At 43.6% G+C, this 59573-nt stretch overlaps 1 protein-coding gene and 1 non-coding gene across 3 annotated transcripts; both read right to left on the reverse strand.

Moving 5' to 3' along the window:
* Window positions 1-12265: 12265 nt before the first annotated feature.
* KCNE1 (potassium voltage-gated channel subfamily E regulatory subunit 1) lies at window positions 12266-25310 on the reverse strand. 2 transcript variants are annotated; one of them, NM_001132604.1, is given in 3 exon segments: window positions 12266-15420; window positions 24354-24436; window positions 25229-25310. In NM_001132604.1, a coding segment is annotated over 1 exon segment (390 nt). In that variant the 5' UTR covers window positions 15371-15420; window positions 24354-24436; window positions 25229-25310; the 3' UTR covers window positions 12266-14980.
* On the reverse strand, window positions 21811-21938 carry LOC112130566 (small nucleolar RNA SNORA11). Its single transcript, XR_002912813.1, has one exon. It is a non-coding gene; the product is annotated as a small nucleolar RNA SNORA11 (small nucleolar RNA).
* Window positions 25311-59573: the final 34263 nt, after the last annotated feature.

Raw genomic sequence — 59573 nt, forward strand, 5'->3', positions numbered from 1 at the left:
TCAGAAATCATTTTAAAAAGACTGATAAATCCAACTACACAAAGACATTTCTTTATGGCAAAAAATGCTATCAAAAGTCAAGAGATCAATGATAGTGGGGGAAACATTTGTAACACATACAATAAACTGTCCAATTTTTTAATAGTCAAAGACTTTAACATTAAGAAACAGACCAGCTGGCTGGGCATGGTGGCTCGAGGCTGGGGGATCACTTGAGGTCAGGAGTTCAAGACCAGTCTGGCCAACATGGTGAAACCCCGTCTCTACCAAAAATACAAAAATTAGCTGGGCATGGTGGCGCACACCTGTAATCCCAGCTACTTGGAAGGCTGAGATGCGAGAATCACTCGAATCTGGGAGGTGGAAGTTCAGTGAACAGAGATCGCGCCACTGTCCTCCATCCTGGGTGACAGAGCAAGACTCAATCTCAAAAAAAAAAAAAAAAAAAGAAAGAAAGAAAAAAAAATACAGATCAGCAACTTGGCAGAAAGATAAAGGACATGAACAACTAACTAGTCACAGAAAAGGATATACAAATGTCTTTTTTTTTTTTTTTGAGAGGAGTCTCACTTTTATCACCCAGGATGGAGTGCAGTGGTACGATCTTGGCTCACTGCAACCTCCACCTCCCAAGTTCAAGCGATTCTCCTGCCTCAGCCTCCTGAGTAGCTGGGAATACAGGCACCCGCCACCATGCCCAGCTAATTTTTGTTTTTAGTAGAGACGGGGGTTTCACCACATTGGCCAGGCTGCTCTCGAACTCCTGACCTCAGGTGATCCACCCACCTCCGCCTCCCAAAGTGCTGGGATTACAAGTGTGAACCACCGCGCCCTGCCACAAATGTCTTAAACATATAAAAATATGCTCATTCTCACTCATAATCATATACATGCAAATTAAATTTATCAAGAGATTTCATTCAACTCCCAGTAGATGAGTAAAGATCATCTGTAAAACGGGGCTACTCGCAGAGCCTCCTCCACAGCTCAGTTCATGTATCTAAGGCAGTCAGAATGGTGTCTGACACCGTGAAGCTCATAGAGGTCGGTTATTATTATTGGCATGCTTAAGGATAATTGGCATTATTAAGATGTATACCGTATATACCTTCTGTTCAGTCATTCATCTACTAGGAATTTGGGGGACTTAGGTATGAGCCTGTTTACAGGATATGGGCACAGACATAGTCATTGACCCATTGTCTCCATTGTTTGTAACAGCAAAAGATTGGAAACTACATAAATGCCCATTGAGAGAGAACTGATTAAAGAGAGTATGAAGATCCATGCAATGGGCTCCTGTGCAAGCATTAAAAGAAATAGGAAATGGCCGGGCGCGGTGGCTCACACCTGCAATCCCAGCACTTTGGGAGACTGAAGTGGGTGGATCCTGAGGTCAGGAGTTCGAGACCAGCCTGGCCAACATGGTGAAATCCTGTCTCTACTAAAAATACAAAAATTAGCAGGGTGTGGTGACGGTGAGGGGCCTGTAGTCCCACCTACTCAGGAGGCTGAGGCAGGAGAATCACTTGAACCCATGAGGCAGAGGTTGCAGTGAGCCGAGATTGCGCCACTGCACTCCAGCCTGGGCAGCAGAGCGAGACTTGAAAAAGGAAAGAAAGAAAGAAGGAAAGAAGGAAAGAAAGAGAAAGAAAGAAAGAAAGGAAGGCAGGCATGGTGGTGCACACCTGTAGTCCCAGCTACTTGAGAGGCTGAGAAGGGAGGAGGCCTTGAGCCAGGAGTTTGAGGCCACAGTGAGCCATATCACACCACTGCACTGCACTCCAGTCTGGGCAACATAGCATGACCTTGTCTCAGAAAACAAAAGAACAATCTTCCATATATTGCTAAATAGGGGGGAAAGAAGTATGGTGCCCACTGGTGTGTGCCATATGCCATTATTTGTATATAAAAGCTGGATATTCTTGTATGTGCATAAAATATTTCTGAAAGGAGACATAAGAATCCCTTTATTACCTCTAGGCAGTGTTTTTAAAAATGGCTTGTTTATTTTTACTATATGTCTATTATCTATTGAAAAGGTAAATTATTTTTTTAAGTGTCAAGAGTTTACAACAAACATATTAACTCTTTCAGGGAATCAGCTGTTTCTATTAGAGTATGTTTGCAATTCTCGCTTCAAACATTTTATTAAATTGGTTTTAACTTCCATCTGTGTGCCTGATGTGCCTGATTTGCATCTTCTTGCAGGAATGTTCCCCTGTATAAGAGAAACAAGCTCTCCCTCGCTGCTATCTATTGAAAGTCAGCTCTCAACACAAGGTTTGTAAAATAATAATAATAATAATAATAATAATAATAATTTAAAAAAGAAAAGTTTTTTAGAAGAAAAAGTAAAAGAAAAAAAGAAACATGCTGGCTCACAACCAGACAGCGAAGTAAACTGCGTGTGCAAATTGTCCTGACTTTAACTCAAAAAGCCCTGTGAAATTCAGTGATTCGGTCTCCCTCTGTTTCAACACCTCCCGGCATTGCCGGTGTAGACCTGTAGGCTCTGCAAGCATGCTCCGAAGTCACTCTGGGATCTGCGGGATTCTTGCACCGCAGGGCTATGTAGTACCCATGGATGCTCTGCCCCCTTGTGGCGAGAAGCTTCCATAACAATGGGGCCGCCGCCAAGGAGCCCCTACAGACGGATTCCCCGGGTGTCTAGGCCAAGGGTTTTCAATAGAGAGCGCCAATGAGGCAACCGGGAGCTATGTACGGAACGGGAGCTATATGCTAGAAAGCTTAACAACAGTCAGATATATGGATTTGATACATGCACATACGTAAGCAATTGTATGTGAAAGCAGTCAAACAAGTAAGTGCTTAATTCTGGGCTTAGTGATAGTTACTTGTTAGCTTTTTAAAAAAACAAAAAAACAAATTCTGGTATTTTATATTTAGACAAAATTCTCCCAAAGAACCGTGGCATCTGTTGAGCCAGGGCCTGCCTCAGTCTGACCGAGGGAGTTCCCACGGTGCGTGGGAACCCGTGGCTCCTGCGCTTGGGTGCCCCAGAAAGTGCATCCGTAAGGCCATAGGGGGCCAAAGGGACCACATTTAGCCACATAGTCGAAAACATCGGGATGATTCTAGAACAGAGGTCAGCACACTCTTTTCTGCAGAGAGACAGAAAGGTAGTAAATATTTTTGGATGTGTGGTCCATACGTTCTCTATCACAAGGACCCAACTCGGCCTTTGCAGCATGAATGCACCCATGAATAGTATTAACATAGAAACCAAGAGTGTGTCCGTGTTCCAATAAAACTTTATTTACAAAAACAGGTGGTGGGCGTGATGGTTAATACTGAGTGCCAACTTGATTGGATACAAAGTATTGATCCTGGGTGTGTCTGTGAGGGTGTTGCCAAAGGAGATTAACATTTGGGTCAGTGGGCTGGGAAAGGTAGATCCACCCTTCATCTGAGTGGCCACCATCTAATCAGCTGCCAGCTCGGCTAGAATAGAAGCAGGCGGAAAAATGTGAAAAGGAGAGACTGGCCTAGCCTTCTAGCCTCTATCTTTCTCCTGTGCTGGATGCTTCCTGCCCTTGAACGTCGGACTCCAAGTTTTTCAGTTTTGGAATCAGACTGGCTCTCCTTGCTTCTCAGCTTGCAGACGGCCTATTGTGGGACCTTGTGATCGTGTGAGTTAATACTTAATAAACTCCTGTTTATATTGTGTGTGTGTGTGTATATATGTGTGTGTGTATACACACACACATATATACATACATATAATGGAATATATATATACATATATATGTATATATATATATACACACATATATTCATTCCATTAGTTCTGTCCCTCTAGAGACAGAACATCTAGAGAACCCTGATGAATGCAGTGGGCTACACACCTATTAGAATGGCCAAAACCCAGAACACTGACAACACCAAATGCTGGTAAGGATGTGGCATTTTGTATCCCCATCCATTGCTGGTGGTAATGCAAAACAGTGCAGCCAGTTTGGAACACAGTTTGGCAGCTCCTTACAAAACGACGTGTACTCTTACCGTACGATCCAGCAACTGTATTCCTAGGTGTTTACCCAAAGGAGTTGAAAACTTGTAACCACACAAAAACTTACACACAGATGCTCATAGCAAGCTTTATTTATTGTTCCCCAAACTTGGAAGCAAACAAGATGTCCATCAGTAGGTGAATGGATAAACTGTGGTGCATCCACACAATAGAATATTATTCAGTGCTAAAAAGAAATGAGCTATCAAGACATGAAAAGACATGGAGGAAACTGAAATGCATATGACTGAGTGAAAGAAGCCATTGTGAAAAGCTACATACTGTATGACTCTTAACCATGTGACATTCTGAAAAAGGCAAAACTATGGTGAAAACATCAGTGGTTGCCAGCAGTTGAGACAGGTGTGGGGAGGATAAACAGGTAGAGCATAGAGGACTTTTAGGGCAGCGAAAATGCTCTGTATGTTACTACGATGTTGGATACATGTCATTATACAGCAGGCCCTTGGATGACACCATCTCGTTCAACATCATTTTGCTATGAAGTTGATGAGAAAAAAAAGTCAACTCCTAGCCAGGCCACTGTCTCTATGGAGGGTGCGCGTTCTCCCCATGTCTGTGTGGGTTTCCTCTGGGTTCTCCAGTTTCCTCCCACATCCCAAAGCTATGCACGGTAGGTGAACTGGCATGTCTACATGGTCCCAGTGTGAGCGAGTGTGGAAGTGGGTGAGTGTGTCCTATGATGGAAGAGGACCCTGTCCAGGGCTGGTGTCTGCCTTGACCCTGTGCCTCTGGGATGGGCTCTGCCATCCACGGCTCTGAAGTGGAGTAAGCCAGTCAATAATACTCTCACTTGTTTGTTGTTGTTGTTGTTTGTTTGTTTTTGAGACAGAGTCTCACTCTGTTGCCCAGGCTAAAGTGCAGTGGCACAAACTCAGCTCACTGCAACCTCCACCTCCAGGGTTCAAGTGATTCTTGTGCCTCAGCCTCCTGAGTAGCTGGGACTACAGGCATGCGCCACCATGCCCAGCTAATTTTTGTATTTTTAGCAGAGTCGGGATTTTGCCATGTTGGCCAGGCTGGTCTTGAACTCTTGACCTCAGGTGATCCGTGTGCCTCGGCCTCCCAAAGTTCTGGGATTACAGGCGTGAGCCACCGTGCTCAGCTTTCACTTGTTTGTATTAATCTTTCCTAAATGTATGTATGGCTCACATTTATTTCAATGTTTAGTATTAGAAGTGTTTGAGGTCTTTATAAGTTTGGTGATGTTTTGTGACCAGAAACAGGCCATAGGAACTTAACTCTTGTTTATATTAATTAGCTTATGGTAAAATTGGTTTCTTTGTATGTCATTTTGCTTCATGTTGCAGTTTCCAAGAACCTATTGATGATGCGAATTAAGAACCTACTGTACAACACCAAGAATAAACACGAAGGTAAACCATGGACTCTGGGTGATAGTGATGTGTTAATGTAGGTTCATGGAGTATAGCAAATGCACTGCTGTGGTTGGGGGATGTTGTGGTTGTGTGGGGGAAGGGGGTTTATGGGAAAGCTCTGTACTTTCCATTCAATTTTGCTGTAAACCTAAAACTGCTCTAAAAAATTAAGTCTTTATGAAAGAACAAAAACAAACAGATGAAAAATCAGGTGGCAGGCCTGATTTGTCCTGCAGGCCATAGTTGGCCAAACCTTGGTCTAGAATGTTCATTCCTGTCTCTGAAATCCGGTGATGCTGTATCTCATTGAAAACGTGTGATGTTTTCCAGCCTCTGCCCTGGGAGCTGAAGGCAGCTCAGCAGAGGGACGTGCATGGTCATTGGCTAATGTTTGCTCAGTTAGTGTCCAGGTGTCTCATGGCATAAATACCCACAAGTATGACCTCTACGAGCTGTGGGGCAGGATAGGGTGAGAGTTGACACATTGAATGGCCATCTATGAACCAGGGACTAGAGAGGGAGCCCTCACCAGATGCTGAATCTGCCAGCACCTTGATCTTGGACTTCCCGGCCCCCAGGACTGTGAGAAATAAATGTCTGTTGTTTATAAGCCGCCCAGTCTATGGTAGTTTGTTACAGCAGCTGGAATGGACTAAGGCGCCTTTCTTTTCCTCCTTTCCTATTTCGCTTCTCATGCAGCATCAGCCTTGGAGTGCATGACCTCAGCTTCTCCATCAATTCATAAATTCCTGTCTGGGAGGGGTTCAGTCCTGCTAGCTCTGGGGGACTTGCTTAATAGCTAAAACTTTGGAGATTTTTCTCTCTCTTCTCTCTCTCTCTTTTTAAAGCAAAAGTATTAGAAAGACAGCACTTTAAGGCAAAATAGGCAGAAAGCTTGGATCTGGTGTGTGTTCAGCAATCAGTCTTAGGAGGCGTCTCTAACCTCTAAGGAACAGCTCATGTGGTTTAGTTTACACTTCATCCCTAAATACATAATTCTGCTTCTCATTCCCTACTTAAAGCAGTCCATGTAAAGATTTGTAAGGCAACAGGCTGCGAAGCAGTGACCAGGTGGCAAGATCACACTTTTTCCTTTGCTCCTGTGGCTGGTGGCTCGCTGCAGTCTGCAGCTCTGTGTTTTCTCCATGTTCCCATTTAGGATTATTTGGTTTTCACACAGATGTTTAATCAATTCTTCTTGTTACTTTCTCTGCTAAAATAAATGATGGAATTTCTGTTTTCCTCATTGGAGCCTGACTGATCAACTGTAAAATAAGTGATGAGGCACGTTTGTGTCAGGGATAAGAATATGCAGCAAAAACTTCACTTGAGAAACGTCACAGTTGGGTTTCTGAGAGTAGCTTTGATTTGGTGAAAGCAAATGATCCTGACTGTGTGTTAAGAGCTTGGTATACCCGAGGCACTCTTCTAAACCCTTGGCCTATAACCACTGTAGGTATAGTAGGGATGTGGTGTCATTTTTCTTTCCAAATTCCTGTCACCCAAGCATGTGGCCTTATTTGGAGATGCGGTCATTGCAGATGTCATGAGGGTAAGGATGGAGATGAGATGATCTGGATTAGAGTTGGCTCTAAATCTAATGATAAATGTCTTATAAGAGACATGAAAGGGCATACAGACATACAGGAGAAGAGGCCACATGAAGATGGAGGTGGAGGCGACAGTGATGCAGCCACAAGCCAAGGGATGCAAGCGGCCACCTGCAGTTGAGAGAGGCAGGAAGGATCCTCAGAAGGCATGGAGCCTAGGAGGAAGCCTGGCCCTGCTGGTACCTTGATTTTGGACTTCCAGCCTCCAGAACCACGAGAGGTTACATTTCTGTTTTTGAAGCCACTGATTTTTATGGTCATTGGTTATGGCAGCCACAGGAAATAAGATAATCACCCACTTAATTTTCCTAGGAAAGCTGTGTTTTGAAAGTCCTCTTGAAGCCTGGGTTCCTCTCTCTGCATCTCCCAGGTTTCTCTCAAAGCTTGTGGATTCTCCATTCCTCACATTAACTCAGGCCTTTCATTGCCAAGTGACCCTGAGCCCCGCCTTCGCGGGTGCTGGGGGAGCCTTCCTGACCCCCTAGAAGTGGACCTGCCCATCTCCTTGCTGTGAAACTGCATGAGGGGGCCTGTGTGTGAGGATTGTCTGGCGTGAGGGGAGAGACACCACGTGGGGACAGAGGAGCAGATGAGCAGGCCGGGGCATGACAGGGCCGTGACAGGGACCTGGTCTTCCATTCTGTGGAAGCCTGAGACAAGCAGCAACTTCTCTCATTCCTCCTCTCTGTGACAAGACAGGAACAGGGACGCTCACCTTACTACCCTAATTCGCTGAGCCTCGGAAGAAAAGCAGCTTTGATTTTTAATCCCATCCAAGGCGGAGGCCCTCCTGCTCCCGCTGCCTTGTTCTCACCCCCTTTCGTGATGTGCGAGGCCATCGGAAGGTGTGGAATTTATCCACTGATTCCCCTCATTGTCCCTTTCTCCCCACTCCTGGGGAGGCCGCAATGGTGACCTCATCCACCCTCAGAGGCAGGTGCTGGAGGAGGAAAGGATGTGAGAGTTCAAGCCAGCTGCAGAGGCCCAAGAGCCCAGATGGTGTCCTTCCAGCAAACTGGAGAGGCACTCCTCCTACCAGGCAGCCACTGCCCCACTCCAGGGCCCCTGGCTCAGCTAGGGAAGCGGGGCCGGGTTTCATCCCCTGCTCATCCCCTACTCATCCCCTAAGGCCCAGTGCTGGACTCAGTGCAGAACCTGCCCAGCCATCTCTAGCAGCGGCATAAAGCCTAAAATCAAGGCCAATTTTATGTGCTTCCTTGACATGTGGTAAAATGTGGAAGGCCTCGAGTGGCCTAAATGCAAGCTCCTGTCCCACCTCTGCTCCCATAAATAGGGTCTCCCAGCTGGGCAACCCTTCTTATCCCAGGGACCAGGTACCACCCCTGTTTATTGCCAAGTAGCAGGCTTCAGTTCCCTGCCAGTCTATGGAATTATTTAACAACCTCCTGCAGAAACCAGGGGCCACTCCACCCTCTGTATTAGTCTGTTCTCACGCTGCTAATAAAGATACCCAAGACTGGGTAATTTATAAAGAAAAGAAGTTTAATTGACTCACAGTTCCACATGGCTGGGGAGGCCTCAGAAAACTTACAATCATGGTGGAAGGGAAAGCAAACATGTCCTCCTTCATGTGGCGGCAGGAAGGAGAAGTGCTGAGCAAAAGGGGGAAAAGCCCCTTATAAATCCATCAGATCTCATGAGAACTCACTCACTATCATGAGAACAGCATGGAGGTAACCCCCACATGATTCAATCACCTCCCACTGGGTCCCTCCCAGGACACGTGGGGATTATGGGAATTACAATTCAAGATGAGATGTGGATGGGGTCATGGCCAAACCATATCACTCTTGTTACTACCAAACCTGCTGTCCAACACCCCTGCTATTCACTCTGCTCTTGAGCACCACCCCATGTGGCCCTGCATGGCCTGCAGTGGCCCTTCCCCTGGGCTATGAGTATATGTGACTAGAAAATTGCCGTGGGTCTCACCTGTCCAGTGTTGGGTGTTGTGTGTCCCAGCCCTAGAGTGGGACTCCTTCCCTCATGAATGGGGTGAATAGAAAGTGATAAAAAGATCTGAGTCTAGGGATACCTAGGAGGTGGAATCTCTTCTCCATGCATAGCATGAGTGATCACAGGCCTGAAACCAAAAGGGACTTAGGTCTGGGGGAGAGATTATTTTCCAGGTGCTGAAAGGAGGGTAAGGTTATTCTTGGGAAGGGGAGGGGGGAGCTAAACAGGTTCCTGCCCAAAGGAAGGGAGAAGGGGGTCCTAGCAATTTCTCAGGGATTTAGAGCTATGACTCCAGGGCCTTTGTTCAGAGGAGCTGCCTTGCAAGGAACTTCCAGAAGAATGCTTCTCTTTCTCAGCATCCGTCCTCCCATTTCATAGTCGTGCCCATGATGGGTCCCGTCTCCCTGAACTTGATGGCTGAATAGAAGTGTAGCCTCCCAATGGCATCTAAAGGCACTCAGAGCCCCTTACCCAGCCCCAGCAGGCACCTGCCTGGCTGCACCGTCCTCAGAGTTCCCTGTGCAGTGAGCAATATCCTCAAAGTGACCACCAGGGGCCAGCAGCACCCAGACTGCCTTCCACTGCACCTGCAGATCAACAAATTCCAGTATTTTGGGGGAATATCTGTGATAACTTGGCTACAGCTTTACTGACCTCAGGTGAATAGACAGACCAATGTGCTTGATGGGCCAACTAACTGCTTTAAATCTCCTGACTCATTTTTTGTATTAAGATTTGTTTATTTATGCAATTATTCTGTTTACTCAAAGACTTTACCAGAAGCTCATGCAGTGGCTCATGCCTGTAACCCCAGCACTTCGGGAGGCCAAGGTGAGAGGATTGTTGGAGCCCAGATGTTGGAGACCAGCCTGGGCAACATAGTGAGACCCCATCTCTACAAAAAATTTAAAAATTAGCTGGGCGCCACGCATGGTGGCTCAGGCCTGTCATCCCAGAACTTTGGGAGGCCAAGGAGGGTGGATCACCTGAGGACAGGAGTTCGAGACCAGCCTGGTCAGCATGGTGAAACCCCGTTTCTACTAAAAATACAAAAATTAGCTGGGTTTGGCGGTGGGCACCTGTAATCCCAGCTACTCGGGAGGCTGAGACAGCAGAATTGGTTGAATCTGGGAGGCAGAGGTTGCAGCGAGCCGAGATTACGCCACTGCACTCCAGCCTGGGCAACAGAGCGAAACTTAGCCCCCCACCCCGACCCTGGAAAAAATTAGCTGGGCATGGTGGTTTGCGTCTATAGTCCCAGCTGCTCAGGAAGCTGAGGTGGGAGGATAGCTTGAGTCTGGGAGGTCGAGGCTGCAGTGAGCCATGATTGCACCACTGTACTCCAGCCTGGGTGAGAGAGCCAGATCCTATCTCAAAAAAAAAAAAAAAAAAGTACCAGCACCTATCTACCCATTCATAGCTTTATGTCCATTTCTTTTGTCTTCAAGCACTGGTAGCCTTTACTTATCTCTCCTCACCTGATCTAGTGTTTACATCTCATTTGCGCCCATAGAGAAGTCATACACTGATGTGGATTTTAGATAGGGCACGCTCTCAAGAGAGCCACGTGCATTATTCTGTGCTCACACAGCCTGGCCTGGAGATGCAAAGATTATGGAATCCAGAATCTGAATGAGAGGATCAGATTAATGGGATGTTCTCACAGTGTCAGGTAAGGACAGCCTGATACAGACTTTCATCATGAGGCTGGGACCTCTGGGTCCCTTGGCCCCAGGACCACACTCGAGGACATGCCTGTTCCTGCCATGCCTGTTCCTGTTTTCTTTTTTCTCTTCTCTTCTCTTCTCTTCTTCTCTTTTCTTTTCCTCTTTCCCTTCCTTCCTTCCTTCTTTCTTCTTCTTTCTTTCTTTCTTTCTTTTTTTTTTGAAATGGAGTCTTGCTCTATCGCCCAGGCTGGAGTGCAGTGGCACACTCCTGGCTCACTGCAACCTCCACCTCCCGGGTTCAAGCGATTCTCCCACCTCAGGCTCCCAAGTAGCTGGGATTACAGGCACCCGCCACCACAGCCAGCTAATTTTTGTACTTTTAGTAGAAATGGGGTTTCACCGTGTTGGCCAGGCTGGTCTCAAACTCCTGACCTCAGGTGATCCACCTTCCTCAGCCTCCCAAAGTGTTGGGATTACAGGCGTGAGCCACCACGTCCTAGCCCTGAGTCTGTTTATGCTTCTCTCAGGTGTGGCGTGGGCCTGCCTGGGAGCTATTCTTCTTCTGTAAAGCACAGGCAGTTAATCAGTGGTCTCTGGGCAGAATCCAGCTCAGGGTTGTATTTTGTTTGACCCACTCAAGTTTTAAAAAGTAAATTAGTTGCCAATGTGCAAACATTAGAAGAGTTCACAGCTTCTCCAACAATACCCAGAAGTTCATCCGGATGGTGCCCGCATTCCCTGCTCTGTCTAGATGGTGCCCACATTCCCTGCTGTGTCTAGATGGTGCCCACATTCCCTGCTGTGTCTAGATGGTGCCCACATTCCCTGCTGTGTCTAGATGGTGCCCACATTCCCTGCTGTGTCCAGATGGTGCCCACATTCCCTGCTCCATCCAGACTGTGCCCACATTCCCTGCTCTGTCTGGACGGTGCCCACATTCCCTGCTCCGTCCAGACGGTGCTCACATTCCCTGCTCCGTCCAGACGGTGCCCACATTCCCTGCTCCGTCCAGACAGTGCCTACATTCCCTGCTCCGTCCGGACAGTGCCCACATTCCCTGCTCTGTCCGGACGGTGCCCACAGTCTGGATGGTGCCCACATTCCCTGCTCTGCCTAGACAGTGCCCACATTCCCTGCTCCATCCAGACGGTGCCCACATTTCCTGCTCTGTCTAGACGGTGTCCACATTCCCTGCTCTGTCTACACAGTGCCCACATTCCCTGCTCTGTCTAGATGGTGTCCACATTCCCTGCTCCGTCTGGACTGTGCCCACATTCGCGGCTGGCTGCAAATGCCAGGAGTTGACAGCAGCCTCCCCTTTACAAGGCAGGAGGTGCCACAGTTTGCCATTGTCTCCACCTGGGGCTTCACTTGCTTTCTATCTGCAGTCATCAGAGGGACCCACATCTCTCTGTTCTGACACACTGTGTGTTGATGGCAGAGTTTAATTATCCACATGCAATCTTACCTTCCTTACTCCCAAGTCCGTGGGGCTGCCTCATCAAAGCATTGCAAGAACTGATAACCATCTTCTAGAAGTATCATAGTGATATTAAGAACACACATCACAGATCATAGTAAATGGCTTTAATTTTTTAATGAAATCTCAATACTGCAAATGCATTGTTGTCCTAGCTAATGAATGCATAGAGTATTGCATGCAAAATAATAATTGAGATTCTATTTTTAAGAAGCTTAGAACAGTACATGGTGCATAGCAAAGACTCTGTGTATGCGAAGCCAAATTTTAAAATATGGTAACAAGTGTCTGAAAATATGTGGCTCAATTTGTCTCCCGGTTACTTTTCCCTCTCCCCCTTTAAAATGAAGAGGAAGGAGAGGAAGAGATAAGAGGTTTGTAAGTGAAGACAAGGGCCCTTTAAGGCCTGGGAAGACTAAAGCCACAGGGCTCTCCCTCTGCCTTAAAAGGCACAGGAATCTTAGTGGGGAAAATGAAGTGGTGATAAAAAGCCAGTCCGTGTGCCTGGAATATCAAAGTCAGTGCGCGCCAGGGATCACACTGCGGGTCACGTGCACTCTGGGTCTCTCTCTGCAAACCTGCCCTGCCTCAGTCTGGGAATATGCAACTGCCTAAGAAGGGTCTGGCTTACACAGGGGCCGTGAGACGCGGCAGGCATAGCTGGGCTGCTACTGATCATGAACCCTGGAAACGGTAGGCAAGGTGTGGTGTCCATATGCATTATTCGGGTGGGGCAAAGATCACAGCTCTCACTAGATGTTCAGAGGACTTTGTAACCCAAAGAACCACTCATCTCAAGGACTGTGGTAACTCAGGGGCTGAGCCATGCCAGTGTTTATTATGTGAAACAAGGACTAGAACCTCACAAGACCAAGTCTTTTGAGGATGGCCCAAGATGCACACGGGCTGCTTTTATCTTAGGTTTAAAAAAAATATGTTTCATTTAAATATTCCATACTCTTCAGGAATGCCCAGGCAGCTGAGCTTTCAGGATGTCGCACTGCAGAGGACTCTGATGCTACAGATGGCAGCTGGAGACCCTCTCAAGGCAGGTGGCAGAATGGAGGTCCTCTCTATCTGCTGGGGCAGCCCCTCCAGGTGCCCCACTGGAAGGCAGAGCAGCTCCGTCTCTGGGTGGGTGAGAGGTGCTGCATGGACTCACTATAGTATCCCAATACTGTTTGGCAGTAGGCTGCCAGAGTATCCCAAGCTGGGTGGCTTCAACAACAGGTACTCACTGACTCACAGTTCCGGAGGCCAGAAGTTTGAATTCAAGCAGGGCTGTGCTTCCTCTGAAACCTGTGGGAGAGGAGCCTTCCTGGCTTCTTCCCGGCTTCTTGGGATGGGGATGTGCATCCATCCTTGGCCTTCCTTGGTTTGCGGCTGTGTCACTGCACCCACTGCCTCTGTCACGGCATGGTGTCCTCCCTATGCGTCTGTGTCTGAATTTCCCTCTTCTGATAAGGACTCCAGTCATATTGGGTGAGGGCCCACCCCAATGACCTCATCTCAACTAGATCATCTGCAAAGACTCTATTTCCCAATTAGGTCACATTGATACACCTTGCTGATACACCTACCTTATAGGGCTGAACCTAAAGGCACGACATTTCCATACTTGTCACAAGCACACAACGATTCTGCCCTTGTCACTTCTGTGCTCACTCTTGGGCACAGAAGTTGTACCCCCCAAAATTGGGGGGCACAGAAGTTGCGCCCCCCAAAAAGACAGGTACAACTCTCTTTTTGGGGGGTACAATTCAACTCACAAAACCAGCCCATCACCTCAAAAGGACCTGCCACCCCAGTGCTATGTATCCCTCTCTGCCCACAGCCACTCCTTCCCCTGGCTCTCAGGGAGTGGGGGCACCTCTCCCTGCTCCCACAGTGACCCAGCACCTTCCCCTTGGTATGCATTCTGAAGGGGGCATTTTTTTCTCCTCCATCTCAGCCCTGTACGAAGCAAGTTCTTTCTAGATTGAGGTGTGTATGTGTGTCTATGTATATGAGTGTATGTGCCTGTGTGTTTTCAGGGAGATGTGTGCAGGGTGGGTGCAAGGGAGGAGTGGAAGGTGGAAGGGCAGGAGGAGGATAGAGCCACAAGAGTGAGCACAGAAGTGACAAGGGCAGAATTGGTGTGTGCTTGTAACAAGTATGGAAATGTCATGCCTTTAGGTTCAGTCCTATAAGGTAGGTGTACCAGTAAGGGCATTGATTCTGCGACCTTAACAGAGATCAGAATAACAGTGGCTTAAGGAAGAGTGGAGTGGATTTCTCTCTCCTGTAAATCTGGCCTGGTGGGTGGTAAGGAGGATCCACATCGCCCAGGCCCAGATGTGTGTGGCTCTTTGAGTGCCCCGTTCTTTCCCAGACTCATAACTGCTCTCCACCTCCTCCACATCCAGCCACTGGGAAGCAGGACAAGGTAAGTAAAGGGCACATTCTTTTCTTTCCAAGGATTACTTGGACATTACAGTCTTCACTTCCATGCCTACTGGGCAGGGCTTAGTCACACAACCTTGCTAGCTGCAAGGGAGTCTGGGAAATGCAGCTGCTATTCTCAGAGGCCATGTCCTCAGGGATTCTGCTAAATTTAGCAAGGCAGGGACAGATATGGGGGAACCACTGACAGTCTATCACAAAAGAATGATTTTAGGGAAACAGTGAAACAGTGTCATTAATCCACCCCTCACCCCTTACAACAGCCAAAAAGAAATCCAGTGGTATCCATCACAATAAAGAGTACGAGAGGAATGTGATTAGAAAATCAGGTTTCCAGGCAGGATGTGTCCAGTTTTAGCCAGTGGTGGGGTTCATGGGGAAGGCTTCGTCTCGGGAAGGTGTGTGTTGGGTTGTTCTACGGCCAGATGGTTTTCGACAACATAGCACGCCCTGTAGCTCTTCAGGACCCGGGCCTGGACGTAGGCCTTGTCCTTCTCTTGCCAGGCATCGGACTCGATGTAGACATTGAACGGGTCATTCGAGTGCTCCAGCTTCTTGGAGCGGATGTAGCTCAGCATGATGCCCAGGGTGAAGAAGCCAAAGAATCCCAGTACCATGAGGACGTAGAGGGCCTCCAGCTTGCCGTCATCGCTGCGGGGGGACCTGCGGGCCAGGCCCGACACGTTGCCACCCTGCTGAACTGTCTCCTGCCACAGCTTGGTCAGAAAGGGCGTCACCGCTGTGGTGTTAGACAGGATCATCCTGGGCATTACGGTTCCACTGCTGCAGCTCGAACTTCCCAGGCACACCTCTTAAAGGAAAAATGCAGCCCCAAATCAAAAAGTACGTATTGGCCAAAACCCACATGTATGCACACACAAGTATACAATTTTAAAATCTCAGGTGAGAGGGGTGAGCTGACACTCCACAGGCCATGGCGTGTGCCATCTTGGGTCTGTGCAATGCCTTCTCTTGATTGATGAATGGATACATTGATTCCCTTCTATTTCCATCCACCACCCCCAATCTCCACACCTATAGGTGACCATCAGAACGAGCTTCTTTAATATGCATTGCTGCATATTGTGGCGTATGGGGTCGCATGTGTGCATTTTGGTTTACCTAAATGGTATCAGGTCATCCAACTCATTCAGTCTCCTTCTTTTTCCTCATGACTGTGTTTTTGTGGCTCACTTGTGGTGCTGGGTGTGTGCATTCCCTTGCTTCCAATGGTTGTATACAACCCATGGTGAACACCCACTTCTTTTCTCTGCCTTCTCCCCCAGAGATGGACACTGCTGTGGCTGCTGACTCCATAAACAAGGGGGAGACAAATATCCCCATCCTTGACCTCCTATGGACCTAAAAAAAATCAGGCATCTCATACAACTAGTTCCTGGGGGCTTATGCAAGACCAGTCAGACTGGTCGCCCTTGGAGGCAACGTGCAATAGGTGGTCTATTTCACCATGGAGCATCTCTCTATGAACAGTTACATTCATCTGAATGAAAAACCCACGCTGTCAGATGGTGGGCTTCGGAATGTCTAGGGAGATTTCATAGAGAGCTCCCCTCGAAGAGGCCAGTGTCATAGCTTGTGCTATGTTTTTCCCTCCCTGCCTACACATACGCACACACACGTACACAATCTTAAAACCTCAGGTGAGAGGGGTGAGCTCACATGCTCCCTAGTCCATGGTACGTGCCGTCTTGGGTCTACACGATGCCCTCTCTTGATTGAGCAATGGTACATGGATTGCCTTTTATTTCCATTCGCTACTCGCTGGCTATGCAGAAAGTGAACATTTTCCCTATCATTTAATCTTAATATCACTGTCCCTGTATACTCAGAGTGGGCCTGGGAATTGGAAAAATTGTCTTCAAGTGGAAACCCCATCTAGGTGACCTTGCGATCATTGGTAAGCTAAAAAAAAAAAAAAAACAGGTCTTGTTTGTATTTATTTATTTATTTATTTATTTAGGTTTGAGCAAATGCCAGCCTCTACCCCCAGTTCCTGCTGGGCAACAAAAGCCCCGAGGCCAAGTTGTTGATGTCACATTCCAAACTCAAGCCAGAGGGGGCCACTGGGAGCTTATCACACATAAGTGCTCCCACTCAGTTCTTTCTTTTTCTGTTTTATTGAGACAGGGTCTCACTCTGTCACCCAGGCTGGAGTACAGTGGCACAATCTTGGCTCACTGCAGCCTCAAACTCCTGGACTCAGGTGATCCTCCTACCCTACCCTCCAGAGTAGATGGGACTGTAGATATGCACCACCATGACTGGCTAATTTTCGTATTTTTTGCAGAGGTGAGGTTGCCCTCTGTTGCTGAGGCTGGTCTTCAACTCCTGGGCTTACAGGATCCACCCACCTCGGCCCCCCAAATTGCTGGGATTTCAGGCATGAGCCACCCTGCTTGTCCCCTGCTCACTTCTTAGGAGCTTGAAGTAGCTGAGTAGAACATGGCCTGGAGTAGAACATGGCCTCGGGGGAACTGTTGTAACTACAAGTGAATGATGTATTTGGGAAGAAAGTTTATGGCCAGAATCGCTATGGAAAGACAAATTCCAACACTTGCCGGGATGGCACTGTCTTTCCCAGCCAGGATGGGGACTGTGACATTGCACATCATCTTGTGTAGGACAAATAACCTCAGAAACCTGGCTCCTCTCCAGCTTAGACCCAGAGCTATTTCTTCATTGAATTGGTTTAATTGTAAAACATACCCTGAACCCAGCACCAGCTGAAGACATCTGACACCCTTCCAAGGCCCCTCTTCCTCTACCTATCTCTGAACTGTGGCTGTGTCTCAGAGTTCTGTTACCTGCTCTCTTCTCTTCCTACTCTCCTGTCTCCCAGGGTGACTGCACCTGCTCCAGGCTCACCTGCATGGCCATGATCCAGGGCTGTCTTTAAGCTCCAGAGCCATGCGTCCAATGACCTGCTAAGGAGACGGTTCCCTTTGGCCATCCCCAGGCTCCTTAAAGTTAACACTCCACCCTGTCCTGTCAGAGACTGGCCCATGCCTCAGTGAGCTGAGTGGCAACACCACTCACTCCAAAATCTGCATCACTCTCACTGATGACTGCAATCTCATCATGGCAGTTCCCATCTTGAAGGCCTTCCTTGGCTCCACCCCACCTTCAAGGTGAAACTCCTAGTCTTCTGCATGGATACAGGCCCTAAATTTGAGAGTCTCTGCATCCCTCTCCAATTCCACTGTTGCCACTGTGCCCAGACCCTATGATCCATGGTCCCTGCTGGCCCCAGAGCCTCCACACATTGTGCATCTCCAGCTCAGACTGCACCTTCTTCTTGGCCCGTGAAATTTCTCAGCAATGCCTACTCATGCTTAAAATTCAGCCCAGCTCTCACCTCCTTCCTGAAGCCTGCTCTGATGCGTGGGGCTGGGTCAGCACTGTGCACACCATGACCCCTGCTAACCTCATCATGGTCAGGACCTCCAGGCCCCTTATCACACCCCTGCCCTGCCCATCCAGCCCAGTGCTGGGCACACAGCAACACAGGAGCTGCCCATGAGTGTTTATCGAATAGATGCCACCAGAACTTAATACCTTTTGACCAGTGGGGCTTGACTCTTTATAACCTGCTTACTCCAATGAACAGATGCCAATGAGCTGCTCCAAAGCTTTAACTGACTCCCTTTTCCAGAAGGGCAGTCATCTCCCACCCTGAACCACAGTCTCAGAAGGCAGGAGTGAGGAGAAGAAAGAGCTCAGATTTTGGGATTCCATTGCTACCCCAGGTTTGGATTCTAGCTTTGCTACTTCCTGGCCACATGTTCCTGGACAGGTTCCTTAGAATTGTTCAGTCAAGTTTTTTTTTTCTTTCCAAAGTAGTGAGAAACACCACTGACATTTGCGGGCTGTTGAATCACTGAGCAGATGTGTAGAGTGGCTGACAGCACGTGGCACGTGGCAGGTGCACACTCAGTGGTCCTGGGTAGGAGTTTATTGGTTTTTCTACCTCGTTAAGAAATTGCAGCCCAAGGATTTGGGGCTTTGGGGATTTAGGCTTGGCTTTCCTGTGGCTGACCATGGCGGCTCTCTTCTCTACATTGTGGAGAGATCAGACATGAATGAGAATCAAAGATTGTTTGTGGCCTTTCCTGGTTTCTAGGCTTTGAGTCTATGTAGAGATCTGTCAGGGGTTAAGCTGCCTGGGCTCAAGAGATTCAGGTACTTGTTCTTGTACAAAACTAGCATTTAGCCCCATTCTAACCATCAGGGTAGGCAGGAATTGTTTGGTAACAGATCCAAACTTGATGCTCAATCATTTCTTTTTAAATGACCCGAAACCACTTATGAATGCATAAAACCCTGCCCCAGAAAACAGACAGACCTGGACCTGATACCATGATGTAATTTCCAAAAACCCAGAATGATCACAATTGGCAAATAATTCTGCCACCAATTACTGTTAGAGAGTCTTTACAACTTCATGACCATGCGAGGGTAGGATCATGGCAGGTGACATTTGAAGGTCCACATGTTAATTGGTTTAAAACTGATAAATCCATACAGCAAATTAAGAGTAACATCTGCAATTAATTCATAATAGTGAGTTCACTGAGAAGACTTGTTACTTAGAACCAGATGGACTTTCTTATGTCCAAAGAAGCAACCAAAAACATCTGCTTTGAAAACCTCCCAAGCCCAAACCATCCTCAGCCTTGTTCTTTAGAATGCTTTAGAATGACCTTGTTAAAATGCAGATTGCGCCTGTAATCCCAGCACTTTGGGAGGCCAAAGCAGGTGGATCAGTTGATGTCAGGAGTTTGACACCAGCCTGGCCAACATACTGAAACCCAGTCTCTACTAAAAATACAAAAATAAGCCAGGTGTGGTGATGGGCGCCTGTATTCCCAGCTACTTGGGAGGCTGAGGCAGCAGAATCACTTGAACCCAGGAGGCGGAGGTTGCAGTGAGCCAAGATTGTGCCATTGCACTCCTGCCTGGGTGACAGAGTGAGACTCTGTCTCAAAAAAAATGCAGATTGCTGGGCTCTATTTACAGAGTTTCTGATTCGGTAGAACTGGAGTGGGCCTGGGAATCTGCATTCCTAACACATTCCCAGGTGGTGCTAATACTGCTGGTCTGGAGGCCCTGCTTGGTGATCTATTGGAATCACCAGGGGAGCTTTTAGAAAATAATGGTTCCCGGATCTCACCCCTGGAGATTTTAATGTCTTTGGTCTGGGTTCCTGCCTGACTCAGAGACTTTTTAGAAACCTCCCAAATGATCCTAATTTGTAGCTAAGATTGAGAACCACTGGGCTGTGGTGTGGGACCCTAGGAAACTGACCAATCGGCCTTTTGTGCTGCAAGGTACCTGGAAGAATTTTGCAAAAATATAGAAATATGATTTCACTGACTGTTTTTCAAATCTTGTTTGTTTTTTACATTTTCTTTTTTGGTCTTGTTTGCCTCTGATACAGTCTGAAGAGAAATTGCAGAAAGAAACTCTCCAGTCTTCAGTGTAACCTCAGCTGTCCCCATTCTCACGCACGCTGGTGCCTTCAATTACAATTCGCCTGTCAGAGCTTAAGTCCAGCTAATTAACTGCCTTTCAAATAACAACCCTATATTTTTAAGGCATTTTTTTTAAAACTTTGCATGTAATTTATTGCATTGCTTTTGCTAAATGTCCTCCATACCCCCAATGCCTGCTAGGCTGGGTCGCCATGGTATTTTTGTGTAATGAGTCTCAAAATGAGTTTGGAAATGTCTTCGTAATAGTCAGCATGGTGTAAATGACAGAGTCTGGATCTGCATGTCATTTGGGATTTTATATCAGATTCTCTAGGTTCATTTCTATTATACATGAGGCCAAAGCACCCACATGCCCCATGGCTGCACTTTCAGATGGTTGAACTCAAACAGAGTGGGAGAGCAACTGATCCAACAATCTTAATTTTCAGAAAACGGGGCTCCTTAGAGATGAGATGGCTTGCCAAAAGTAATCTCTCCTATCAGAAATACATATCCTCAGCAAACTAACGCAGGAGAAGAAAACCAAACACCACATATTCTCACTTATAAGTGGGAGCTGAACAATGAGAATACATGGACACAGGGAGGGGAACAACACACACTGGGGCTTGTCGGGGGAAGGTGGGTGGGGAAGAGCATTAGGGAAAAGAGCTAATGCATGCCGGGCTTAATACCTAGGTGATGGGTTGACAGGTGTCGCAAACCATCATGGCATACGTTTATGTCTGTAACAAACCTGCACATCCTGCACATGTTCCCTGGAACTTAAAAAATAAAAATTAAAACCAAAACAACCAACCAAAAATACATCTAAAATGTCATCTCTTAGCAATTGACTCACATATTATTAGTATAGAAAAGAGCAATTCCCAGGACCTTGTACAGAGGAAGCAGGCTCAAAGTAGCTGAGGAATAGGCCACTTTTATCAGGTAGCATTGGATCCATGCAAATGGGGGTTGGCTTCTTACCTAAATATGCCATCAGAAATCATCCTTGTTCCTGCCCCCTCAGCTTGCACAGTGAGTAGAGGGATGGGGGAGGCAGAAATGGTAGGAGCCAGAGATGTTCAAAATCCATCTGAAGCTTGGCCTGTGCTGAACATTCCCAAACTGTGGCCTTGTCGGGCCCAGAAAGTGGGGTGGATTCCTGGCCGTTTCTGCTTCTGCCTGGTTGTGAGATGTGAATGCTGCCCCTAATCAAGGGTAGTGCAATTTTTTTTTTTTCTTAAAAGCTTAGACCCAGAGCTGCTAATCTACTGGAAATCACTCAGGATACAGGGCTCTGCACAGCTGCGCTGAGTGAGACACCTGCAAATGGAGACCAACGGGGCCTCCAACTCCCTGGATTTCCGTAAGGCCCCCAGTTGAACCCAGGGGAGAAGAGGGCAGTGGGTGGCGCCTCGCTGCTCCGGGCACACACCACCTCTTCTGACTTCTCCCACGTGCTCCGGCTGTGTCGCCTATCAGCACTGATAACAGCCTGGAAGCTTTCAGAACAGAAGCTTTCCCAGCATGGGAAACTCTCAGTCTTTCTTTCTTTTTTTAAATTTTCCAAAGCCTTTATTTCTAAGACCAACTGTGGCCTACCTGTGCATAAACTGGGCAGGCTGTAGACAGCAGGTTTCCCAAGTAAATACTACAGCCTTCATCCCAATATTGAGCCCTGTCCCATTGATCCTGCAGGGGAGATGTGTAGGGCATTTGTTCATGGGGAGGCCACAAGTTTGGGCCTCTCATCACTGTGACCTCAGACCCCTGTTGAATGTGTCGTAAACAGAGGAGCTGTTCTTCAAGCCCCCTGCCCTGAGCGCACCCCTCTCATTCTTTTATTATTATTAGCAAATTCCCCCAGTTCCTGATCATTCTTTCTTAAGCATTTAGTGACTGGGTAAGGTTCTTGTGGCTGACTCCAAGCTTTCTTCTAAAAGGAATAGATTCTAGGGGTGAGTAGAGGAGACAGGAATGTCGAAGTCAGAGCTCAGGAATCTGGGTTCCAGCCCCAGGTCAATCCTAGATAAACTACAGGGCTCCTTAACTTACTTCCCTAGGTTGACTCTGGGTATTTTTATCACGCCTGACAGGACTCCTTAAGTATTTCTTCGAAAGAGCATCCAGTCTTAACATCATCATTTGGCCTCATTTGGTTTAAGAAGCAGAATTAGGGTAAAAGCAATGACGGGTAAACCTCATTTTGGTGAATATGATCTTATTGAGCCGAGAATTCTGAGTCAATTGTCCTTTGAACCAACTGTCTATTGTTTTCATCTTTATCACAACACTATGTCCAAATATTGGAATATTTCCCTCCTAGCAGAAAAGAAGCCACCCAAGGCCACCAGATGCTTCCAGGCACTTGACTGGCTTTGGCTGGTCTTCTATCCTTCCCCTCTCCCCAGAGTCAGTGGGCACTAAGGTGGCCAGGGTCTCTCAAGGAATCAGAATGAAACCATCCAGAGGGCCAGAATCAGACTGTCCTCTCTGATTAGGAAAGTGTTTTCTGCCACCTCCCAGTGGGAATGTGGGGTGTGGCTTGAGTCTGGTGCTTTTACCAGGAGCTTCCCAGACCTCTCTATTGGTGATGAAGAGAGAGTCTGGGGTGTGAAGGATGGAAATATAAATACTGAATACTCAGAGAGTCAGGCAGCGAGATGGTGAGGAGACTCCATCATACTCAATATGAAAACATGGGTGGGCGTTTGGGGACGGATAATGAATGACAGCTAAAGTCACACATCAGGAGGGAAGGAAGGACTCTCATCTTCAGCAAATGACATAAATCTGGGGAGCCTCAGTTTCCTCACCTGAACAGTGAGAATGATGGCGTCTACCCTGAGTATATACCCCAGGTCTTTGTGCAGCATGGAATCAGCCCCCGGCCTTCCTAGCTCTTGCTATATTTTATTTTATTTTATTTTAGAGACCAAGTCTCGCTCTGTCACTCAGGCTGGAGTGCAGTGGCGCGATCTTGACTTACTACAACCTCCTCCGCCTCCTGGGTTCAAGTGATTCTCCTGCCTCAGCCTCCTAAGTAGTTGGGTTTACAGGTGCATGCCACTATGCCTCGCTAATTTTTGTATTTTTAATAGAGACGGGGTTTCCCCATGTTGCCCAGGCTCAACATGCCTGGGCTGAAGAGATCCGCCCACCTTGGCCTCCCAAAGTGCTAGGATTACAGGCGTGAGCCACCGTATCCGGTCTCTTGTTTTATGTTTGCTGTTCTTGCTGTAGGTGAGGCATTCCCACCATATTCCCTTGTTAAAATCCTACTGGCCCTTCAAATGCCAGCTCATATCCACACTGTGTCTGACCCTGATCCAGAATCCTCTCCCCTTCTTTGACCCCTTGTATATTTCTTTCCTACAGCGCCAGTCATATTCTAACTTCTAATCATTTGTAGACTTGTCTGGGCATTTTCTCCCAGGAGGTCCCAGAGGACAGAGACCATCTTGCTCACCTTTGTCCCCACTCCAGCACCCAGAATATTTCAATAAGGTTTTCCGGAATTAAGTGGGAAGCAAAGTATTAGATTCAATACCACTACAATGGGAAAGTGAGTGAATAATTGATAAAGTATACTATGCTCTGGAAATAGATTATTGAGTAATCAAAGGAAAACCTCTTGCAATGTAGTATGTTTTTATATATTAAATTTTATATTATTTATTTATATTTATATTATTAATGTATTTTTGTTATTCATTTTGTTTATTAAGATTTACTATATATATACTGTATATATACTATATATATATATCTGTAACCCACCTTATTTCTAAAAAAAAATTTGGGCAGTCAGTGATTGTTAACAGTAGAGCACAAACTCTTAACCTTTTTTTTCTTCCCGCTTTCCCAGAGTCCTTATCACCTTCTAATATAATAAAGTTTTCTTAATTATGACGTTGATTGTTCAACGTTTGTCTTTCCCACCAAAATGTAAGCTATTGCAGGCAGGGATCTTTGCATGGGTTGTTCTTCATTGCATCCTAAGCCACTAGAACAGTGTGTGGCATATGGTGGGAGCGCAATAAACATTCAGCGAATGCAGGCAGGCATGCGTGAACACATGAATAATAAGTGTTTCTTTCAACTACCAGAAAGACCGAAACCACACAGGAGCTGTCTCACCCTCAGAGATTTAAGACGACAGCAATGAGTCCCTCTGATGTCTTCTAAGTGAGCTTTATTTTCAAAACAATTCATTTTCCAATAACCTATCAAAAGCAGGTCCTACCTGAATATCCTTGGCTATTTCCTCTGGATACAGATGATGCCTTCCTCCAATGGATCCTCGGCTCACCTGATGATTGTGTGATACTGGCCAGAAAAAAGCAGAGGGATTTTTCCTGGTGATTGGAAATCAGAGTCACGGCTGAATTTAAGCAACTGTGTGAACTCAGCAAAGTCCCCACGACCTGGACCATTCATGACAGCTATGGTTATTGACAAGGTCCTTCCTTAACGGAGCTGAAAACTCCTTCTTAATCTAAATGTGGACTCAAATGAACTGTCAATTCACATAGAGTAATGTGACAAATCCGGGGGGCAAAGTATTATGCAATAGATTGGGCACATGTGCACGTCTCTGCTACTTAGTCAACTTTCTTCTAAAGTTCCCCACTTTTCCCATTACCACAATCAAGATCAGAGATCAGTAACGTTCTCGCGTCCCATGCCCTTTCCTCAGGGAGATGCCAAGGCCCAAGAGCTGGTCCCCCAAAACAGCTGAAGGTCTTTGAAAAAAAGTGGGGACTCAGGTCCCGTGAATGGTTTTGATTTTCTTTTCTTTTGAAAGTTGCATGTAAGTGTTTTCCAAATATTATACAAGAATGTCTATAACTTAATAATGGAGGAATGTTTTCGTTGTTGTATGTTGGTGAGATGCTTTCCTATGCGTTTGTTGTATAAGTAAGTGAGAACGCCAGAAGGAAAGGAGGGGAGAGGCTGATCATCCTATCCCGTCTCCCACTCCGGGGGTCTCGGCGCTTCCAGCCTGGAGGGCGCCCGCTGCGCGTCCGGAAACGCAGGTTCCAGGAGCCCCCCGGGGTTGCCCGACTAGGCCACTTGCGCCCCGGAAGAGGGCCACGGAGGTGGGACCCCCTGACTTACCCGGGTCTGAGATGCCGAGAGAGCCGGGTGTGGAGCTGAGTGCGCGCCTGCCGAGCGCTGAGGCCACCGACAGCCCAGCCCCGGGGCGGCACCTTCTAAGGGCCTGAGCGCTGCGCGCCGGGGAGCTGGGAGGGGGGCGGGCGGGGCCTCCCAGAGCTGCCAGGCGTCCCGCCCCACTCCGCCCACACGCACGGCCCAGCCCAGGGTCCCCGGGGACCACCCCAGACCAGCCCCGGCCCACCCGGGTCCTCCGCACTCTGCACCCCAGACCAACACCGCCGCGCGTGGGGAAGCGTTTTGGATCCTGTCGGAGAGGCTCAAGGCCGGCAGAAGGTCTGAATTAGGATCGAGAAAGCCGACCAACGGACAGATCTACCTACCTTCCTGCAGGAGTTTGAGATTGCCAGGGGGGAAGCCACTGCAGCCAGGAGAAAGGCCGTCTGGGAGACGCCCCACCCTCGGACGTGCGGGCCTTCAAATATCTCTGAACATAATCACTCCAAAGACGGCTCAACCTCCGCCCCCCACGACTCTTTCTAGCCTCGTCCCGCACCCCAGCTGTGGCCACACACCTATTTGGCAAACATTTATGAAGCACCTACTTACTGGGTGTGCAGCCCTGAGCTGGGTGTGCAGCTGTGGACCAGACAGGAGGGGGCCCAGAGTGGCAGACAGTCGCTGGAGGTACCTGAGCCTTGGCGCGCACACCCTAACGTCCTTGGGGCCTTTCAGCCTGTGCCGTCCTCCAGAGAGCAAACCGTGCAATGATGCAGGTGACTTCCCAGCAAATTTCGTAGCTGTTGCTCACCAGCTTGGCAGGCAAGAGGAGAAGGGGCAGTCCCCAAAAGACAATCCCATGAACCTTCTGGGGAATGACGTCCAGGCTCCAGGCTCCTGCTCTGCAGGCGGGTCGCAGAGGCAGGTTCCTGACCTAGGGCTAGAAGACATTCTCTAGGGTCACTGCCTCCATGGTCTTCTTTGGCAGGTCACTTCTTCCTGGGCTTCGACCTCAGTGTTTTCATGGGGATGAGGGTGATTGGAGGCTCTCCGAGGGGTGCACCGATGTGTCCTGTGCACCAGGCAGAACCAGCATTGCCCTGCAGTGTGGGTGCAAAATGAACCCACATGGCCACGTTGGAAAGTCCTGAAATGTTCATAGCCTATGACATGAAATTGCACTGTGTGAAATCTATTCATTCTTTTTTTCTTTTTCTTTTTTTTTGAGACGGAGTCTCGCCCTGTCACCCCGGCTGGAGTGCAATGGCATGATCTCGGCTCACTGCAACCTCCACCTCCCGGGTTCAAGCGATTCTCCTGCCTCAGCCTTCCGAGTTGCTGGGATTACAGGCACCGGCCACCATGCCCCACTAATTTTTTGTTATTTTTAGTAGTGACAGAGTTTCGCCATGTTGGCCAGGCTGGTCTCGAACTCCTGACTTCAAGTGATCTACCCGCCTCAGCCTCCCAAAGTGCTGGGATTACAGGTGTGAGCCACCGCACCCAGACTGAAATCTATTTATTCTATGGAAAGGATCAGAGCTGTAGAAAAATCCTTATGCATGTAAAAGTTCTTTGTATTTTTACTTGCAATAACTAGAATCTAAACATCTAAAAACAGAAAATATAGGTAATTAAATTGTAGTACATATGATATTATTCTACATAGTAGAATATTATGTGGAGTCCTTAAAATGTTTACAAATAATTTATAACAACATGGGGCCGGGCACAGTGGCTTACACCTGTAATCCCAGCACTTTGGGAGGCCAAGGTGGGTGGGTCACCTGAGGTTAGGAGTTCAAGGCCAGCCTGGCCAACATGGTGAAACCTGTCTCTACTAAAAACACAAAAATTAAGCTGGGCATGGTGGTGGGCACCTGTAATCCCAGCTACTCGGGAGGCTGAGGCAAAAGAATCACTTGAACCCAGGAGGCGGAGGTTGCAGTGAGCCATTGCACTCCAGCCTGGGCAACAAGAGTGAAACTCTGACTCAAAACAAACAAACAAACAAAAAACCAACAGGGGAGATCTTTATATTATCATGTTAAGTGAAAAATACAAAACCAGGAAACAAAACAAAAACCCCCACAAAACCCAAGGCCTTAAATTGTAAATATGAGATGCCAGGAATTATTTCAAAAGTCTATACGGAAGCACACCACCATGTTAACATTGTCTATTAGTGGTAGGCCTATTGGAGATTTATTATCTTATTTATGCTACTTCATGTTTTCCTTCCTTTTTTGTTTTGCAACAACTCTGTATTAGTCTGTTCTCACACTGTTATAAAGAACTGCCTGAAATTGGGTAATTTATAAAGGAAAAAGGTTTAATTGATTCACAGTTCAGCATTGCTGAGGAGGCCTCAGGAACTTACAATTATGGCCGAAGGGGAAGCAAACATGTCCTTCTTTACATGGCAGCAGGAGAGAGAAGTGCAGAGCAAAGTGGAAGGAAAAGCCCCATATAAAACCATCAGATCTCGTGAGATCTCACTTATTATCATGAGAACAGCATGGAAGAACTGCCTCCATGATCCAATCACTTCCCACAAAGTCCCTCCTGCAACATGTGGGGATTACAATTTGGATTACAATTGAAGATGAGATTTGGGTGAGGACACAGCCAAACCATATCAAACTCTATGTACTTTAATATTTAAGGAAAATTACATAAACTTTATCTGAAAATTCCCTGGATTCTTCTCCTCAAGTCATGCTGTACATATGCAGTATCCTTCTGCCTACCTCTCCAAATGGATAATGGATTGAAGCAAAATGTCCCACCAAGCATTGATGTGTAACCCTTTTAGTAACAATTCATAGACCAGGTAAATGTGTGGAGCAGCCCAGATCAGCTGGAGGGAGCATTATTCCCGTCAGAGTGTGGAACAATGCCTGCCCACCTGTCAGCTGGTTATGGCAAAGACAGTATAAATGGAAGCACTGTCAGAAACTAAAGGCCTATGTAAGTGATGCTGTTCTTATGTCTCCTCTTCCTTTCCATCCCACATATGATGAATTATTTTATTATGATGATGCTGTGGTTGTTATTTTCTATTTGAAATGATAAGACATGATTACAGATGAGAAAGAGTGTATTTTGTTGTCCTTGATGAACTTGAAATGGTTTCCTCTTTTTTTTCCTTTTTTCTTCTTCTTCCTTCTCCCTTCACTCTTTCATTCTCACCTCTTTCCATTTTATAGGTATGATTGATCTTGAAATAATGATGATAACAGAATCACAGCCCATATAGTCCTTGGGTCACTTCTGTCTCTATTTCTCTTTCTTCCTTCCTCTTTTTTTCTTGGTCCTTTTGCTAGATCGGTGGTGAACATGGCTCCCTGCCCCTCTCAGTGGGTTTATCTTCATTTTCCATGAGCTCCCACCTCAGTACATGTGACATCAAAGCCAAAGCTCCAGCCACTTCTCATCCTTTCTTAGGAAAACCTCAAGTCTTAACTTGAAAGTTGAATGTCCTGCTTTTGTTCCTAACTCTGCTCACAGGATAGTGGAGGAAGAAAGGCTCAGCCTGTCACCAGAAAGGACAGGTCCGCAGTGTAACCCATCTACTGTTACCAGAAAGGACAGATCTGCAGTGTAACCCATCTAGGATGCAGGGTCATGTGGACGGTTCTTTACTCTTCCCTCTGGCTACCCTTCAGTTGGTGTCCAGATGCCCCTGTGTTAGCCTGAGGGCATTCCTTGCCCTTTGGCCCCTCTTTTGTTGCCTTTTTTTTTTCTTAGACAAGGTCTAACTCTGCTGCCCAGGCTGGAGTGCAGTGGTGTGAACATTGCTCATTGCAGCCTCGAACTCCTGGCTCAAGACATTCTCCTAGCTCAGCCTCATGAGTAGCTGGAACTACAGTTGTGCATCACCATGCCTTGGCTAATTTAAAAAGTCTTTTTGTAGGGATGGAAGTCTCAGGCTGGTCTTGAACTTCTGGCCTCCAGTGATCCTCCTGCCTTGGCCTCCCAAAGTGTTGGGATTACAGGCATGAGCCATTGTGCCTTGCCCTTTGTTGCTTTTTCACTCCTTTACCCTGTGGTTTCTTCTATCCTCAGGGACAACTCTCATTGCCCTGGGGCTTCTGGATCTTCAGCAAGACACACCCCTAAAGGCAAACAATCTTTCTTTAGCAGCAGCAGAGCACAAACTGAGTGTTGTTGTATGCTAAAAGCATAATATTTCCCCGCCATGAGAAAGTCTAAGGGGAGCAAGGGCCCTGAAGTCCCCATCCAGCCCCCCCAGTGACAGGTGATGGGGAACAGAATGATGAAAGAGACACCACCCAGCCACCTGGTGTGTCAACCCCCCCACCCAGTGCTGTCCACATGTTGATCCCCATCCCACATGGGTGGCTTAACACTTTCATGTCTTCTGAGAGCCATTTGTTGCTCCCCAGTCTCTTCTGTCCTCCTTCTTTGACCAACATTTCCCTGTCTGATTTGCTTGGTCACAGGTGGCCTGTGTCAGTTTCCTCCCAGGACTCTCTTTGCCTGGGAATAAGTGCTATACGTGAGAAGCGTCCCTCCCAAGCGCTGTGTGTGGCCTCCTGGCATTCTCCTAAGACTTCCTAGAGGATTGCTCTGGTTCCAAAAAGAAACCAGCCACAACCTGTTTGGAGCCCTGCAGGATGTTCCAGCTCACCGACTTCATTCCCCACTACTTGCCCCTCTAGCAGAGCTTCTAGACCAGCAGCTGAGGTGCCTCCATTCGCTGTACATGACTCACCTTTCCCCCTTCTAGACACTTCTTCATGAGTCTAGCCTCTGTTTCCAGCTTTACACAGCACAGGCTGATGCCTGCCACCGAATGGGACCCAGGACTTTTTCAAACCTCAGCTCCCCAGCAAAGGTATGAGAATGGGCACGCTGATCAGCTCTGAGCCTCTAGGCATAGGGTCTATTGGTTTAATTTTGAATTCACTTTTAAGATTTAAAAATTGAGAGCTCTCATCTTCAACAAAATTCAGGGAATCTAGAAACATCATGCCCACTTTTGGCAGAGTAGCCAACTGGCAGAAACTGATGCTGATGCTGTCAGTTTCCTACACAAAATGCAAACCAGAGTTTACCACAGGCCCCGCTACTCCACATTCTCCTCCACAAGGACACTCAGCAGCCTCCTGTGCTGAACGGCCTCCCTGGTTCTGTAGGTGTAGGGTTTGTTACTCTGTTCCAGGACCTACTTTCCGCAAAGCCCCTTACCCAGCTGTTTTTTCCCTTGGCATACCTGAGAACTCCTTTCCTCACTGAACTGCTTTGACCTTGCTAATTAGTTGTGTCGCAAGTGCTTTTTGGCTGTGTCAGATATGTATGTTCTGTTTATCATTTTAGAACAATGGTTATTAATTTTTTTCAGATTCTTCTTGGGAATTTGAGAAAAACTATGGCTCTCCTCCACCATCCTGCCCCCACCCACCCCAATGCACACATGTGCAACATTTGTTCTACAGTTTAAGAGCTCTCTAGACCCCTGATATGCTAGGCAATTTGTGGCTGCCACATTAGGAACCCCTGATTTAGGGGAAGGACTGTTTTCTCCATCAGACAAACTCAACTGCTTAGCATCAATTTTATGGGTCTCTACTGTGTACTGTGCCCAAAAAATGCCACTGAATGCTGCCTGACTGGTGGATAGCAAGACTGTCCATTAATGTGGTCATTTAGGCTGCCTCTGCCCAGGTCTTGGGGTCATTGGCACTAATTCACAGCACCCTCAAGTCACCCAGGGAAGATGAGACACAGTTGGCTGTAGACCCACAGGTTTGGGCATTACAGCTGCCCTTACAGTTGACAAATAACCACAACCCTCACATTGTTATGAAAAGAGCACAAATCCAATTAAGAAAGCTTTTCCAAAAGAAATAACAGTGTTCCTACCCTCTCTGTCACTCTCCACCCCCTTTTTGTCCCAGAATAATGTTGTGCTGATAGGAACATGGATAAATTAATTACAGTCTGGAATGTTATTCATGGGTAGGAAAGAACACTAAATCTACTCGCACAATGTTTGACATTTAAAGATAAACATTGCCTTTATGTTTTTTTTTAAACCTCAATCAGCCTAGTTTACGAAGACATAGGTATAATCCTTTTAAATGCTGTGGATTTTCTAATCGCAAAGGTAACACTCTGCTGGGTGTTTTACCCACAGCCAGAGAACCAGGAGGGGCAGGAATGAGATGAGCATCTCTTCAGTTCCTTGCATATTTGACATTATTTTGGTGTACCTCCAATTCCTGATAACATAGAAGAACTCTTGTGGTTGAAGTCCCTGAAATGGAAGGATATTGGTAACCCTGAATTTAAAACAAGCACAGGCAGCCTTTGTGCGAATGTGTGTGAAGGTCACTTTCTAGAAACAGGACTGTCCATAGCCATTGCCATAGTTTCTGTGTCATTTCAACCAGAACCTCAGGCCTGGAAGTCTGGATGGATGTGGGTTGGCATGGTCCTCTATGGGCATTAAATGAATAAATGGATATAACAGAGGGGGAGTCCGGCATGACTCAAAGAAGGATGAGAGGAAACATATTCAAACAAAATCTTTAGAAAAGCAAATTTCAAAAAAAAAATGCTTAAGCATAAAATATTTTGATGACAACCATGATTTTCAAATTGAATCCTTATTCTAAGTAATGGTCTAATCTGAACTTAGACCCCTTTCCTTAATTTTTTTCTCAATAAGCCTTTGATGTCTAGTCAGTTCAATTCAGTATTTACTAAGTCCCTATATGGATAGGGTATATGGCATTAATCAAATGTATGTCCAAAATTGCCCCCCATGCAGGGCAGAGCTAAAATGCCTAACACCCCTCCTCTCACCAACACATCCCCCACCCACATCTCCAAAGACTTCCCGGCAGAAGTGATCTCTGCCTGCTGGGACAGATGTATAGGCTCCAACAGCAGCAGAGTGGCCCCTCTGACCACCACCTTGGGACCCACATTGCTCTTAGAACTATTCCTCTTTTTTCATCCCTGAAGCCCCCACCAAAGCTCAGCCTGGATCAACTTTTTCTAGGAATCTGAGAAGTTTCCAGGCTGATTTCCTGACCCAGTCAGATCCTCTTCCATCTTTCTTTGGGTGGTCAATTTTCTACTTCATTTTCCACCTCACATGTTGGCCGTTGATGACCACATCAGCTCTTCTATGCTGTAAGCTCCCAAGGAAAAGTTCTATCAAATGATTGGCCTTTCAGCTCTCTACTGTGACCAGAAAGTTGCCTGGTATGTAAAAAGGGGTTCACAGGTATTTCTCATGTGGATAACTGGTGACTCATCTATCCATGATTTTGGGGATCCCCCACTTCCTGGACTAATTGTAAACCACCTTGTACCACCTGAGGGTGCCTGAGCACGACAGAGCTAAGTGAACATTTCATCAGTCTAATTGAATTCAGTGGAATGTTGGGGCCTGGAAATTTGGACTAGGAAGGTAAGCAGAAGGAATAAGTGTGAATGACAGTATCTAAATTAAAATCTGTTGCTGTGAAAGAAGATCAGACCTTTTCTCCTCTGATTTGTCCTTCTAGAAGTCACAAGATGCCCAAAGAATCATAAGCAACGGGTAACTAGGCAAAGGAATTATCTTTGACAAATGCCATGATTGCTCAGTGTCCCATTTCTCTTGGCAGCAAGAGTGGCCCAAAGACTAAACTGAGATGGGGGTCTGCACCCCTGCATGGGGCTCAGGCTCTGCAGCTAGGCTTCCATCCACTAAACTTGAGCTGAGGTACTTTGAGCTCTTTGTTTCTTGTTTTTCTCATTTGTCACTCAGATGAGAAGAAAGCCCACTCTGTTTGACTCAGTGTCAGTGTGATGAAGTAAAATAGCTTCTTTAAATCCCTCTGCAACAAGGCAGTGAATTGAAAATAAGAAAGATAGGGAAGAACATTCTGGGCAAGACAGCTCAATGAGTTCACGCTTTGATCCATCTCTCAGCTCTGAACACAAAGCCATGACAGGTAGGTATAAAAATAGAAAGCTAAAAAGAGATGTCTGGCTCAGCAGAAGCAGAAGAGACACTGCCAGAAGCCTCTGACCTACTAGGCTCTTTGTCTAAAATCAGCAGGGAGTTTGGCCTCTGCTGGGCAAACCCAAGACACAAACCTAAGACGCCCCACCCAAGATGGCAGATAGGAACCAAGTACTTGCTTAAAGTCAGGAACTAGGGTGGGGCCCCGAAAGAAAGACAGTGCCTCACTGCTGCCTAGAGACCAAGGTTTTAGAAAAATAAGGTTGAGGGGCCAAGATGGCCGATTAGCTGCAGCTGCAGTCCGCGGCTTTCATGGAGAGGAATGAAAACAGCCAGTGAATTCAGCACCTTCAACTAAAATATCCAGATTCTTAGCCCCACTGGGACTGACTAGGCAGACAACTAGACCCATGGAGAATGAAGAAAAGCAGGCTGGGAAAATGGTCCACCCGAGAGCGGCACGGAGCCAAAGGAAGCCCCAAGCCCAGCAAAGGGAAGTGGTGAGTGATTGTGCGACACCACCCGGAAAACCATGCTTCTCCCCTGGTATTTGCAACCCGCAGATCGGGAGATCCTTTCATGAGCCCATGCTACCAGGGCCTTGGGTCCGACACACAGAGCCGTGCGGAGTCGTGGCAGAGTGGCCACTCAGGCACACACAAAGTCCCAGGAATTTTACATACTCCAGCCCAAGGAATCCCAGCAAGGCAGGAGATCCATTCATCTATTCCCCCAGAAAGGGGGCTGAACCCGGGGAGCCAACCAGCATTGCTCTGCAGGCCCCGTTTACACAGCACCTCACAAGTTAAGGCCCACTGTAATTTCTGCCAGCCAGTGGTGACAGCCTGGAGTCAGCCTGAGATGGACTGAGCTCTCGTGGGTAGAGGCAGCCACCATCTCTGCGTTTCAGTTGACTCAGCCATTCTAGCCTGCCAGCTCCGGGAAGTCCACAAGGAGGAGTCTCCCACAACGTGTAGCACAGGTGCTATGCCAGATTGTGGCCAGACTGCTTCTTTAAGTGGGACCCTGATCCAATCCTCCTCACTGGGTGGGGCCTCCCTGTGGGAATTTCAGCAGCTCCAGCCAGGGTTATGTGGAAAAAACTCTGCTCTCTCCTGGGACGGAGACCCCCATGAGAAGGGGTGGCCGATGTCGTTGCAGTTCAGTGGACTCAGTCTTTCCAGCCTGCTGGCTCTGGAGAGTTCAGGCGGTCTGAAGGAGGACGGGTCCCCTCAATGCAGCACACCTGCTACACCTGCTCTAACAAAAAGCAGCCAGACTGCTTCTTTAAGTGGGCCCCTGATCCCGTTCCTCCTGACTGGGTGAGACCTCCCACAGGAGCGATCAGGCAGGCAACATGTCAGTACATTCCTGGGATGGAGAAAAACGAGCAGGCTGCCATCTTGCTGTTTTGCAGACTTCACTGGTGATACCTCCAGGTATGGGAAAAACCAAGGCAACTAGGGTCTGGAGCAGACCCTGAGCAAACCACAGCAGCCCTGTGGAAGAGTGACCTGACTGATAAAAGAAAAACAAACAAACAGAAAGCACCAACTACAACATCAACCAGGAAAACCCCATTCAAAGGTGAGCAACCTCGAAAATCAAAGGTTGATAAGCCCACAAAGATCAGAATCAATACAAAAACGCTGAAAACTCAAAAAGCCAGAGTGCCTCTTCTCCTCCAAATGACTGCAACACCTTTCCAGCAAGGGCATGGAACTAGGCTGAGGCTGAGATGGCTGAAATGACAGAAGTAGGCTTCAGAAGGTGGCTAATAATGAACTTCACTGAGCTAAAGGAACATTTTGTAACATTAAAAAGTGGGGAAACGACATGAACAGACACTTCTCAAAAGAAGACATTCATGCAGCCAACAAACAAATGAAAAAAAGCTCAACATCACCGATCATTAGAGAAATGCAAATGAAAACCACAATGAGCTACCATCTCACTCCCATCAGAATGGCTATTATTAAAAAGTCAAGAAACAACAGATGCTGGTGAGGTTGCAGATAAAAATGAATGCTTTTACCCTATTAGTGGGACTATAAATTAGTTCAACCATTATGGAGGACAGTGTGGCGATTTCTCAAAGATCTAGAGGCAGAAATACCATTTGGCCCAGCAATCCCTTTACTGGGTATGTATATCATTCTATTACATATATATATATATATATATATATATAAAATAGGAATACAAAACATGCTATTCATATTATATGTATAATAGGAATACAAATCATTGTATTCTAAAGATACATGCATATGTTCATTGCAGCATGATTCATAATAGTAAAGACATGGAATCAACCTAAATGCTAGACTGGATAAAGAAAATGTGGTACATATACACCACAGAACACTATGCAGCCATAGCAAGGAAAGAGATTATGTCCTTTGCAGGGACATGGATGGAGCTGGAAGCCATCCTCAGCAAACTAATGCAGGAACAGAAAACCAAACACTGTATGATCTCATTTATAAGTGGGAGCTGAATGACGAGAACACATGGCCACATCATGGGGAATAACACACACTGGGGCCTGTCAAGGAAGGGGGAGAGAGAGCATCAGGAAGAATAGCTAATGGATGCTGGGCTTAATACCTACGTGATGGGTTGATCTGTGCATTTTGTAACCAAATGTACCTGTAATTTATGATCCAATTCAAGTCGAATTTTTTATAAAAGATAAAGGAAAGATTAGGATTATGTTTTTACATAGAAATACACAATTGTTTCAGTACAAACTAAAGAGATTTTCAGAATTTCATAGATGAAAACAATTCACATTTGCTAAAATGTATCCTATTAATACTAATGGTTGTACTTCAGCCATAAGAAAAGAGGACAGAAGGGAATGTGTGAAAGTCAGTATTAAATGGTAGTCAATTAAAAATAAAATAAAAATTTTGAAACGTAAAATAATAATCACTGAAACTGATAAAGAATATTAATAATTTTAATAGCCATTAAATTAACAAAATAATAATAATTAGTTTTGGAATTTTTTAAAGAATAAGATGAGTTAAATGGGTGAAAGTCCACAAAAAGAAAGTTTTCTGGGTCCTTGATGTGATTGGGAAGAAAACAGAAATATTTAACAACAGAAATTTTGTAGGAAATTCATAGTTTACTAAGTATGCTAAAAATTTATAGATAATTACAAAAAGGATATAATCTATAAGTTGCAAAGCAACAAAATATATTCTTTTGTGTAAATAAAAGGGAATATAGAATGTTTTCTCACACCAATGAGAAACAGGAGGGAAAAATACTTTAAGAGAAAAAGTTGTTAAATAAAAATCAAAATGTAACATGGTAAAAATAAATGCAGGTACATCAATAATCATAATATCTTTAAATAGAATAAGCATACAAAAGACTACAACGATTACATTGAATAACAAAATAAAACCTACTTATATGCTGTTTACAAGATATACATCTGAAGTAAAACCAAATTGAAAAGTTGAAAAGTAATAAAAAAACACTAAGTAAAGGCTAACCTACAGAAATCTAAGGTAGCAATATTAACACAAGATAAAGTAAAAATTCAGGTGATTAATAGTATACAAAGATCACCCAATTTAATAAAAGGAAACAGTTTGCTAGGAAGATATTACAGTTATGGGTATGTAGTTAACTATACAGACTCAACAAATATAAAGCAATCCTGGCAGATTTATAAGACATTGATATATCTATCTATCTTATCAATTCCCTTAAGGGGAACTGAGTTGTAGGGAGCCATTTAACACACTTCTCTCAGCAACTGGTAGATCTGCCCTCTCCAACATAGTAAGCATATAGAATATTTGAGTAATGAAATTAACAAAGTTCATTAAATATATGTATAGAGAGAGCACTACACCCAACCAATAAACAATATGCATTTTTTTAACAAGTGTTCATGGAACTTTTTTTACCATTTGGCCATGTACTAGATCATGAAAGAAGTCTCAACAACATTTTAAATATTAATTTTACATACAAGCTTGGCTCTATGATCAAAATGCAGTTAGGTTATAAATCAGCAGTAAATTTATGGTCAATCTTCACATATCTGAAAACCAAAAACCAAGTACAGGTCTACTTAACCCATTGGTTAGAGAAGAAAACATTTTAGAAACAATAAAATACTAAATGCCATAGAAAATACTATATATGAAAGTTTCTGGGATGCAGCTAATGTGGTTCTTAGAGGTAAATTGACAGCATTAAATGAATTTTTGATAAGAAAAATGATAGAAAATAAGTTTAACTAAAAAAAGAGACATATGAAATAAACTAAAGAAAGTAGATTAAACAAAATTTTAAAAATGAAAATTAGCAAAAATGAAAACGAAAAAGGAGAGAAGAGCTACTAGATGAAAAGCTACTCAAGGAACACAATTTGAAGATTTAAATGAGATATATATTTTTCCAGAAAAAAAAATGAACTTCCAAAGTCAATTTATGAATAAATAGAGCTTCATCATAAAACTGGAATCTATAAAAAGTATCAGTTCAATAGATGGATTTACTAACATATTAGACACAGCTGAAGAAATTATTTATGAATTAGAATGTAAGTCAGTTAAAAATATTCAGGGTGAAACACAAGAGAAAAATAATGAAAATACAAAAAAGAGTATAAGAGACGTAAGGAAAAGGATTAAGAGAAGTGCAATTAGAGGCTGAAAAGTACAGAAGAAAGTGAACAGAGCAGAAGTGATATTTGAAGAGATAGGGACTGAGAATTTTCCAAAAACTGATTTTTAAAAATGAAGCCATGGGTGAAAGAAGTATTTAAAACTTCAAGCAAAATCACTTTAAGGAAAATCAGACTTTCTTAGTGCATCATATTAAAATGCTGAAAACAAAAAATAAAGAGAAAATCTTAAAATCAGACAGAGAGGAAAAAGATATACAGGAATCACCAATAAGATAGATACTGTATCTCATTTCTCAAAAGGAAGATTGAATACTATAGAAAATTGAATGGCATCTTTAAAGTGCTGAAAGAAAATAACTACCCACCTAGAACTCTATACCTAATGAAAATGTCCTTTAAAAATGAAGGCAAAATAAAGGCTCTAATAATTCAAGGAGCATTCTGTAATCTCCAATGTTTTAACTAAAATAATGAAAGAATGTATAAATAATTAATAATGGGGAAATATGAAACAAAGAAAAATACTTCATTAATCTAAGAAGGATAAGAAATAATAAGTCCATAGACAAGTGTAACAAATAGAAACATTACAGAGTTGGTAGAACTTGAGGAGAAATAGATGAATCCACTATTCAACACTACTTTAACAGAAACAGACAGATACAGCATGCTAAAAATCAGTGCGAACATAGTTGAATTCAGCAGCACCATCAATCAACTGGATCTAATTCATCTAAAATGTCATCCAACAACAGCAGAATACCCATTCTTCTCAAGCTCATATGCAACACTCACCAAGACAGACCACATTCTGCATCATAAAATACACTTGGCAAATTTAGAAGAATCAAAATCATCCTATGTCTGCCCTCAGACAACAATGGAAAGAAAACTAGAAATCAATGACAGAAAGATAACAGGAAAAATCCCCAACTACTTGGAGGTTAAACAATATACCTAATAACACATGAGTCAAAGAAGAAATCTCAAGGTAAATTTTAAAATATTTGGAACTAAATGAAAATAAAAATATATCTTGTCAAAATTTGTGAGATGCAGCAAAAGCAGTGTTTAGAGGAAAAGTTGTAGCATTAAATGCATATGTTAGAAATGAGGAAAGATCTAAAATTAACAATCAGCTTTCAGCGTGGAAAACTGAAGAAGAACAACTTAAGCCTAAAGCAAATAGAAAAAAAAAGAAATAAGAAAAATTAATTAAAAATAGGAAATAAGTGAAGAAAATCAACAAAGCCAAAAGCTGGTTCTTTGAAAACATCAATAAAATTGACAAACTTCTAGTAAGGCTAAGAACAAAAAACAGGAGACACAAATTACCAATATTAGATATGAAAGAGAGTCATCACTACTGATTACATGAACATCAAAATGATCATTTAAAAATACTGAAAACAACATTATGCTCACAATTTTGAAGAACTTTGATGAAATGGACCAATTCTTTGAAAGACCCAAACTACCAAAACTCACACAAGGAAAAATAGATCTGAATAGGCCCATATTTATTAGATAAATTGAATCAATAATTAATAGACTTCCAAAAAGAAAGCACCAAGCTAACATGGTTTCCCTGGTAAATTGTATCTAACACTTTTAAAATAAATGATATTAATTCTCTGTAGTCTCTTTCAGAAAATAGAAGCAGAGGAAACACTTCCTAATTCATTATATGAGGCTAACATGATCCTAATACCAAGAGCAGACATTACAATAAAGGAAAACTACAGACTAATATCTCTCATGAATGTGGATGCAAAAATTCACAACAAAATATTAACAAATCAAATACAATAATGTACAAAAAGAATTATACATCACAAATGAGTGAGATTTATTTCAGGTATGGAAGGCTGGTTTAACATTTGAGAATCAGTTAATGGAACCCACCACACCAACAGGCTGAAGAAAAAAAATCGTATGATTATATCAATTGATGAAGAAAAAGCATATGACAAAATCCAAACCCATTCATGATGAAAACTCTCAGCAAACTAGGAATTCAACTTCATAAAGCACATCTACAAAAACCTACAGCTAACATCATCCTTGATGGTGAGAAACTGAATGTTTTCTCCTTAAGATCAGGAATTAGATCAAGGTGTCCCTCTCACAACTCCTGTTCAACATTATACTGGAAGTTCTGGCCTGTGTTAAAAAACAAGAAAAGGAAATAAAAGACATACAAGTTGGGAAGGAAAAAATAAAACTGTCTTTTTCACAAATGACATGATTGTCTACTTAGAAAATCCCAAGAATTAACTAAAATTTCTTGGAACTAATAAGTGATTTTATTAGTTTACTAAGACTGCCAATAACAAAATACAACAGACTGGGTGAGTCAAACGACTTAAATTTATTTTCTCATAGTTTTGGAGGCTAGAAGTTCAAGGTCAGGGTGTCAGCAGGTTTGATTTCTCCTGAGGCCTCTCTCCACCTCTTGCAGATGGCCACATTTTTGCTGTGTCCTCACATGGCCTTTTCTCTGTGTGTGAAAATCCCTGGTGTCTCTTTCTGTTTGTCTCGTCTTCTTAGAGGGACACCAGTCAGATAGAATTAGGGTCCACCCTAGAGGCCTCATTTTAACTTATTTACCTTTTTAAAGTCCATATCTCCAAATGCAGTCACATTCTAGGGTACTGGGGATTAGGGTTTCAACATATGAAATTTGTGGAGGGACAAATTCAGTCCATAATAGTGATTATATTGTAGCAAGGTTGCAGAATACAAGGTTGATATAGGAAAGCCAATAGCTTTCATATATACTATCAATGAACAATTAGAAATACAAAATTTAAAAGCACAATATCATTTACAATAGTACCAAAGAAAGAAAGACATTAATTCTCAGGTAGAAATCTACAAAAACATATACAGGATCTATATGCAGAAAACTATAAAACTCTGATGAAAGAAATCAAATCAAATGAAAATAAATGGAGAGATATTTTCATGTCCTTGGATTGGAAGACTCAATGTTATTTAAAAGACAATTCACTGTAACTTGATCTATAGATTCAACATAATCTCCCCAAATTCCAGCAAGCTACTTTGTGCATATCAACAAACTGATTCTAAAGTTTATATAAAAAAGCAAAAGACATAAAATAGCCAATACAATATTGAAGAACAGAGTTGAAGGCTGACAGTACTGACTTCAAGACTTAATATAAAGCTCCAGCAAGAAAGACAGCACAGTACTGGTGAAAGAATAGACACTTAGGTCAGTGGAACAGATTAGACAGGCCAGAAGAGGACTGTCACAAATATACTATAATCAATTCCCTTTGATAAAGAACCAAAGACATTCAATGGGGTAAGGGCAGTCTTTTCAACAAATGGTATGTAACAACTGGACAGCCATGTACAAGAAGACAAATCTAGACTCAGATCTTACACCTTTCACAAAAACTAACTGAAATAGATCATGGATCTCAATGTAAAATACAATACTTTAAGATTTCCAGAAGAAAAAAAAAAGCAGAAATTCAATGTAACCTTGGATTTAGTGATGAGTTTTTAAATACAATGTCAAAAAGCCTGATTCATGAAAAAAAATTTATAAATTATACTTGATTAAAATTAAAATATTCTGTTCTGTGAAAAATACTGTTAAGGGAATCAAAAGACAAGCCACAGACTGGGAGAAAATATTTGCAAACCACCTATGTGATACAGGACTTGTATCCAAAATACACAAGAAACTCTTAAAAAAAACAAGAAAGCAAGTAATGCAATTTTAAAATGGGCTAAAGATCTGAAGAGACACATCGCCAAGGAAGATTCATAGAATGGCAGATAGAAAGATGCCCATCATAATTTATGGCTAGGCACAGCAGCACCAACACCTCAGAAGGCTGAGGCAAGAGGGCTCCTTGAAACCAGGAGTTTTAAGCTATTGTGGGCTATGATGTGCCTGTGAATAGCCACTGCACTCCAGACTGGGCAACATAGTGAGATCTCATCTTTAAAATAAATAAACAAATGAATAAATAATTAATTTGTCATTAGAGAGTTCCAAGTTAAAACAATAGCAAGATGCCACTACACACCTATAAGAATGGTTAAAATCCAAAAGCCTGACAATACCAAATGATGACAGAGATGCAGAGCAACAGGAACTCTCGTTCATTGCTGGTGGGAATGCAGAATGGTGCAGCCACTTAGAAAGACAGTTTGGCTGCCTCTTACAGAACTAAATATAGTCTTAGTACAGAATCCATCTGTTGTGCTCCAAGATACTTATCCAATTGATTTGAAAACTTATGTTCGCATAAAAAATCTGCATATAAATGTTTAAAGCAGATTTATTCATAATTGCCAAAAACTGGAAGCAACTAAGGTTCTGTTCAACAGCTGAATGAATAAACAAGTTGTGGTACAACTATACAGTGGAAGGCGGAATAGAATTCTGCAATAAAAAGAAATGAGTATTGAGCTATGAAAAGATATGGAGGAATCTTAAATGCATACTGCTAAGTGAAAGAAGCCAGTATGTTTATCGCAGCATGATTTACATTCCTTTGGGTATATACCCAGTAAACTATGCAACCATAAAAAATGATGAGTTCATGTCCTTTGTAGGGACATGGATGAAGCTGGAAACCATCATTCTCGGCAAACTACCGCAAGGACAGAAAACCAAACACCGCATGTTCTCACTCATAGGTGGGAATTGAACAATGAGAACACTTGGACACAAGAAGGGGAACATCACACGCCGGGGCCTGTTGTGGCATGGGGGGAGGGGGAAGGGATAGCATTAGGAGATATACCTAATGTAAATGACGAGTTAATGGGTGCAGCACACCAACATGGCACACGTATACATATGTAACAAACCTGCACGTTGTGCACATGTACCCTAGAACTTAAAGTATAATAATAAAAAAATATATATATATAAAGAAAGAAGCCAGTATGCAAAGGCTACATATTACATGATTCCAATTATATAATAGTCTGGAAAATGCAAAACTGTAGACACTCGAAAGTGATCAGTGAGTTCCAGGGTTAAGGTGGAGAGTAGAGGGTGAATAGGTGAAATACAGGTAATTTTTAGGGCAGAAAGATTATTGTAATGTAAAATTTTAGGGCAGTAGAATTATTTAAATGGTGGATATAAGATATTGCGTTGCATTGCCTATGCAACCAAAGGTGAACCTTAATGAATGCAAATTTTGAAAAATTATTTAAGAGGTTGGGGGATCCCAAGAGAAAATGCAGACCATGACAAGAGAATCTAACTGTATTACAAATATAGGAAACAGTCTCACTGAAAGGATGTGTCGGGGAGGGGAAGAGAAGAATACTGAAGTATTTTGGAAATAAGCGAGGCTTATAAGATTAAAGGCAAAGGGAACTGCATGCGAGCACTGTACTCTAGTTGATAAAATTGTTTCCCATAGAGGTACTGGTTAACAATTCTGTTATTGCTATGTATTTATACTGGAATGGAACAATTACATGAATGGATGGCAGATGGTAGAAGCCAGGTTTCTCACCACTGGAGTGGCCGTTTATCAAGAAGCAGGAGGAAAAAGAATGACTCATGCAGTGATGGATTTGAGTTGGAGAGAGCAGTGTGAACTCATATTTAGCTCAATAGAGAGGCTGATGGTTATCTATAGAAGTATTTATAGATATGCATATATACATAATATAGTATAAACATGTATGTTTCTTGCTCTGTCTCTGAGAGAGCCTGAAAGAAATGACATCCCAGTAACAGCAAACGTGCACAGCACCGTATCTTGGTTTCTAATACTATTCTCCATTTAAAGGAACCAGGATTCTTTGGAGAAGTGGCTGATTCTAAGACTGGGACAGGAAATATCCAAGATGAGCCTACAGCATCTGGTAGTGCCAGAAAGTAAGGAGGTGCTCAAAAACAAAACAGGACCAAACAAAACATTGATCAGGGTCTGTCAAAGGAGCGCAGATGCCAGCTAAAAGAGTTCCCAATGGCCAAAGCTGGAACACTTTGTGGTAACAAAGTAGTATTGGATTATAACCTACAGTATAAAGTAAATATGCATAGTATAAATACATGGTTAAATATATTAATAAATGAGGAAGCAGAGACAAATCTCTCTTACAAAAGAATTCCATATATTTTACATAGGTACTCTGTCTTCAAGAAGAAGGAATCAAACTCCCCATTCCTTCAGTGTGAGCTGTACATAATGACTTCCTCCCAAAGTGTACAATATAGAAAAGGGGAGAAAAAGAGTAAATTTCCAGTGGAGGACCCTGACAAGCGCCACTCAGGCAGGCGACCAAGGCTACCTTCCGCACTCATAAATCATGCTGACAGTAGGTACGCTTGATATCATGGGATGAAAAGCACTTCTCCTCTGTGATTTTCTTCCCAATAACCTACAACCCCAGTTTTCTCATGAGAAAAACATGAGGCAAATTCCAAAAGTGGGACATTCTACAAAATACCTAAGCAGTCCTCAGAACCCTCAATGCATCTAAAGAAGGAAAGTCAGAGAAACTGCCACAGACAGCAGGTGCCGAAACAGACATGACAACTAAATCTAATGTGGGATTCTGGAACAGAAGAAAAAGACATTAAGTGAAGACTGAAAGAACAAAATTATGAACTTTTGTTAATAAAGGGTCATTATTTGTTTCATTGTAACAAATGTAAGATATCGATAATAGGGGAAACTGGATGTGAAGTATATTGAAAGAATTGAACAATGAGAACACTTGGACACAGGAAGGGGAACATCACATACCGGGGCCTGTCGTGGGGGCGGGGGAAAGGGGGAGGGATAGCATTAGGAGATATACCTAATGTAAATGAAGAGTTAATGGGTGCAGCACACCAACATGGCACATGTATACATATGTAACAAACCTGCACGTTGTGAACATGTACCCTAGAACTTAAAGTATAATAATAATAAAAAAGAAACTCTCTGTGCCATCTTCTCAATGTTTCTAAAAATCTGAAACTGCTGTAGAAAATAAAATCTATTTGAAAAAATTTAAATAAGCAAACTGCTCACTACTACACAAAAAAAGCAAAGATTAGTCTCTTGAGTATAAAATTGAGCAGAAGAAGCCAGACACAGCCTGCAAGCTCCAACTCCATTCATAAAGAGTTTGCAAAGTGGCAGTGATGGTGCGAGAGCTTAGGAAATTATTTCACTGGGGGAAGTGGAACAGACGTTGACTGGATGATGTCAGGTGAGGGGCTTCTGGGGTACTATTAACATTCGATCCCAAATCCAATTGGTGGTTATATTTTTGTTTCCTTAAATTAGTAAGTATTAATTTACGAAAATTAATTGAGATGACATAATCTGTGCACTTTTCTGTACAATAAACTTCAATGATAAAAACAAGAATGAATCAGAACTGTGTATATCAACATGGCTCAATCTTAAAAGGAATGTTGATTTAAAAAATTTAAAAATAGGGCCGGGTGCAGTGGCTCATGCCTGTCATCCCATCACTTTGGGAGGCTGAGGTGGGCAGATCACCTGAGGTCAGGAGTTTGAGACCAGCCTGACTAACATGGTGAAACCCCATCTCTACTAAAAAATACGAAAATTATCATGCCTGTAATCCCAGCATTTTGGGAGGCCGAGGTGGGCGGATCACCTGAGGTCAGGAGTTTGAGACCAGCCTGACCAACATGGTGAAACCCCGTCTCTATTAAAAAATACAAAAGTTATCATGCCTGTAATCCCAGCACTTTGGGAGGCTGAGGTGGGCAGATCACGAGATCAGGAGTTTGAGACCAGCCTGACCAACATGGTGAAACCCCGTCCCTACTAAAAATACAAAAATTAGCCAGGTGTGGTGGCATGGGCTTGTAATCCCAGCTACTCAGAAGGCTGAGGCAGGTGAATTGCTTGAGCCCAAGAGGCAGAGGTTGCAGTGAGCCAAGATCTCACCATTGGACTTCAGCTCTGGGCGACAGAGTAAGACTCTGTCTCGAAAAAAAAAAAATACAAAAATTAGCCAGGCGTGGTGGCGGGCGCCTGTAATCCCAGCTACTCAGGAGGCTGAGGCAGGAGAATCGCTTGAATCTGGGAGGCCCAGTTTGCAGTGAGCCAAGATTATGCCATTGCACTTCAGCCTGGGTGACAGAGCAAGACTCCATCTCAAAATAAATAAATGAATAAATAAATAAATAAAGCAATGTTGAATATTAAAAAAGTAATTTGTCAAATAATAACTAAAATAGACTACTTTTTTATATGTACCTTCTGTAAAACAATGTTCTTATTTATGGGCTTACGAAATTTAGCCTAAGTATCAAAACATACTTGAGATTATAAATACCAAATTCATGATAGCAGTTATCTTTGCAAAGAGAGGAAAGAAAATGAGATTGAGGAGGGGTACTCACTATTTTTTTTTTTTGAGACAGAGTCTCACTCTATTGCCCAGGCTGGAGTGCAGTCACATGATTGCAACTCACTGCAAGCTCTGCCTCCCAGATTCAAGTGATTCTCCTGCCTCAGCCTCCCGAGTAGCTGAGACTACAGGCGCACGCCACCACACCTGTATTTTTTGTAGAGATGGAGTTTCGCCATGTTAGCCAGGCTGGTCTCGAACTCCTGACCTCAGGTGATCCACCTGCTTTGGTGTCCCAAAGTGCTGGGATTATAGGTGTGAGCCACCATGCCTGACCAACTAGCTATACTGTTTCATGCATATATATTTAAAAATCCAAAAAACATATTGCAAAATGTTAAGTTGTGATACAGTTGGGTTCAGCTATGAGGGTAACCATGATATTTCTCTATAACTGCTTCTAGTTTTGAAATACATATATATGTACACACACACGAGTGTGTGCTCTATAAGAACATGTAACTAATATTGTATAGTGCAATAACAGCCTAGGAGAATTAACAAGCATTTTGCCATCAATACTTGTCCTATGTGTTGCTGAGGATGAATGAATCCATAGATCATTAGTCTTCGAAGCTGTTGGCTTCTTTTAAAAGTGGTTCTAACTCGAAGACTAATGACCTTTGCATTTCACCAGCCCCACCTTCTTAATCTCATATCTTTCATGACATGTAATCCCAAAGTTTCCTTGAAGATAAATTACATTTGCTGACAGGACTCTTTAGAACCACTGAGAACAGTCAGATATTGGAGGTCAATGAGAAAACAACCCCACTGCTGATTCACTCCATAGCATGCACTGAGCACCCACATGGTCCACATGAGATGTGATGGAGCTTGAACCAGTCTGGCTGTAGAGGGGAAAGAAGGAGAGAAACAGATCTGAAAAGCATTTTGAGGCAGAGCTGTCGGAAGTCACCAAATGGCTCTGAGTAACATGGAGGAGTCCAAGAGGCCAGAAGAGGAATCAAGAACAGCCAGGGTCGGTTTGAGCAGCTGTGTGAAGGCTGGCACCATTAACTAGGGTAGAAAGCATAGTGGAGAAATGGGGCTGACTAAGCAAAGTTTCGGGTTCAAACAAGAAGTTTGTCCTTTGAATGTGTCATGGTTGAGATGTCTTTCAAAATCCAAGTCTAGGTCTGGTGAGGTGGCTCATGCCTGTAATTCCAGCACTTTGGGAGGCTGAGATGAGAGGATCGCATCAGTCCAAGAATTTGAGACCAGCCTGGGCATCATAGTGGGACCTCATCTCTACAAAAAACATTTAAAAATTAGCTGGCTATAGTGGTAAATGCCTGTAATCCCAGCGACTTGGGAGGCTGAGGCAGGAGAATAGCTTGAAACTGGAAGGCAGAGGTGGCAGTGAGCCAAGATTGTGCCACTGCACTCCACTCCAGCTTGGGCAACAAGAGCAAAACTCCTTTTCAAAAAAAAAAAAAACAAAAAACGTGGAAAGCATAACCTTGCTTGATGGTGAGGTTGAATCCCCACCTTCGCCTTTCTCAGATTTATTCCCATCTTCCTACTCCTCCAACCCCTATGTTAGCTCAAGCCCAGATAGCTCTCACCTGCATTAACCTAACCATCTCCTAACCCATCTCCTCTCTTTGTTCCTTTCCTATGCACCCTCCACATGGCCAGCTGCCACAGGATCTTTCAAAATGACTAATCTTACTATTCTTCTCCTCTACAAAGCTTCAGAGGCTTCCAGTCTGGACTCCTTAACAACACATAAAAAATTCCTCTTCTGTTCTGCCTGGCTGGTGGCTCTCAACCTTGGCTGCACTTTAGGATCCTGGGGAGCTTTAAAAACTGCCCTGCTCTGGTTTAGTCAGTCTGGGCTGGGTCCCACATGTCTAGAGTTTTAGTTTTGTTTCCCAGGACCTGGTGACTCCTTGAACTATTTGCAGATTCCTGAACCCCTGTTCTAGAATAAGCTGTGTTCTAATCTCATCAGATCTAAGGAGAGATGTAGGAACTTGCCTTGAGGCTTGAATTCTTTCTCCTCTTACTCTCCACTGGTGGTAGTCAGTCTTTTGCATTTTAGGGTCAAAAATAAGAAGGCCTATTGTGTTTCCAAGGCTGGGGTCCATAGTGCATAGATAGGTTTTGGAGGGAGTGATGGGAGTGGAGATGGGGAAAGAAAATGTGGAAAACTGAGTCTAGGAAGTTGCTTTCTAAGTGTACTAGAATATGCCACCCCAAATATGCCTCTTTGGTATATAATTATTTTGAGCTGAAGGCTATTGAGAACCAGCAGATGCAGGAAAGTTCTAAAAACAGGGTCTAAGTTTTCTTTTTGTAAAGGATTGTAGAGGTGTCTCCTTCTCCCAGGAAGAAGACTCTTAATTACTCATCAGAGGAGAAAGGGCAGACTTAAGTCTGCACGACAAATCTTATTAAACACCCCTTGTTTACCATCCTTTTCCTGGTTAACTTCTCATAAGTTGCCTCCCCTGCACAGAAGCCCCAACCCTTTTTTTTTGTTTTAGCCTAAGATGGTATTTAACCCCCAGTCTAACCACCCCTTTGGGTTACTCACTTCTCAGTGTTCCCGTGTGTACACAGACAATGAACTTGTAAGTAGACTTGTTTTTCTCTTGTTAATCAGTCTTTGGCCAGTCTAACTTATAAGGTTTCAGTTGGAAAACCTAAGATGGGTAGAGGAAAAGATTCCCCTGCAACACACTTATATTATGAACCCAAACTGCGTACCAAGCATGGAGGATCGGACATCTAACACTTAACTCCTGACCTCCACGATAGCTTGCAGGTGGGGGTTTTTATATATATATATACACATATGTGTGTATATATATATATACATATGTATATATAATATACTTTTTTTTATTATACTTTAAGTTCTAGGGTACATGTGTACAATGTGCAGGTTTGTTACATATGTATACATATGCCATGTTGGTGTGCTGCACCCATTAACTCGTCATTTTTTAATTTTGTTTTTTGTTTTTTGTTTTTTTTTGAGATGGAGTCTCACTCTGTCGCCAAGGCTGGAGTTCAGTGGCACAATTTTGGCTCACTTTAACCTCCGCCTCCTGGGTTCAAGCGATTCTTCTGCCTCAGCCTCCTGAATAGCTGGGACTACAGGTGCCTGCCACCACACCCAGCTAATTTTTGTATTTTTAGTAGAGATGGGGTTTAACCATGTTGGCCAGGATGGTCTCGAACTCCTGACCTCAGGCAATCCACCCACCTTGGCCTCCCAAAGTGCTGGGATTACAGGCGTGAGCCACCGTGCCCGGCCACAGGTAAGGGTTTTAAAGGCAGGAGGCAGAGGTTACAGGCAAAACAAGAAATCATGGCGGCTATACATTGGTTTGACCTAAAAAGGTGGAACATCTTGAAGTGGGCCCACAGGTCATAGGTGAGGCAAAGCTTTGTCTAAAAATGTGGGATCAGTAGAAAAGAATGTCAGCTCTGGCTCATGGGTGTGACTTCCTCCAGGCTCCCCAGGGAGAAATTTAGAACAAAGAATGGCGGTCAGAATTCAGTCTTTAGTTCCTCTTTATCTGAAGTCTATGTGTCAGTGGATCCATTGGTGGGGGTCCAGGTTTCTGAAACAACTCTGGGACATACGTTAATGGCACAGGACTTTTTTGGGGTGCCACTTCACCAGCCAGAGACCTCTGCAGCTGGCTGCACCCCTGCCTGGGCCTCACTCAGCTCTGGGCTGGCCTCTGGGCTTGCTCCATCCAGTTGGCCCAGCAGGCTGCCCAGCTCACCCTACCAGCCACCACAGGTGAGCCAGGTGTCGAGTGGCAAGTTTGCAGGGTCCAGTTACTGTGCACAGCCAGGTGTGTCAGCTGCTGCAGTGGAATGGGCAGCTCCAGGTGCTGGCATCCAGGCTAGGGGAACACAGTGGCACCCAAAAACTTGGAGATGCCAGCACCTGTGGAGCCCCAAAGGGGGTGTTAAATCATGTCACAGCACTGGCTCCAGGAGCCCTGAGGTCTAGATGTCCAGAAGGGTTGCAGCTCTTTTCTCCTTTCCGCCACTCACAGTGCAGAAAATGGGGGTATGTTAACAGCTCATTCAGTCCTGCTGCCCTGCTCTAGCCTGTGGCTCCTGGGAGGGCCGGGCCTTGCTGCCATTTCCCATCACGTGGGATGGATGCCCAGCACTGGCGGAGGGTGGGAGGGCTACAGTGTTACAGCAGCTCCTTTTGCACCCACTGTTTGGTGGGTCCTGGGTTCTTGTCCCATGTCCATGAAGAATGAGATTACGCCGACAACTGGAGAGTGAGCAAGGCAGAGAAGAGTTTTATTGAGCAACAAAACAGCTCTCAGCAGAGAGGGGGCCTGAAGGTAGGTAGTCTCAATGTGTGGCTGAGTCTCCAGTTTTTATAGGCTCAGAATGTGGGAGGTGTCAGCTATCCGTAGCCTTGGAAAAGGCAACACTTGATTGGTTAAAAAAGCATTATTCAGAAAGAACCAATTGGGAAGGAGCAGGCAAATGAAAATAGAAGCTCTCATTCTGGTCATGGACTCCATCCAGAACTGACAGCCTGCTTTTCAGGCTTCAGGCTGTCTTTGGCTTGGAGGTTGGGTTTCATAGGGGACACACCCCAATCTGCCTGGGAATTTGTCTGTCTCCTGCTGCTATCTTTAAGATGCTATCTTTGGCTGGGTGTGGTGGCTTACGACTGTAATCTCAATACTTTGGGAGACTGTGGTAGGCAGATTGCTCGAGCCTAGTAGTTTGACCAGCCTGGGCAACATGACGAAACCCTGCCTCTACAAAAAAAAAAAAATACAAAAATTAACAGGGTGTGGTGGCGTGTGCCTGTGGTCCCAGCTACTGATGGAGCTGAGATGGGAGGATTGCTTGAGCCATCAGATCAAGGTTGCAGTGAGTCATGATTGCATCACTGCACTCCAGCCTGGGCAACAGAGTGAGACTTTGTCTCAAAATAAAACAAAAACAAACAAACAAAAAAAGATGTTATCTTTAGTTTTTACAGGGAGCCAAACATCCCATGATTCTCACTTCCATGATTATTGTTTTAAGCTACTATTACTCTCTTGCTTATCAAGTTGCTCATTTACTTCTCAGGGCTAGCTAGGTGCCTGGAATTTCCCTTTAAGAAACTCAAGATTTTTTAATTTCTTTGTTTGGTGCTGGGGAGACCAGGCCCCTAAGAGGGGTTCCTGCTCCATCTCATTTGTGAGAGCTTATGAGACAGCCGCTCCAGGGCTGGCCAGTAGCTCAGAAGGAGGAAGAGTCAGTGGCAGGGAAAGGGAGGGCCAGGTTGCCTAGGAGATAGGAGGTCTTCCAGCAGTGGGCTGGGAAACCATTCTCTGGCAGCCCTGCCACTCAGTGGACCCTCAACTTCTCCTTAATTTCCTAGGCAGTATAAGGGTAAGTACAAGTAAAAAGAAATTGAATTTTCCCTGGTGCCAAATGGCAAAGAGAAGTCCCTGCCTCCCTTTTCTTAGAGTATTTCCTTTATAATCCTTTCTCTGTCTCTTTGGGAGGTATATAAACCTTTCTGAAAGCTAAACAAGCTCTTTGCCACTTTGGCTTCCCAGGAATGTGCTTCTCGGGGGCCTTGGAGACATCTCTTTGAAATGTGAACATTAAGATGGATGGTGCCCTGTCTCCTGTCTCTCTGGGAGCTTTGCCTAGGAGTCTGGCTACAAGTTGTAGCATATGAGAGTTTTCTTCTTCCTTTGGATGAGTGCAATTAACACATATGTAATAAATTCTATCTGCCTGGCTATGTAAGAGGGTGATACATTTTTTCTGTCTTCGCAATTTCGTTAGTGGATTGCTTTTGATGTGTGTTGCAATCTGGTTTAATGCATATGTAATAATAACACTTTTTTTCATTTCGTATATTTTTGGACAGGTTTTCTAGATTGGCAGATTTTATTTTAAATTTCCGCAACAGCAGCAAGTCCTAGCACACCTCAACATCATCCCAGCAACACCCCACCCTTGGGGAGGAAATATGCCAGAGACAGGAAGGGCCACTTCTAAATACAAGAGAGTCATCAGGCACCTGTCAGGAGGGACAGTATCCAATCTCTAGAGATGGAAATGTCAACCTAAAAGGAAGAAGCAAAGGCAGAATTAATATAGAGAGTTTATTTGGGCCAAGGTTGAGAGCTGCAGCCGTGGATGCACTTCCAAGTTGCCTTGGGGAGTGCTCTGGAAGACAAAGAAGAGCCTCAAGTTTTTAAAGAAAAAAGGAAGAATCATGAGAGAAGCAATTGTGAAAGCTGCTCATTAGGAATTTTCATAAGTTTACGGAAATAACATTGGTTAGTGATTGGCTATATATTATTGCAACTTGGCATTCATCTGCAGCCCACATAGCAAGTGGCTTCAAGAGGTCATCATTCAGTTCCAGGGAGAGTGAGACCTGATTGTGGTCACATTTTAAATGCTTTTCTGGGCCTGATGATTTAAAGGGCTCACATTCCTCAGATAAAAGTTTTTTTTCTTTCTCAGATTGAAGTATTCTGGTGCACTCAGCCTTTGGACAGAAAGGAGTGGAGATTCTCATTACATATGGGTGCTTGCCTTAGTTGTTTTAAATTTATGTGCAACCAGGCTGTTTCTCCAATATAAAAGCACCCCTGAACGGCCGGGGGTGGTGGCTCACGCCTGTAATCCCAGCACTTTGGGAGGCTGAGGTGGGTGGATCACAAGGTCAGGAGTTTGAGACCAGCCTGGCCAACATAGTGAAACCTCCTCTCTGCTAAAAATACAAAAAAAAAAAAAAAAATAGCTGGGAGTGGTGGCGGGCACCTGTAATCCCAGCTACTACGGAGGCTGAGGCAGGTGAATTGCTTGAACCTGTGAGGCAGAGGTTGCGGTGAGCCGAGATTGTGCCACTGCACTCCAGCCTGGGCAATAGTCCGAGACTCCATCTTAAAAAAAAAAAAAAAAAAAGGCACCCCTAACAAGAGCCAACAGTCTCTGTTGAGACCTTCCTGCCCTTCAAGAGAACACCAAATTGCTTGATGAACATAGTGGAGAGGAATGGGGATCTCCATCATTGGGACCAAGAGAGGCTGTGAAACATGATAAACGCTGGTCTAGAACAGTATGGAGAGGCACATGTAGGACCGGGTTCAACTAGCAAAGAGAAGACAGAGTTCTTTGCAATTTTATGTGAGTCCTTCCAATCAGATGACCTTACAGAGGTTTTAGGTTTAGTTTTTTTTTTTTTTAATTTGTGATGACTTTTTGGAGTTTGGCTCAACTGTCTTGTAGAACATCCCTCATTCTAGCTTTGTCAGACAGCTTCGTCAGGGCCTCCTTGACTTGTCCTTCCCTCCTCTGTATTTCCTGTAACTGGATGTGGATCTAAAGGCTGGACTGGACTCATGAGAAGAATCCTTCACAGGTGTGATGGTTAATACTGAGTGTCAACCCGATTGGACTGAAGGATACAAAGTATTGATCCTGGGTTTGTCTGTGAGGTTGTTGCCAAAGGAGATTAACATCTGAGTCAGAAGGGTGGGAAAGGCAGACCCATTCTTAATCTGCGTGGGCACCATTAGCTGCTAGTGCAGCTAGAATATAAGCAGGCAGAAAAATGTGAAAAGAGACACTGTCCCAGCCTCCCAGCCTACATCTTTCTCTCGTGCTGGATGCTTCCATGACCTCAAACATTGGACTTCAAGTTCTTCAGTTTGGATCTCCCTGCTATCAGAGACTGGCTCTCCTTGCTCCTCAGATGCAGATAGCTTACTGTGGGACCTTGTGATTGTGTGAGTTAATACTTAATAAACTCATATATATATATATATGTATTCATTCCATTAGTTCTGCCCCTCCAGAGAACTCTAACTAATACAACAGATGGATCCCATCGGGACACATGATGACAGCCCATCCCTGCTGGTGTTGCTCACTTTGATAATTTAGGGAAGGTGACAGTCACCATATCTCTCACAGTAAAGGTACATTTTCCTTCTCAAAATTAGTAAATACTGTAATTTGTTGAATTATACTTTGACATCCTGTTCCTCAACAACCTTTCACCCAATAAGGTTTAGCATCCACTGAAGGTGCTTCCCTGAATCTATTTCTTCTTTGAGGGTTGCAATAAATGTATATCTTTTTCCTACATTTATTAGAGGAAGTCTTCCCTAAAGAAAAGTTCTCTTTTCTCTCTCTGTTCCTTTTTTTTTTTTTTTTTTGAGTATCACTGTGAATTCATGGATTTCTTTATAACTCAGTGTCAACTGCCATCACTACTATTTCTGATACTTAATCTCAATTTGGCCAGTGGGACCCTCTTCAAGCTGCCTCTGCTGTTCGTTTGACATGATCCCATTAGTCCGTGATTTCCTTATTTTCTGGTACAATAAGGTGTCCTAGGCTCAACTTGTACTTTACCTGCTTTTGACTTGGAATCAGGCAGTTCAATGAGGATCTCTGGTCCCCTTTCCTGGGGAATGGTACTTAGATACCAAGTTCAAGGCATGAGGTGTGCCCATTGCTATTACAATGTTATGACTTCTAGGCTCTTTGACTGAAATTAATTACAGACACACACATACATTCATGTACTTATGAATTCACACTGACATTTCTTGTTTTTTTTTTTTATTTCAATAGTTTTTGGGGAACAGGTCATGTTTGGTTACATGGATAAGTTCTTTAGTGGTGATTTCTGATGTTTTGGTGAACCTGTCACCCAAGCAGTGTACTCTGTACCCAGTGTGTAGTCTTTTTTTCCCTAAACCCCCTCCCACCCTTCCCCCTGAGTCCCCAAAGTCCATTATATCATTCTCATGCCTTTGCATCCTCATAGCTTAGCTCCCACTTATAAGTGAGAACATACAATGTTTGGTTTTCTATTCTTGAGTTACTTCACTTTGAATAATGGTCTCCGACTCCATCCAGGTTACTGTTGCTGTGAATGCCATTATTTTGTTCCTTCTTAAGGCTGAGTGATATTCCATGGTGTATATATGCCACATTTTCTTTGTCTACTCATTGGTTGATGGGCATTTAGGCTGGTTCCATATTTTTGTAATTGTGAATTTTGCTGCTATAAACATGCATGTGTAAGTGTCTTTTTCGTATAATGACTTCTTTTCCTCTGGGTAGGTCCCCAGTAGTGGAACTGTTGGATCAAATGGTAGTTCTACTTTTAGTTTTTTAAGGAATTCCCACACTGTTTTCCATAGTGGTTGTAGTTGTTTGCATTCCTACCAGCAGTGTAAGTGTTCCTTTTCACCACATCTATGCCAACATCTGTTATTTTTTTATTTTTTAATTATGGCCATTCTTGCAGGAGTAACATGGTATCTCATCGTGGTTTTGATTTGCATTTCCCTGATAATTAGTGATGTCAAGCTTTTTTAATATGTTTATTGGCCATTTGTATTTCTTCTTTTGAGAACTGTGTATTCATTTCCTTTGCCCACTTTTTTGAGGGTATTATTTTTTGTTTTGTTTTGTTTTGTTGCTGATTTGAGTTCCTTGTAGATTCTGGATATTAGTCCTTTGTTGGATGCATAGTTTATGAAGATTTTCTCCCCCTCTATGGGTTGTCTGTTTACTCTGCTGATTGTTTCTTTTGCTGTGCAGAAGCTATTTAATTAGGTCCCATATATTTATCTTTGTCTTTGTTACATTTGCTTTTGGGTTCTTTGTCATGAACACTTTGCCTAAGCCAATGTCTAGAAGAGTTTTGCCAATGTTATCTTCTAGAATTGTTATGGTTTCAGGTCTTAGGTTTAAGTCTTTGATCCATCTTGAGTTGATTTTTGTACAAGGTGACAGATGAGGATCCAGTTTCATTCTTTTACATGTGGCTTGCCAATTATCCCAGCACCATTTGTTGAGCAGGGTGTCCTTTCCCCACTTTATGTTTTTGTTTGCTTTGTCGAAGATCCATAGGCTGTAAATATTTGGCTTTATTTCTGGTTTCTCTATTCTGTTCTACTGGTCTACATGACTATTTTTATACAAGTACCATGCTGTTTTGGTAACTATACCCTTATAGTATAGTTTGAAGTCAGGTAATATCATACCTCCAGATTTGTTCTTTTTGCTTAGTCTTGTTTCAGCTGTGTGGGCTCTTTTTTTGTTCCATATGAATTTTAGGATTTTTTTTTCTAGTTCTGTAAAGAATGATGATGGTATTTTGATGGGAATTGCATTGAATTTGTAGATCGCTTTTGGCAGTCTGGTCATTTGCACAATATTGATTCTACCCATCCATCAACATGAGATGTGTTTTCATTTGTTTGTGTTGTCTATGATTTCTTTCAGCAGCGTTTTGTAGTTTTCCTTGCAGAGATCTTTCACCTCCTTGGTTAGGTATATTCCTAAGTATTTTATTATTATTATTATTGCAGCTTTTGTAAAAAGGATTGAGTTATTGATTTGATTCTCAGCTTGGTCATTGTTGGTATATAGCAGTGTTACTGATTTGTGTACGTTGATTTTGTATCCTGAAACTTTACTGAATTCATTTATCAAATCTAGAAGCTTTCTGGATGAGTCTTTAGGGTTTTCTAGGTATACAATCATATCATTGGTGAACAGCAGTTTGAGTTCCTCTTTACTGATTTAGATGCCCTTTATTTCTTTCTCTTGTCTTACTGCTCTGTCTAGGACTTCCAGTACTATGTTGAATAGAAGTGGTGAAAGTAGGCATCCTTGTCTTGTTCCAATTCTCAGGGGGAATGATTTCAACTTTTCCCTATTCAGTACAATGTTGGCTGTGGGTTTGTCATAGATGGCTTTTATTACCTTAAGGTATGTCCCTTCTATGCTGATTTTGCTGAGGGTGTTAATCATAAAAAGACGCTGGATTTTGTCAAATGCTTTTCCTGCATCTATTGAGGTGATCACGTGATTTTAGTTTTTAATTCTGTTTATGTGATGTATCACATTTATTGACCTATGTATATTAAACCATCCTTGCATCCCTTATATGAAACTCACTTGATCATGGTGTTTATCTTTATACATGATGATATATCTTTATATCTTAATACACTACTTGATCATAGTGCATTATCTTTTTTGATATGCGGTTGGATTCGGTTAGCTAATATTTTGTTGAGGATTTTCGCATCTATGTTCATCAGGGATATTGGTCTGTAGTTTTTCTTTTTGTTATGTCCTTTCCTAGTTTTGGCATTAGGATGATACCGGTTTCACAGAATGATTTAAGGATGAGTCCCTCTTTCTCTATCTTTTGGAATAGTTTCAGTAAGATTGGTACCAATTCTTCTTTGAATAGCTGATAGAATTTAGCTGTGAATCCATCTGGTCCTGGACTTTTTTTTTTTGTTGGGAATTTTTGTATTACTGTTTTTATCTTGCTACTTGTTATTGGTCTGTTCAAAGTTTCTGTTTATTCCTGATTTAATATAGGAGGGCTGTATATTTCCAGGAATTTATCCATTCTTCTAGATTTTCTAGTTTGTGTGTGTAAAGGTGTTCATAGTAGCCTTGCATGATCTTTTGTATTTCTGTGGTGTCAGTTGTAATATCTCCTGTTTTGTTTCTAATTGAGCTTATTTGGATCTTCTCTCTCCTTTTCTTGGTTAATCTCGCTAATGGTCTATCTATTTTGTTTATCTTTTCAAAGAATCATCTTTTTTGTTTCACTTATCTTTTTGTTGTTGTTGTTTCCATTTCATTTAGTTCTGCTATGATCTTTGTTACTTCTTTTCTTCTGCTGGGTTTGAGTTTAGTTTGTTCTTGTTTCTCTAGTTCCTTGAGGGTGTGATCTTAGATTGTCTATTTGTGCTGTTTCAGACATTTTCATGTAGGCATTTAATGCTATGAACTTTTTCTTAGCACTGCTTTTTCCATATCCCAGAGGTTCAGTTCAAATACTTTTTTTTTCTTTTTTAGATGGAGTCTCGCTCTGTGGCCCAGGCTGGAGTGCAGTGGCTCATCTCGGCTCACTGCAAGCTCCGCCTCCCGGGTTCACACCATTCTTCTGCCTCAGCTTCTCGAGTAGCTGAGACTACAGGCGCCTGCCACCACTCCCAGCTAATTTTTTCTATTTTTAGTACAGATGGGGTTTCACCGTGTTAGCCAAGATGGTCTCGATCTCCTGACCTCGTGATCCACCCACCTCAGCCTCCCAAAGTGCTGGGATTACAGGAGTGAGCCACCGTACTGACCTAGTTCAAATACTGTTTAAATTTCTGTCTTGATTTCATGGTTGGCCCAAAGGTCATTCAGGAGCAGATTACTTAATTTCCATGTATTTGTGTAGTTTTGAGGGTTCCTTTTGGAGTCCATTTCCTGTTTTATTCCACGTGGTCTGAAAGAGTACTTGGTATAATTTCAGTTTTCTTAAATTTATTGAGACTTTTTTGTGGCCTATCATATGGTCTATCTTGGAGAATATTCCATGTGCTGACAAAAAGAATGTATATTCTGCAGTTGTTGGGTAGAATGTTCTGTAAATATCTGTTAAGTCCATTTGTTCTAGGGTATAGTTTAAGTTCATTGTTTCTTTGTTGACTTCCTGTCTTGATGATCCATCTAGTGCTGTCAGTGGAGTATTGAAGTCCCCCACTATTATCATGTTGCCATCTATCTAATTTCTTAGATCTGGTAATAACTGTTTTAGAAATTTGAGAGCTCCAGTGTTGGGTGCATATATATTTAGGACTGTGATATTTTCCTGTTGGACCAATCTTTTTATCATTATATAATGTCCCCCTTTGTCTTCTTAAACTGTTGTTGCTTTAAAGTCTGTTTTGTCTGATATAAGAATAGCTACTCCTGCTCACTTTTGGTGTCCATTTGCATGGAATATCTTTTCCATTCCTTTACCTTAAGTTTATGTGAGTCCTTATGTGTCTGGTGAGTCTCTTGAAGATGGCAGATACTTCGTTGATGGATTTTTATCTATTCTTCCATTCTGTATCTTTTAAGTGGAGCATTTAAGCCATTTACATTCAACTTTAGTATTGAGATGTGAGGTACTGTTCTATTCATTGTGCTAGTTGTTGCCTGAATAACTTTTTTGTTGTTGTTGTTTGTTTTTTCTGTTTGTATTGTTTTATAGGCCCTGTGAGATTTATGCTTTAAGAAAGTTCTATCTTGGTGTATTTTGAGGTTTCATTTAAAGATTTAGAACTCCTTTTAGCATTTCTTGTGGTGCTGGCTTGGGAGTGGCAAATTATCTCAGCATTGATTTGTCTGAAAAAGACTATCTCTATTTCATTTATGAAGCTTAATTTTCCTGGATACGAAATTCTTGGTTAACAATTATTTTGTTTGAGGAGGCTAAAGATAGGACCCCAATTCCTTCTTGCTTATAGGGTTTCTGCTAAGAAATC

This window comes from Pongo abelii, chromosome 22, assembly GCF_028885655.2.
Source record: "Pongo abelii isolate AG06213 chromosome 22, NHGRI_mPonAbe1-v2.0_pri, whole genome shotgun sequence".
Taxonomy (NCBI): Eukaryota; Metazoa; Chordata; class Mammalia; order Primates; family Hominidae; genus Pongo; species Pongo abelii.

Bases quoted from the DNA above. Each gene is read 5' to 3' on its own strand.
- KCNE1 (XM_063720782.1), bottom strand. From the start codon at position 15,379: ATGCCCAGGATGATCCTGTCTAACACCACAGCGGTGACGCCCTTTCTG.